Below are 72,089 nucleotides of genomic sequence, written 5' to 3'. Positions count from 1 at the left end.
AACTAAGCTTGGGCCCATTGGTCAGGCCGAAGGTGCCAGGATAGAGGACAGGAAGTGGTTTGTCCCTTTCTCCTTCTGCAAGTCAAGGAGCATCGATATTGTACTGAGTGCTTGGAAGTCATAGTGATAGCATTTATTAAACGTCTACTGCATGCAGAGCACTACACTACGCTGTGGGAGAAAATGTGCAGGTGAAAATCAGACCTTGTCCCTGACCCTCCAGGGGCTCACAATCTCAAGATGATCTGGGGAAAGGGTTAGTGACAAACACAGTAGGAAAGATGAAATAATGTAAATACAAAAACAGCATGAAACATGAAGTTCACAATCCAATTAGCCCAGGAGTAAGAGGACCTGTAGGGGCCTTGGGGTACTTAACAAACCCAGGGCAGAGAGAGTTGAGTAGCAATCTAAGCTTCCCAGATTTCTAAAATGGGCAGAAGCTGCGAGCTGCCTCTGTTAAAATTCCTGCCATCTTGCACAGCAGAGCGTGTCACCAGATAGAGGAGTAGTGTGGCTTAATTTAAAGAGCGCAGGTCTGAGAGTCAGGCCTGGGTTCTAATCCTAGCTCCACCACATGCCTGCTGTGTGACCTTGGGCAAATCACTTAGATTCTTTATTCCTCAGCTACGTCATCTGTAAAGTGGGGATTCATTACTTCATTCATTCATTCATTCAATCATATTTTTTGAGCACTTACTGTGTGCAGAGCACTATACTAAGCGCTTGGGAAGTACAAGCTGGCAACATATAGAGACAGTCCCTACCCAACAATGGGCTCACAGTCTAGAAACGGGAGACAGACAACAAAACAAAACAAGTGGACAGGTGTCAAGATGTCAGAACAAATAGAATTAAAGCTAAATGCACATGATTAAAAAAATAAATACAATAGTAAATATGTACAAGTAAAATAAATAGAGTAATAAATCTGTACTAACATATATACAGGTGCTTTGGGGAGGGGAAGGAGGTAGGGCGGGGGGGATGGTTCTTCTGACTTATGTTGTGAACTCTGTATAGAACAGGGACTAAGTCCAAAGTAATTGCCTTATATCTTCCCCAGAGCTTAGAATAGTGTTTGACACATAGTAAGCCCTTGAGCTCACTGTAGGGTAGGGACCGTCTCTATCTGCTGCCGACTTGTACTTTCCAAGAGCTTGGTACAGTGCTCTGCACACTGTAAGTGCTCAATAAACATGATTGAATGAATGAATGAACAAATAATATTATTCAATAAATGATTGAATGAATGAATGAACAAATACCACAACAATAATAATAAAAACTTTTGATTGATTGATTATTAATTACTATTGATTACTAATTACTATTGATTGAGAGCTTAGTCAGGGACGGGCTCTTATGACTGAGCCCCCTCTTCCCAGACTGAGCCCCCTCTTTCCTCTCCCCTTCCCCATCCCCTCCGGCCTACCTCCTTCCCCTCCCCACAGCACCTGTATATATGTTTGTACAGATCTATTACTCTATTTATTTTACTTGTACATATTTACTATTCTATTTATTTTGTTAATGATGTGCATCTGGCTTTACTTCTATTTATTCTGATGACTTGACACCTGTCCACGTGTTTTGTTTTGTTGTCTGTCTCCCCCCTCTAGACTGTGAGCCCGTTATTGGGTAGGGACCATCTCTATATGTTGCCAACTTGTACTTCCCAAGCGCTTAGTACAGGGCTCTGCACACAGTAAGCGCTCAATAAATATGATTGAATGAATGAATGAATGGAAGATTTGATTTTGCAGGGGGTGTTGAAGGAGAGTACAGTGGTGGTCTGTCACGTACAAATGAAGAGGGAGTTCCAGACAAAAGGCAAGATAGATGAGATCGAGGTACATTGAATAGGTTGGCATTTGAGGAGCCATGGGAACAGGCTAAGGAGTCCAACAGAATCAATGGAAATAATCCCTATCCTCGAGGAGCTTACAATCAAGCCACAGACTGAGGATCATCCATGCAATGTCCCTGACAGGAGGCTCCATCCAAATCATCTGGTTACTTGCTTGAAGCTGACTACTAAAAGAAACATCGTATGGGATGGCAAATCTAATTTACCTGTCCGAGTGTGAATTTAGGGTTCTAGCCTTTACCTTTGGGTTCTCCTTCTTGACCAGTCAATTACAATTACAACTACAATTCTGAAGTTGCAACAGTTGACCACCCGGTCCAGTAGAGTAATGTGCATTTAGACTTCTTCTAGACTGTGAGCCCATTGTTGGGTAGGGATCATCTCTATATTTTGCCAACTTGTACTTCCCAAGTGCTTAGTACAGTGCTCTGCACACAGTAAGGGCTCAATAAATACAAATGAATGAATGAATGAATTTAGAACTAGATATAAAAATTGCTGGACACCAGATACTTGCTGTTTATATGTCTGCCATCGGGGATGGATGCCAATTATTTAGAAACTAGAGCAATCAATTCTAATTAATCCTGGTTTGTTCCCCATCAATTCTCCAGTTGAATCTTTGACAGAAAAACAAAACAAAACAGTTCTATCCCGGACCAAAAATTTATTAGTTGAAATGCTTCTTAACATACTGCCATGAACAGTGCATTTTTCTTAAATGGTAGAAGGTTTTATGAAGTAGCTTAAGAAAATATCCAAATTCCTACACAAAGGATTGAGGGAAAACATAATTCCACACAGGATACCAACTCCATTTAGTGCTATACTGAGTTGTCTGAACAACAGGCAATTATTATTGTCCTTCAGAGTTGAATACTAGGGGAAATACTCAATAGTAACAATTTTGGTATTTGTCCACTACTCACTATGTGCCAAACCTTGGTGTGATAGATTCTAGATCATCAGCTCAGACCCAGTCCTTGGCCTTTATCATCCAAGTGGGAGGGAGAGCAGGTGTCTTCTTTATTTTACAGGTGAATGACTCATCCAAGGTCACCCAGAAGACCAATGACAGAGTTGGGGCTAGAACCCAAGTTTTCTGACTCCCCTGCTCTTTCTATTACACTATGTTGCTTCCTATCTGTGTGCTGAAAACACTGCTCCGGCTCTGTCCCCACCTTCGCTTCTGCTCTCTCCTGATCACTGTCCCTACCTCTTTTCCCCACTTTCTCATCAAATGGACTCTCTCTCCAAAGTCTGGCTTGACATCTGCCCTGATGGCTCCTGGCTCTCAACCTCCAACCCTACTGAGCTCACTCTCCTCTCCTCCCTGTTGCTTCTCCCTCTTCCTTCCCCCAGCACCTTGGTCTTGGTTCTGCTCCACTCTCTAGCCTTCCCATGACCCAGTGCTCTCAGCCAGTGATCCATTGGGAACAATCTGTGAGCCAGTCAGAATGTTTGGCCTGAATCCAGACAGACAACTTCTACTTTATAGACATAGATAAGGTATTCTTATCCTTGAGTATAAGTGTGCGAGGGGGACTCAATATGAAACCCAAACTAGGGACAATACTGCCATCATGCTTTTCAAAGGCTGTTGTTGTTTCTCGCATCCTATTGGACTGTGCCTAATGGTGATCCATGCCTTCCCTCAAAACAAGCCTCCCCAACTTTCACTGTTGCATCTAGGCTACATCCCTGTCCCACATAGGGGTCACAATCTTAAACCATAAGACTACTCTCCCAAGTACCTAGTTCAGTGCTCTGCACACAGTAAGCCCTCAATAATAAATGCAATTGATTGATTGACTCAGAAAAACCCACCTTTTCTGGGGAAGAGGCCTTCCCCAATTAGGCCCTCATTTCCTCTTCTCCCACTCCCTCCTTTGTCACCCTTGCACTTGGGTTTGTACCCTTTATTCACCCTTCCCTCATCACCACATACTTACGCTTAGGTCTGTAATTTGTCTATTGATACTGTGTTCTGTCAATCAATCAATCAATCATATTTATTGAGCACTTACTGTGTGCAGAGCACTGTACTAAGCACTGGGGAAGTACAAGTTGGCAACATATAGAGATGGTCCCTACCCAACAGTGGGCTCACAGTCTAGGAGCGCTGTCTCCTCCTCTAAACCCTAAGCTCATTGTGGGCGGGGAATTTATGTACCCATCTCTGTTATTGTACTCTCCCAAGTACTTAGTACCATGCTCTCACACAGTAAGCACTCCATAAATACGATTGATTGATTGATTAATTGCTGGTGCTTCTCTGCCAGCGAGTTTCCATTGCATTTCTCCTGACATTTTTTAAGAAGTTGTTCTCTATGACCATTATTGTTTTTCAGAAAATAGGATTGTTCAAAAGAGCTTGTCTGTGTTTTTTTTTTCCTTTTCCAAAATCACTACTCCTTAAAACAGTTCTGTCTCTACGTTAAATGTTTATACTATCAGTGAATGTTCGGCTGCTTTTTACTCGAATAACTCTAATAGCTTCAAGAACCTATGTTTTGCATGCATAATTGCAGACTTGGTTACAGTTTGACTTTTGTTTAACACCATTCAAGTCCCTAAACTCAATGGATGAATTTGTAGTAAATTGAGGACCATCTACAATGCATTCCATTTGAGAGTGATTTCTTAAAATGTTGCCTCAAATGCATTTTGGAGGTGATAATTATATTGCCTCTCCACAGTGAGTCATCACTAATGTGCCACTCTAGAACCTCACTCATGGACTAGCACAAACACAGACTTTCCTTTGTGTGTCGCAAGCTTATCAATTATCAATCAATCAAATTTACAGAGCACTTTTACAGTCTGCAGAGTGCTGAATTAAAAGCTTGGGAGAGCACAATACAACAGAGTTGGTAGACACATTCCCTGCCCACAATGAGCTCAAGGTCTAGAGGGACAGAAAGACATTAATATAAATAAATTATGGATATGTTCATGAGTGCTGTGTGGCTGAGTGAGGGACAAATAAAGGGAGCAAATCTGGGTGATGCAGAAGGAAGTAGGAAAAGAAAATGAGGGCTTACCCCTCAAATTCCTTTGCCTCCCAGAGATAAGTAGGTTTAGCACATAAGGTACTATTATCTCCTAAGGGCTTAGTACAGTGCTCTGCACACAAGAAGTGCTCAATAAATACCTTGGATAGATTGATCTGCTGTTAAAAGTTGCACAGATTGGGACCTAGATATCAATTTGAGGAACCAGTGTGGCATAGTGGAAAAATCATGGGACTGGAAGTCTGGACACCCAGGCTCTAATCTCATCTCTCTCATCAGCCTGCCTGTGAGACCTTGGTCAAGTCACTGAATTTCTCTATGTCAGAATTTTCTCATTTCTAAGATGGAGAGAAGATAGCTACCTTCCCTATCTCTTAGACTATGTACCCAATGTGGGATAGGGACTGTGTCTGACCTGCTCAGTCAATGGTATTTATTGAGCGCTTATACCTGATTAACCCACATCTACCCCTGTGCCAGGCACAGTGCTTAGCATTTAGTAAGTACTTAGTAAATCAAGGTAATTTATGTTTGGGTCTACCTCCCCCACTAGATTAGAAGATCCTTTGAGGGCAGGGATCGTGTACGCAAACACTACTGTTTTCTCCCAAGCCTTAATATAGCTCTCAATAAATGATTGATTCCTAATCAGTTTGTCCCAGGACAAATAGACAGCAGTAGATTTGGAATATGAACCCATAATTCCTATAACCCCCAGTACCTTAACCCTGAGTAGTTTTTTATGTGACAATGTATAATGTCCCAAGATCCTTTAATACTTTATACTTATCAATAATGTTAATAATAATAATGGTGGTATTTGTCAAGTTTTAGCCAAGCGCCACACTTTGTTTTTTCCACTAGGCCATCTCCCCAACAAGTCGGAAGCTTTTGTAGACTGTTCAGAGGTGCCATTCTGAAGAGCCCCACTGAAGAGTCTCATTGGAGATAAAGTGAGGAAACAGAATGCTGTGGAAAAGTGGCCAAGGACCCTTTGAGAATGCAAGCTTCCAGAGGAGAATAGCTTAATATAATAATGATGGTATTTGTTAAGCGCTTACTATGTGCCAAGCACTGTTCTAAGCGCTGGGGGTGATACAAGGTGATCAGGTTGGCCCACATGGGGCTCTCTATGTTACATTATGTTATGCTCTATGCTCTATGTTATGTTCTCTATGGAGCTTCTCTATGTTATGTATGGTACATGGCAACATCATAGAATGGGCACCATAGAAGATAATAAAAATGAGACATCTGGTTCATATTCCCAGATCAGATCAATGCCTAGGTCATTCATTCATTCATTCAATCGTATTTACTGAGTGCTTACTGTGTGCAGAGCACTGTACTAGGTGCTTGGGAAGTACAAGTGAGCAACATATAGAGACGGTCCCTACCCAACAACGGGCTCACAGTCTAGTAGGTCAAACTACATATCAGTCCTGATACTTGATGAACAGACAGGTTAAAATTTCCCCACCTGACATGCATCTCAGCTATCACGGCTGTAACTGACATTGGCTTATTTGAAGTCACAGATCCAATCCCTCCCAAGATTGTGGAAGTTTGTGGTAACCCACTAGAGAGTGGATGCTTCGCTCTTCTCTCCCCCAGTTCTGCCCCCTCATGTGGGCTGGACCCAGGGTTTAGCACTCCCCATCTCTCTAAATCCAACAGGCCCTCCTAAAGTCCTCAAAGCCTTCAAAGCCCTCCTAACAGCCCACTTGATGAGAATGATGATGATGATTATGGTATTTGTTAAGCGCTTTTCTATGTGCTAGGCACTGCATTATGTGCTGGGGTGAATACCAGCAAATCGGGTCATACATAGGCCCTGTCCCAAATGGGGCTCACAGTTTTAACTCCCATTTTACAGATGAAGTAACTGAGGCACAGAGAAGTGAAGTGACTTGCCCAAAATCACACAGCAGACAAGTGGCAGAGTAGGGATTAGAACCCAAGTCCTTCTGACTCCTAGGCCTTCATTCTATTGACTAGGCCAGCCCTCCCTGATTAACTCACAACACCTTAAATCATCTAAATCCATCAGCTAACTCTGGCACTTTAGAACATATTTATACCCATCCTCAGCATATTTGTATATACACATTCATTTGTACAGTCAATCTTCTCTTTTGATTACTCCACTTGTAAATATTTTTACTCCTGCCTCCCCTGGCAGAGTGTAAGAGCCCTGGGGGAAGGGATTGTGTCATTTGTTTGTTTTGTACTTTCAGGCACTGCACAAAGAGGGTGCTAAATAAAGCCTAATAATAATGATAAATATGGTATTTGTTAAGCCCCTACTATGTGCCAAATAATGGGGTGGACACCAGACCATCAAGGCGACAGTTCCTTGACCCACACGGGGCTCACAGTCTAAGTAAGAGGGAGAACATGGATTAAGTCCCTATTTAAAAATGAGGCGCCTGAGTCACAGAGAAGTTAAGTGATTTGCCCAAGGTCACACATCAGGTAAGTGGCAGAGCTGGTATTAGAACCTAGATCTCCTAAATCCCCGGCTTGTGCTTTTGACACTGGGCCACGCTGTTTCTCCTTTCACTCCTACCTAAGGCGGCTGCACCCGATTTCTGATGAGTATAGGAAGAAGGGCTCTGAATTAGCTGTTGAGTTCTTGGTTCTAATCCAGATTCTGCCACTTGCCTGCTACATGATCCTGGGCTAATCACTTAAATTTTTAAGCCTCACTTTCCTCATTGGTAAAAGAGGAGTACAGTACCCTTTCTCCCTCCTACTTTGACTTGGAGCCTTATGGGGGACAGGGTCTGAACTGACCTGATTATCTTGTATTTATTCCAGTGCTTAGTACAGTGCTTGGCATCTAGTCATCAAATACCATAATAATAATGGTATTTTTAAGTGCTATGTGTGATGCACTGTTCTAAACACTAATCATAGGGATCTGAAGTTAAAAACTGGGTGTCCAATTTCAAAACATCACACCTGTGATCAGATCAATCAGTGGTATTTATTGACGGCTGACTGTGAGATCAATGTATTAAACACTTTAGAGAGTACAATAAAGTATGCAGACATGATCCTTGCCCTCAAGAGACTTTCAGTCTAGTGGGGGCACTAAAGCAAGAGAAATGACAAGAGAGCATGCTATTTTGCAAAACTGACATTTTAAAATGATCAAGCTCACTGGCCCTTTGACCAGATTCACAGACCCCATGAAGAGAGACAGTGCATTCAGAGCGACCGACCTAGTCACATGTAACTCCTTGGTTTACTTTCACATGCGAATCCATCTTAATGTTTCTTTGCATATATTCATCTGCATACGTTTGGCATTTGCTTCTTCAATCACACGTACATCCACACCTCAACTCATGCATAAAAATAGTGTGGAAACCATCAGAGCTCATTGCATAAACATTTTTTTTCATCAATTGGAACTAAACTGAGTGAAAATTTAACTACTGTTACATGAAGATAAATCTGATGCCCCACAGGGCAAAATTTGAAATTTGAACAGTTGGAGTAGTTTTAAACTGAAACAAAAGGATAATGACAATATATAATTCATCTGCTACTTGTGATATATTTTTAACATTTGCTCTCAAGTATCTCTTAGCATTGATCATTTGTTAATTTCTTCCTTAGCTTGTTTACATAACACACTGAAGCACATTAAGAAATGATGTAACATAACTTTTAAGGATCATATATTTCCCAAAGAAAATGCTGCCACAAACCACATTACACTAATAAAAGTAGAACATGTACACCTCGATAACCTGTCTACCAACGTTGAAGAAAATAGTGAATCAGTAGAAGAATAGCTGGGAAGAAGAAAATCAGATTAAATAATTAGTGTCAATTAGCCCAGCAAAATCATTCTATAAACAATTGGTCTCCAGCGCCCTGCTTAATTATGTGAGACTTTCATCGCTTCTTATCAAGTCTGCCTTGATTCATGTTTGACTCTTGAGCTTCCCAGAGGTATAATTAATTACTGTCTTGTAAATAAACCTTTGGTAATTAATGACAGCCGGAAACAATGCAGTGTCAAAAAAAAAAAGCTCACTACTGGACTGTGAATATGGGACTGACCTAAAAACTTCTAAAACAAGTAGAATGCATTAGTTGACAGTGGAAAGTAACTCATGAACAATTCTGAACACATAGTAATAAATTTTAACTAACAATTTTTATGATTTTAGAAAATAGTTCATTCTCCAGTAATCCAAGCTTGCAGTATGAGGTAAGAGTAGAATGCTGTGGAAGAACTTTCTTCCACAGAACCAATCATATTTATTTAGCACTTACTGTGTACGGGGCACTGTACTAAGCTCTTGGGGAAGTACAACACAACAATATAAACAGGAACATTCTCTGGTCACAGTGAGCTTACCACCTTGAGAGGGAAACAGACATTAATATAAATGAATACAATTACAGATATACACATTAAGTGCTGTGGGGCTGAGGGGGCAGTGAATAAAGGGAGTAAATCAGGGCAATGCAGAAGGGAGTGGGGAAAAAGGTAATGAGGGCTTAGTTAGGGAAGGCTTCTTGGAGATGTGACTTTGAAGGTGGGGAAAGTAATTATAAGTTGGATGTGAAAAGGGAGGGCATTCCAGGCCAGAGGCAGGATTTGGGGAAGAGGTCAGCTGCAAGATAGATGAGATCAAGGTACAGTGAGTAGGTTGGCATTCGAGGAGCAAAGTGTGTGAAGGAGAGTAGCAAGGTGAGATAGGAGGGGGCAAGGTGATTGAGTGCTTTAAAGCTGATGGTAAGAAGTTTCCGTTCAATAAGGAAGTGGATGGCAACCACTGGAGGTTCTTGAGGAGTGGGGAAACATGGACTGAGCGTTTTGGTAGAAAACTGATCCGGGCAGCAGAGTGAAGTTTGGCCTGGAGTGGAGAGAGACAGGAGAAAGGGAGATTGGCTATTAAGGTAATCAAGGCAGGATAGAATAAGTGCTTGGTTTAACATGGTAACAGTTTGGATGGAGAGGAAAGGATGGATTTTAGCAACGCTGTGAAGGTTGAACCAACATGATTTAATAATAATAATAATAATGATGGCATTTGTTAAGCACTTACTATGTGAGAAGCACTGTTCTAAGCGCTGGGGGGGCATACAAGGTGATGAGGTTGTCCCACATGGGGCTCACAGTCTTAATCCCCATTTTCCAGATGAGGGAACTGAGGCTCAGAGAAGTTAAGTGACTTGCCCAAGGTCACACAGCTGACAAGTGGCAGAGCTGGGATTCGAACCCATGACCTCTGGCTCCCAAGCCCAGGCTCTTTCCACTGAGCCACGCTGCTTCGATTAGAATAGTTTAGAGAAGCAGTGTGGCTCCGTGGAAAGAGCACAGGCTTTGGAGTCAGAGGTCATGGGTTCAAATCCTGGCTCCGCCGCTTGTCAGCTGTGTGACTTTGGGCAAGTCACTTAACTTCTCTGGGCCTCAGTTACCTCATCTGTAAAATGGGGATGAAGACTATGAGTCCCACGTGGGACAACCTGATCACCTTGTATCCCCCCACACCAGAATTTAGAACAGTGCTTTGCACATAGTAAGCACTTAATAAATGCCATCATTATAATAGATTGAATATGCGGGTTAAAGGATAACACCAAGGTTACATGCTTGTTGAGACAGGAAGGATGGTGGTGCTGTCTACAGTGATGGGAAAGTCAGGAGGAGGATAGGGTTTGGGTAGAGAGATAAGGAGTTCTGTTTTGGACATGTTAATTTTGAGGTGACTGCAGAATATCCAGAGAGAGGTGTCTTGAAGGCAAGAGGAAATGTGAGACTTCAGAGAGGGAGAGAGCTCGGGGCTGGAGTTGTAGATTTGGGAATCATCCACATAGAGGTGGTAATTGAAGCCATGTGAACGAATGAAGTCTCTAAGGGAGTGGGCGTAGATGGAGAATAGCAGGCAGCTAAGAAGACAAGAAAGATTAAGGAGTAGAGGCCATTTTATTTGGCAAGAAGGAGAAGAATGGAAGGAGTAGTTCTAGGTAAATGCATAGGTGTCATTCAAGGCACGAATATCAGAACACACATTTTCCTTCATATGAGGTTCATCAAGAATGTGACCACACAACCTAGAACTCACTGAACACTAACGTTCTTTGGAGGACAGATAGATTTAATATTGTACTCTCAAACCCCAAATCAAAAAGCCAAATAGGCTATTTAATGGGTGAAGATGATAAATGCACTATTTTAGGAAATGAGGCACGTCACTGTGAAAATAACATTTGCGTTATGCAGACGTGATGGAAATGTGATAGCCTACATCTTTACCAGCTCCTAAAATCCTGTCCCTTTTATTCCCACCATAAATGCAAACAACTAGTCATCCCAACTTAGAAGATTTTACATATCAAAAAATGATTGCATTTCTTTCATCTGTGTATTGTCTGCCTGAAAGACTCCTGAGCAAAGCTTTTTCATGCTTTAAAATATATTGTGAGAAGCAGCATGGCCTGGTGGAAAGAGCACCAGGGTCTTGAAGTCAGAAGACCTGCATTCTAATTCTGGCCCTGCTTCTGTGATGCTGTGTGACATCAGGCAAGTCAATAAATTTATCTGTGCCCCAGTTACATCATCTTTAACATGGGATTCAAAATCCCTTCTTCCCGATTTAGACTGTAATCCCCATGTGAAACAAGGACTTGTCCAACCTGATTATTTTGTACCTTCAGTCCATGTTTCTCCACTCACCCATCCATTCAACTCTGCATCAAAGAGAAACTCCTTATCATTGGCTTTCAAGCACTCAGTCACCTTTCCCCCTCCTACCACACTTCTCTGATTTCCTCCTACAACCCTGTCTGCACACTTTGCTCCTCTAATGCCAATCTACTCACTGTGAGCCCACTACTGGGTAGGGACTGTCTCTATATGTTACCAACTTGTACTTACCAAGCGCTTAGTACAGTGTTCTGCACACAATAAGTGCTCAATAAATACGATTGAATGAATGAATGTACCTCAGTCTCATCTATCTCACTGCCAGCTGCTCTCCAACATCCTGCCTCAGGACTGGAATTTTCTCCCTCTTCATATCTGACAGACAATCACTCTCCTCTCCTTCAAAGCCTTCCCCAACTAAGTGTCTTTATTTCCTCTTCTCCCACTCCCTTCTGCATTGTCCTTGCACTTGTATTTGTACACTTTATTTGCCCCACCCTCAACCCCACAGCACTCAAATGTTTACCCTTAATTTATTCATATTAATGTCTGTCTTCCCTTCTAGACCGTAAGCTCCTTGTGGGCTGGGAATGTGTCTACAAACTCTTTTTGATTGCTCTCTTCCAAGTTTTTAGTACAGTGCTGCTCTGCACACAGTAAATACTCAATAAATATGACTAATTGATTGTACCTACCCTATCAGCTAGTACAATGCTTGGCACATAGTAAGCACTTCAACACCACAGTTATTATCAATATGATACTTTAGAGCTATGTTTCAGCAGAGAAGCAGCATGGCTTTGTGGAAAAAGCACGGGCTTAGAAGTCAGAGGTCCCGGCTCTGTCACTTCTCAACTGTGTGACCTTGGGCAAATCACTTAATTTCTCTGTACCTCAGTTACCTCATCTGTAAAATGGGGTTAAAGACTGGGGATAAAGACTGTGAGCCCCATATGGGACAACCTGATTACCTTGTATCTACCCCAGTGCTTAGAACAGTGCTTGGCACATAGTAAGTGCTTAACAAATACCAACATTATTATTATTATTATTATTTCAGGTTGTCCCATTTAAATTCAGAGAAAAGACTGAAAATTCTGGTTCATCATCAACTCGTCAAAGCAACAAGAATTCTATCCTCATGACATGCATACCATAACTCCCACTCTGTATTATAGTAATAATAATAATAATAATTGTGGTATTTTTCAAGTGCTTACTATGAGCCAGACACCCTTCTAAGCATAGGGGTAGAAACAAGATAATCAGGTTGGACACAGTACCTGTCCCACATGGAGCTCACAACATTAATCCTTATTTTACAGATGAGGTAACTGAGGCAGAGAAGTTAAGTGACTGGCCCAAGGGCACACGCAGACAAGTGGCAGAGCCAGTATTAGAACTCAAGACCTTCTGACTTCTCATCCCATGCTCTATCCACCAGACCACGCTGCTTTTCACTAGGTCATTTATTCATTCAGTCATATTTATTGAGCCCTCACTGTGTGCAGAGCATTGTACTAAGCACTTGGTAGAGTACAATGCAACAATAAGCGGACACATTCTCCATGCTGTAAAGTCCAAGTGAGGCCTAAATTTTGGATCCTATTCAGTATTCTGTATCTATTTGTATAAAACTGAAGCAGTTACCTTGTGGCTGGTTGGCTCCATGTACTGTAATTGGCTCAGAAATAGACCCACCCAACCAGTGGACCCTAGAGCTTGAAATCTCCAACCTCTGACTTCCAGTCCACAGCCCTCAGCAGCCAGAGGAGGAGGCAACAACTGGCCCTAGTGGCTGTAAGCCCAGCACCAAGTACAATAGCAGCAGCAGAAAAATGTAAAATAAACTGCTGCACTGCCAAGGACTAGAAGAAAAAAACAAGGAAGGAAAAGCAGACATCTGGTGAGAACTTCCTTTCTTAGATATTCTGGGCAAAGACTGGGTATTTTGCTTTTTTCTGGCATTTGTTAAGCATTTACTATGTGCTAGGCACTGTACTAAATGCTGGGGTAGATAAAAGATAACCAGGTTGGACATAGTCCATGCCCCCAAATGGAGCTCACAGTCTTAATTTCCTTTTACAGGTGAGGTAACTGAGGCACAGAGAAGTGAAGTGACTTGCCCAAGGTCAGACAAGTGGTGGATCTGGGGCTAGAACACAGGAATTTTGACTCCAAGGACAGTGCTCTTTCCACTGTTTCTTCTGCTATCAATCAATCAATCGTATTTATTGATCGCTTACTGTGTGCAGAGCACTGTACTAAGCGCTTGGGAAGTACAAGTTGGCAACATATAGAGACAGTCCCTATCCAACAGTGGGCTTACAGTCTAGAAGATATTCTAGATATGCTATTGTATTCTGCTAGTGGTAATTACAGTACTTGGGTAGGAACTAACCAGCAGTGAACTTCCTGACTGTGTGTAACAGTTCAGTAATAGCATTGCATTCAATTTGGCTGTATTTTCTCATTCATGTATTTTTCTGGGCAACTCCCATTGACTTTATTAGTGAGAGTCTGACCTTTGGCTTACAAGACTGCATCAATCTATGATTGGGAGAGCCTGATTTTAAGTAAAAGTGATATCATATAATAATAATAATGGCATTTATTAAGCGCTTACTATGTGCAAAGCACTGTTATAAGTGCTGGGCACTGTTCTAAGCGCTGGTATCATATGATTACAATGAATTTCCCAAAGAAAATAAGGAAGTGAGGTAGTACAGTTGAACCTTATCTGAGTCTCAATTATTGCCTGAGATGGAAAAATTGTGTTTCCTTAATAAATTGAATGCTTTATTTCTCTTTGACTGAACCGAAACTAACAAAATACATTTTATAAAGAATTTGTGGTAACAATATTTTCAAACAACAAATTGAGTTCCAAGATCCTTAGGTATCAAAGACACCACCCTTTCCAATGAAAAGATTTATTATTTCTTGGAAATATTTAAGATCAGATGAAAGATGCTATAAAACATACAAATGTGAACCCTGGAGCTATCTTTCCTGCTAGTCTGTAAATGCTTTGAGGAAAGGGATTGTGTTTCTAATTCAATCTATGGTTCTCCCAAGTTCTTAATATATTGCTTTACATACAGTAGGTACTCAATAAATACAATTGATCTATTGTAGCTCATACGGTCTCTTTGCTAACAAAATTCATTTCCAGGACACATCTTACTGCCTCTACAACAGGAGAACAAATGCCTCAAAAATGAAATATTTGGATCATATTTTGTGTGATTATTAATTGTTCAACCCCTCACCAGCATGACCTAGTTTAAAGAGCACAGGTTTAGGAGACAGATGACCTGAGTTCTAATCCTAGGTCCACCATTTGTCTGCTTTGTGATTTGGGGCAAATCACTTAACTTTTCTGTGCCTCAGTTACTTCATCTGTAAAATGGGGATTAAAGTTGTGAACCCCGTATGGGTCATGGACTGTATCCAACTAGATTATCTTGTATCTACTGTGGTATTTAGTACAGTGTCTGGCACATAGTAAGCACTTAAATACCATAAGAAAGTCTCCATCCAGACCAATCAATCATATTTGTTGAGCATTTGCTATGTGCAGAGCATACAACAGAATTAGCAGACACATTCCCTGCCTATAAAGATCTTGCGGTCAAGAGGGAGTTTACAATCTACCTCGTCCTTCAATCCAGAAACTGAAGCAAACACAAATCCTAGCGTCCGCTGATTTAACTTGGAAATTAATATGTGGCAAAGATTTAAGAATGAGGAAAACATTGCTTGCAAACGTATCTTTCATTAGACCCAACTGATACTCCAGTAAGTAGTGAATTAGACAACCTGTGCAGTGAAACAATGGTAAAAAGGTACCCCAAATGGGGAAGATCATATGTGAAACTTTTCCTACTCTATCCCAAGATTTAATCAATCTATCGATGGTACTTATTAAGTGTGTACTGTGCACAAACCACTGTACTAAGCACTTGAGGGAATACAATACGATGGAGTTGGTAGGCATGATTCCTACCTTCAAGGGATTTTCAATCTCATGGGGGTGTCAAATATTAAAAACAATGACAGATAGGGGAAATGGTAGAGTACAATATGTACATAAGTACTGTAGACCCGTGTTTGATTGCAGTTGGGAAAATACAATCATGTTCTGATTTCTTTTCCAGTATAGTTTAGCTATTGCCTAAAATACAAGTACTTCAAATGTGTTCCCTCAACTCCAAAACATGGTTGGATGGAATTTATGCTTTCTACAGTGTACCTAAAAAGATGAATGGATGTAAAAATAAAACATGATAAATCAACACAAACAAGATCAACTCTATATAGAACTTGTACTGAAGAGCTGATACAACTTTGAAACACTGTGTTATGTAGAGAGTTAAAGCAGACAGCAGGCACAATGACATGTTAAATTACCCACATGATGTATAGCTTAATGAACCCTCTTGTGTTGATCACGCTTGGCATTAATCAAGAGCCATGAACAGATTTCCTTATTTTCTCAATGCTGCCCTGATAAACTGCAATTTCATTTAACCTTGGACAGGAACTTTAATAGCTTCCACGGGACAACTGTCAATACTTTCCAGAATGAACAGTGATTAAACTGCAACCCAAGATACATGTCATAAATTTTCTTCATTTGAAATTAGAATTTTTATTCTTAACAACTATAGGCATGCAATATGCTGAAAATTCTAGGTTATGTAAAGATTTACCTCATTAAAATTCTCTGACAAATAATCTGAAAAATTGAATAATAGCATATTAATGTTACCTAATTGTATTTTTAAGAACCTCTCATTTTGCTAGAAACAGGCAAAAGCAAGCAATTCAAACTGAAAATCAACTTCAAGAAAATCCCTTTAACTTTTCCCCTCTGCTATGGTATAATGACACCTGTTACTCATCTTCCATGTCCCAAACCTGCAGCGTGGAAAGAGCACATGCCTGGGAGTCAGGGGACCTGGGTTCTATTCCTGACTCCACCATTTGTCTTCTGTGTGACCGTGGTCAAGCCACTTAATTCTCTGTGCCTCAGTTTCCTCATCTGCAAAATAGGGATTCCATACCTATTCTCCCCCAGATGGACTGTGAGCCCTTTGTGGAACAGGGCCTGTGTCCCATCTGCATATACTGAATTTGCCCCACTGTTTGGCACATACTAAATGCTTAACAAATACCCCAATTATTACTGTCACTAAATTTATTACAAACTGCGGGCAATGTCCACCCAGTACCATCTGGAAACCACTGGTTCACCAGCCTTATTTTCAGCTCCACACCTTTCTTTCTTACATGGTATTTGTAAAGCACTTACTATGTGCCTAGCACTGTTCTAAGCACTGGGGTAAACAAAAGGCATTCAGGTTGGACACGGGCCATGTCCCACATGAGACTCACAGTCTTATTCCTCATTTTGCTGAAGAGGGAACTGAGGCACAGAGAAGTGAAGTGACTTGCCCAAGGTCACACAGCAGGCAAATGGTGGAACTGGGATTAGAACCTGGGTCCTTGTGATTCCTAGGTGCATGCTCTATCCACTAGGCTATGCTGCACTCAATATATCACTTCTCAATAAGTCGATAAATCAATATCACTTCTCTGTGACGGTCACTTGTGCAGCTGAACTCATACTCTCCTTACTCTGCATGTTCTCTCTCAATACACCTCAGCCTACACACTTCACTCCTCTAACATCAACCTATTTCCTTCCCCAACAACCTACTTCCTTCCCCTAGATCTCGTCTCTCTCGCCATTGACCCCTGGCTCATATACTCCCTCCTACTTTGAATTCCCTTCCTCTTCATATCTGACAGGCTACACTCCTTTTTCCTCTCCTCCTCCCCATTTCCCCCTCACTACCTCCTTCCCCTCCCCACAACACCTGTATATATGTTTGTACAGATTTATCACTCTATTTATTTTATTTGTACATATTTACTATTCTATTTATTTTGTTAATGATGTGAATTTAGCTTTAATTCTATTTGTTCTGATGACTTGACACTTGTCCACATGTTTTGTGTTGTTGTCTGTCTCCCCACTTCTAGAACTGTGAGCCCGTTATTGGGTAGGGACCATCTCTGTATGTTGCTGACTTGTACTTCCCAAGCACTTAGTTAAATGCTTTGTACACAGTAAGTGCTCAATAAATACAATTGAATGAATGAATACACTCTCCCCATCATCAAAGCCCTATTAAAAACCACATCTTCTCCAGGAACTCTTCCCTAACTAATCTCTCATCTCTCCTCTGTGTCTCCTATAGTTTACCCCTCATCTGCTCAACCCACTCTCCATCCCATTTTTTTTAATGGTATTTGTTAAGCACTCACTATGCACCAGGCACTCTTCTAAATGCTAGGGCAGACACAAAGTAATCAGGTTGGACACAGTCCCTGACCCACACGGGACTCACAATCTTAAACCCCATTTTACAGGTGAAGCGACAGAGGCATAGAGAAGTGAAGTGGATTGCCCAAGGACACATCGTGGACAAGTGTCAGAATCAGAATTAGAACCCAGGTCCTTCTGTCTCCCAGACCCATGCTTTATCCACTAGGCTATGCTGCTTCTCCTCCTTTCTGTCACCTATGTGCTTAAGTCCACATCCCCTAAGCACTTTAATGCTAATTCCACCCTTAACACCATGGTATTTATGAACATATCTTTATACTGATGCTTCCCCTTCCTGTAATTTACTTTTATGTCTGTTTCCTCCAGTATACTGGAAGCTCTCTGAGGGCAGGAATGGTGAAGGGGTGAAGGAGTTGAGTAGGCGGGCAGGTATAGCCCAGTGTGAAGTTGTGTGAAGGTTTCTTACATGCATGACCCATGCATGGCCCAAGTGAGGGCAGTCTTTTGCCAAAGCTGAGCCAACATGCTATGACTCAGAAGGATGTTACCTTCGTAGCCTCTGCAGTCTTTACAGCCCGTGTTAGTCTCCATTTTTTAGGATTTCTGCTAGACCTGCCTACCTATGGAACACCCAAAATGGTACTTCATTAAGAATCCTTCACCACTGATGGCATAGCTCTAGCAGGCAGAACTAGGACTAAGAACTCAGGTCTTCTGCTGAGAAGAGGAGTGCTCTTTTCCCCAGGACCAACAGCTGGACTAAATGGATTCTAATGCTATAAAAGTATAAAATCCCAGCCAAACATGGCACATCAGAATGTCATGTTTTAATTCAACTGCAGGCAATTTCTGGGAGGGTTGGAACAAATCCCGGGCACAGTGCTTGGCACATAAAAAGCCCTTAATGAATACTGAGATAGAAAAAAAAAAACACCCACAAAACATCTTGAAATAGTGCAGACTCTGGATCAGGAAAGCTAATAATGGTTTGGGTAAACTAGAGATCTGGGTAAGGAACACTATATTAATGAGGCTTTATTGAATCTGAATTGGTTGGCAATCCACCCCCATCAATAATAATAATAATGATGGCATTTGTTAAGTGCTTACTTTGTGCAAAGCACTGTTCTAAGCGCTGGGGAGGATACAAAGTGGTCAGGTTGTCCCACGTGGGGCTCACAGTCTTAATCCCCTTTTTACAGATAAGGCAACAAGCACAGAGAAGTGAAGTGACTTGCCCAGAGTCACACAGCTGACAAGCAGCGGAGCCAGGATTAGAACCCATGAACTCTGACTCCCAAACCCGAGCTCTTTCCACTGAGCCACGCTGCTTCCCAAGCAGAAGCTCCTTCACACCATAGGCCTTAAATACTCAGTCAGCTCTCTCCCCTCTACTTATCTTCATTTCCCTCCCACTGCAACCAAACCCAAACACTTTGCTCCTCTGACACTAACCTACTTACTGTGCCTCAATTTAATCTCTCTCACCCATGACCCCTTGCTCACATCTTCCCTCCTGCCTGGAATTCTCTCTCCCTTCATATTCAACAGATGACCATCTCCCCATCTTCCAAGTTCTACTAAAATCCAATGTCCTCCAGGAAGCCTTCCCTGACTAAACACTCATCTCCCTGCTATATTTTCCTTTCCTTCATGTAATGTTTGACATTAATTCCATAAACACTCTGATACTCAACCCATCCCCAATCCACTTAGGGTTATATCCTTATATTCTATTGTTTCTCATACCCGTAATTTTTTTTTTAATACCTGTCTCCTCCACTAGCTTTTAAGCTCTTTGAGGGCAGGGATTATTGTATCAATTCTATTGTATTGTACTATCCTAGGCTCTCAGCACACAGCACATAGTAAGCACTCAATAAATATCATTGGCCAATCCAAAATATGTAAAAGATATTATCCCTGAACTATTCTGCAATTTATCCTGAGGAAAAAAAAAGAGATTTGGAGACAACGTATACTCAACTTCCAGGAATGAGTGAATGCAGCTGAACATGACAGCAACACTTTTTCAGATGGGGCACAAACAACAAGGAAGTTGTCAAGATTTCATTCTCCCTATCTGAGGTCCTCATGCTGATCTCCGATTCACCCTGTCCTCATTCTATCAATCAGTCAGTTGATCAGTGGTATTTATTGAGCACTTACTGTGTGCAGTCCACTGTACTAAGCACTTGGGACAGTGCAATACAACAGAGTTGGTAGATCCCTTCCCTGCCTACAAAGAACCTATAGTCTAGAAGGCAAGACAGAGAGTAAAATGAATTATAGATATGTACTTAAGTGCCATGGTACTGAGGGTGAATTAACTATCAAGTGCTTGTAGGGTACAGATTTAAGTGTATAGGTGACACAGAAATAATAATAATGATATTTGTTAAGTGCTATGTGCCAAGCACTGTTCTAAACACTGGAGAAATAACAGGGAGTAGGCATAATGAAGGTTTAGTTTGGGAAGGTCTCTTGGAGGAGATATGATTTTAATAAGACCTTAATCCCTTAAGGTCTCTGTAAAGTTCATTTTTTTGTGGTATTTGTTAAGCACTTACTATGTGCCAGGCACTGTTCTAAGCACTGGGGTAGATATAGGCTTATCAGGTTGGACACAGTCCATGTCCCACATTGGGCTCAAAGTCTTAGTCCTCATTTTACACATGAGGTAAATGAGGCACAGAGAAGTGAAGTGACTTGCCCAAAGTCATATAGCAGACAAACGGCAGAGCCAAGACTAGAACCCAGGTCCTTCTGACTCCCAGGCCTATCCACAAAGCCACACGGCTTCTGATGCCCTAACTCTAGATATATTGCATGTATAAAGGCACCTCTTTTGATTGGTGTATAAAGCTCTACCAGTTTTTATGTCCATCTAATTAAAGCCTTTTTCATTTTAGAAGACCCTCTAATTGTTTCTTTTTCCACTTTCCTAGCATCTTCTCTGGGAGGAGTAAAGTATTCCCTTCATTAATGTGGAAGAAGAAGAAGAAAGAAGAAGAAATATGCTCATATGAACTCTTCTAGGCCAGAAGGCCCCTCTTAGAATTACACCTGGAGAGTTTCCAGTATTCTACCAGTCTTGACTATGGGAAGGAGAGTCAAGCAGAGGTATACCCATTCCATCCCTAGCTTCAGCAGTGGCTAGTGAGTGGAAGGCAATCTGCTACAATTCAAAACTCACCTGTACTGTGCAGCGGCAGAATAGGAGAGAGCCAAAGGTGGAGACTCAAGATAACTGCGCAGAAGGAGTCAATGGTGAACCACTTCTGTATTTTTACCAAGGAAACTCTATGGATACACTACCAGAATGATTGCAGATGGAGAGTGGGACATTCTGGTAGAGATGTGTCCATGGAGTTGCTATGGATCAGAGATGATTTGACAGCATATTACAAGATAAGACCACAGGGTAGTCATGTAGCACACTAGAACTGAACTCCTTGTTTTCCCTCCCAAACCCTGCCCTCTCCCTGACTTTCCCATCTCTGTTGATGGCACTACCATCCTTCCCGTCTCACAAGCCCACAACCTTGGTGTCATCCTCGACTCCACTCTCTCATTCACCCCTCATATCCAAGCCGTCACCAAACGCTGCCGGTTTCAGCTCCGCAGCATTGCCAAGATCTGCCCTTTCCTCTCCATCCATACCACTACCCTGCTCGTTCAAGCTCTCATCCTATCCCATCTGGACTACTGCACCAGCCTTCTCTCTGATCTCCCATCCTCGTGTCTCTCCCCACTTCAATCCATACTTCATGCTGCTGCCCAGATTGTCTTTGTCCAGAAACGCTCTGGGCATGTTACTCCCCTCCTCAAAAATCTCCGGTGGCTACCAATCAATCTGTGCATCAGGCAGAAACTCCTCACCCTCAGCTTCAAGGCTGTCCATCACCTCGCCCCCTCCTACCTCACCTCCCTTCTCTCCTTCTACAGCCCACCCCGCACCCTCCGCTCCTCTGCTGCTAATCTCCTCACCATACCTCGTTCTCGCCTGTTCCGCCATCGACCCCCGGCCCACGTCATCCCCCGGGCCTGGAATGCCCTCCCTCTGCTCATCCGCCAAGCTAGCTCTCTTCCTCCCTTCAAGGCCCTACTGAGAGCTCACCTCCTCCAGGAGGCCTTCCCAGACTGAGCCCCTTCCTTCCTCTGCCCCTCATCCCCCTCTCCATCCCCCCCATCTTACCTCCTTCCCTTCCCTACAGCACCTGTATATATGTGTATATGTTTGTACATATTTATTACTCTATTTATTTATTTATTTTACTTGTACATATCTATTCTATTTATTTTATTTTGTTAGTATGTTTGGTTTTATTCTCTGTCTCCCCCTTTTAGACTGTGAGCCCACTGTTGGGTAGGGACTGTCTCTATATGTTGCCAACTTGTATTTCCCAAGCGCTTAGTACAGTGCTCTGCACACAGTAAGTGCTCAATAAATACAATTGATTGATTGATTAGAAGAGATCATTAATCCAATGGACCCTACTGGCCTGGAGATGAGCACACCACAGATCATCTCATTAATAAGTCTGGCTGCTCTCTGTTGCCAGATCCTAGCTGTAAGGGTGGAGTTACTGTGTTTTTTGCCTCCTGCAGCTTGACCTTTGCTGCCTCCAAATTGTTCCTTTTTAGCTAAACTGCATTTTCTGCAAGAATTGAGTTTCCAAGCCTTAAGAGAAACTGGAAGGAGAGAAAGGGGAGACACAGGGGTTTATTTCCATGGCACGCCCAACTCAGTTTCCTTCTCCCCAATAGGCTATTTCTCTTGCCTTCCATTCCTGAGTCTCATTGTTTGATCTGAATGGGCGACAGTCAGCTTGAGAGAGACAAGATAGCCTGAAGAGTAGAACCTAATGTATTCCTTGTTTTGTCAGGAACACAGTGTGACCTAACACAGTTCCTTAATTTATGCCCCAGTTTCCATAGCTGTAAAACAGGAAATCATCTATGCTTCATTAGCACCATAATTGGAAAATATCATAAGATGTGTCATTTAAAATAAACCCCATGTAAAGCCACTTTAATAATAATAATGATGGCATTTATTAAGCACTTACTATGTGCAAAGCACTGTTCTAAGCGCTGGGAAGGTTACAAAGTGATCACGTTGTCCCACGTGGGGCTCACAGTCTTTATCCCCATTTTACAGATGAGGTAACTGAGGCACATAGAAGTTAAGTGACTTGCCCAAAGTCACACAGCTGACATTTGGCGGAGCCCGGATTTGAACCCATGACCTCTGACTCCCAAGCCCGGGCTCTTTCCAATGAGCCACGCTGCTTCTTCAAGTGTGGTTGAACTGAGTCTTTATTATCATCTGCAGCAGTGGAAGTATTTATTGACTACCCGCTGTGAGCAGTACATGAAGATGACTATGCAAACTATATAGACTGACATTTAGTCTGAAAAGATCAAGGTTATATGGGCCAACGTATACCTAATGAACCCTATGATTCGTCACTGGTAACTAAAAGTTGTATTGTACTCTCCCAAGCACTTTGTACAGTGTTCTGCACACAGTAAGTGCTCAATAAATACAATTGAATGAATGAGTGAAGGCTGGCACTGAATTCTATTACCTAGGCAGTTCACTGTTCAACAAGCAAGGAGAGACAAGCTGTAAACTCATTGTAGACAGTGAATGTGTCCAGTTTATTGTTATATTGTACCCTCCCAAGCACTTAATACAGTGTTTTGCCCATAGTAAGTGCTCAATAAATATGATTGAATGAATAAAGCTGGTTGAAAACATAACTAGGAATTCTAGGAACTCCTTTAGAAGACTTTCAGTCAGAGGGTGACACCTACATATCCGACTAACAATTCCTCTCCCCACCTTTAAAACCTATTGTAAGCCCCATCTCCTCCAAGAGGCCCTCTCTGACTAAGCCCTCCTTTCCTCTTCTCCCACTCCCACTCCCTTCTGTGTCTCCCTAACTTGCTCCCTTTATTCATCGCCCCTCCCACCCCACAGCACTTATGTACATATCTGTAATGTATTTTTTTATATTGATGTATCTCTCCCCCTCTAGACTGTAAGCTCTTTGTGGGCAGGAATATGTCTGTTTATTGTTATACTGTACCCTCCCAAGTGCTTAGTACAGTGTTCTGCACACAATAAGTGCTCAATAAATGCATAAATGCAATTCATTCATTCAATCATATTAATTGAGCGCTTACTGTGTGCAGAGCACTGTATTAAGTGCTTGGAAAGTACAATTCAGCAACTGATAGAGACAATCCCTATCCAACAATGTGCTCATGGTCTAGAAGGGGGAGACAGACAACAAAACAAGTAGACAGGCACCAATACCATCAAAATAGATAAATAAAATTATAGAGATTTACACATCATTAATAAAATTAATAGAGTAATAAATATGTACAAATATATACAAGTGCTGTGGGAAGGGGAAGGTGGTAGGGCAGAGGGAAGGAGTGGGGGTGACGGGGAGGGGAGGAGGAGCAGAGGAAAAGGGGGGGACTCAGTCTGGGAAGGCCTCCTGAAGGAGGTGAGCTCTCAGTAGGGCTTTGAAGGGAGGAAGAGAGCTAGTTTGATGGATGTGCGGAGGGAGGGCATTCCAGGCCAGGGGAAGGACACGGGCCAGGGGTCGATGGTGGGACGGGTGAGAACAAGGCACAGTGAGGAGGTTAGCTGCAGAGGAGTGGAGTGTGCGGGCTGGGCTGTAGAAGGAGAGAAGGGAGGTGAGGTAGGAAGGGGAGAGGTGATGGAGAGCTTTGAAGCCAATAGTGAGGAGCTTTTGCTTGATGTGAAGGTTGATAGGCAACCACTGGAGATTTTTGAGGAATGAGTGAATGAAAGAATGAATGAATGAATGACTGGTGAAATAAATATTCTTGACACACAGCACGGTGCGGGGACCCAGTTTTGAGTAAGATCTTGTGCTAGGCAACAGATCTGGGAAAACTGTAGCTGCAAAAAACTAGGGTAAACTAGTGTTTCTAGGGTATAAAAATGAGACAGAAAAACAAGGGATTGTGATGTGTGGACTGTAAATTGCTACACACAGGGGTTGGATACATAAAAGCAAAACTGCAAACAAAAAAAAACGCCCATGAATGATGGGGACAAACTATTTTATTTTCAAAAATAAAATAAAATTTCATACTTAGGGAATTTCTAAACAACTATTCAATGGTGTTCATATTTTAAAATAAATGAAAGGCATAAATTAACAAAAAAATCATGGCAGAGGGGAAAATCATTTAGCCATCTACTTCCCAAGTATCTCTGACTGAACCTCAGTTAATTATTATAAATTTATGGATAATTAATTATCTATTCTCACTGTGATATACTTCTAAAAAGGAATAAAAGAGCCTGAGATAACCAAATAATGAACTAAGATAAGAATTCTAATTAATTCACCAATGGCTCGACACCATCCCTAACCTGATCAATACTAGAATCCATAATTCTGCTGGTTTCTTTATGTGCTCTTAAAAAAAGGAGAGAAAGCAACATCAAAATTGTAGAAACCATATTTTATCCCCTTATATATCACCGTTAATTTTTCAGAGTAAAAAATAGGCAAGTTTCTTTCTCTGCTTTTCAAATCATCCTGCGGAGAAACAAATTTCTGTCCATCTCCAGTGTTTACCCTTCCAATGAGAACGCAACTGCTCATCATTTGACGATGAATAACTTACTGTCTGGGTGCATGTGGAGCTTTACATACTTAAATGGAGATTTTAATACAGTCAACTTCAACTTGAGATAAATCAAGTTCAAACACTCAAACTGACAAACCAGCAACAATGACTCCAAGAAGGGCAATGTCTGATTTAGCACTTGCTCATGTTTAAAGAACCTTCAATCTATGCAAGGAAAAATGCTCATTTTACTCAGGGAGACATGATATACACTTGAATACTTTTTTAAAAATCAAAACCAGGAAAACAGTAATGAAATTAGCCAAAAGGAGCAATAAAACCTAAGTACCTTTGCATGTGCTGGTGCTCTGTTCCAGGAGGAATGAAAGCTGAAAATTTGTGCCATTTACCACAACCAGGTGACTGATAGACAAATCTTTGCAGTTACAAACTTGAAAATGTACCTAATTGGAAAAAGACATATTGCCTAGGATCTTCCCGTCTACATTTCTACTCCAAAGCCCCCACAATTTAGCTTTAATATGCCATTCAGTAAGGTCTGATTTCACCCATTTCTACATTATGGAGATTATTACTATTATTATTTACTGTAGAATGAGGGCTGAGAGTAAGCATGAGCATGTGTGAATGAAAAGCAAGTTTAATGTTCTACAGCAGGAAAATATCATTTAACATGAACATTTTGCTTCACATGCATTTAACCTCTAAGTGCAATCATAATGCCTGATGGCCAAGCCTCTAAGTTTCATTTTCCCGCACCTGGCTTGATCCTTTGTTTTTCCATTTTGTAACATCTAATATGATTTTGCGGTTCCGAGACCTCTTTTTCCACTTTCTAGATAACCCTTGCTCAGTTGTGACTCTTAAATGGTAATACCCTTTTTTTCCTCCCTATAAATAATTATTGCACTGCTTCTACCACAGGAATAAAATTATATACAAAAATGCAAACCCCAGCATCAATAAGAAGAGAGATAGGAAAACCAGGCATCAGTTTTCCGTCTTCTTATCCTGAGGTCTGATCATCTGTTACCCCCAAGGATGATCCCATAACTACCTCAGTAAATCAAGGTGCCCCCTGCAACCCAGCTCAAATACTATCGGGTGGCAAACAAGATAAAAAAAAAAAATCACTCTATGATTTTATATAGTGCTTTTATTCCCAAAACACTTTCACCTAGCAGAAAGAGCACAGGCCTGGGAAGTCTTTTTCTTTTTTTTAAAATGGTATTTGTTAAGTGCATACTATGCCCCAGACACTGTATTAAGCACTGGGGTAGATTCAATATTATCAGGCTGGACACAGTTCATCCATGTCCCACATGGGGTTCACAGTCTTAATCCTCATTTATAGATGAGGATTAAGTTACCTCATTTATAGATGAGATAACTGAGGCACAGAGAAGTTGTGACTTGCCCAAGGTCATATAGCAGATAATTGGTTGAACCAGGATTAGAACTCAGGTCCTCTGATTCCCAGGCTTGTGCTCTTTCTACAAGGCCACAGCTTGCTCTAAATCAGGAGCCCTGGATTCTAATCACAGCTCTGCTACCTTGCCTGTTGTGTGATGTTGGCCAAGTTACAATTTCTCTGTGCCTCAATTTTCTCCTCTGTAAAATGGGGAACCAATAACTGTTCTCCCTCCCCCTAAGACTCTTTGCTTCATGTGGGAAAAGGAAAATGTGTGATCCGATTGTCCTGTATCTTTACAAGTGCTTAGTACAGCACTTGGCACACAAAAAATGCTTAATAAATGTCATCGTTACTTACCTCATTTTTGTTCTTACTACATCCCTGTGAAATAGGGAAAGGCAGGTATGATCATCTGCATTTTGTAGATAACTAAACTGAGTAGCATTGAGAAGTAAAGTGACTTGAGAAGCAACATGACCTAGGGGAAAGAGCACAGGCCTAGGAGTCAGAGGAACTGGTTTTAATTCCAGGCCTCCCACTTGTCTGCTATGTGACCTTGGGCAAGTCTTTTAACTTTCCTGTGTCTCAGTTTCCTCATCTGTAAAATGGGGACTCCCTCCTACCTATACTGTGAGCCCCATATGGGACAGGGACTGTACGAAAATTATTATCTACCCCAGAGCTTAGAACTGTGCTCGGCACATAGTACACACTTAACAAATACCATAATTGTTATTATTTGATGAAGATCACTCAGCAGACCAATGACCAAACTAGAACACTGGAAGCCAGGTTAAGTGATTTGCACTTGGTCACCCAGCAGACCAGTGGCAAAGTTAGGATTAGAATCCAGATCTTCCGACTCCCAGATCCATACTCTTCCCACTAGGCCATGCTGTCTCCAACGGGATGAAGTTCAGAGTGTGAAGGCACAGGGTTGGAGCCGGGGAATGGAATGTAAGGTCTCACAGAAGCCACAGGAAGAGAAGTTTAAAGAAGAATGGGAATCATGGGGCAGGGGAATGGGGGGCTCAAACAGGTAATACGTCTGGGGAAGTGGAGGTGGAGTAAAAGGAAAACATTTCTACTGACTTACCTACATGACCGGTGGTAATGACTGGGCCAATTTACGTCGACCTTGACAGATCCAGTAAGCAGAAACACACCTTCCCCTCTCTCGCTCCCCTGTTCCGTTCCATCCCTCATGGAGTTGAGGCCCTTGAGAAGCCGTAGAAAGGCAGGGAGGTCACTCTGAGTCTTCAGTCTTAGAAACCTGCCTCTAGAAGCTTGGCCCAGTGGCTTGGTGCTATGAGACCTTGCTCAGTCTGCTGGAAGGAGCAAGCAATGCCCAGGCTTGGTGGGTTTCATTTTTAAATCCTTGCTAATAATCATCAATGCGGTGTCTGTTATGTGTCCAGCACTATACTAAGCCCTGGAGCAGATAAGAAATGATCAGATATTGTTTTCAACTTTTATTCGGGTGAAACAGATGGCCTAGTGCTCCTCCTTTTCCCTGCCTCTGCAGTGCCTGGGAATTATCTCCTTCCCATCCGTGAGATCAGAATCCCAAACACTGAAGGTGAAACCTCCCCGGAGACATTCAATGAATCAAGTTCCATTTCCAACAGCAAATTCGCATCGTGCCTCGCCATTAGTTATACCTGAAAGCCTCCGTTTGATAGTCTGGGGTTGCCCAATCATTGCCTCAGGCCCAGACCGCCAGAGCTGGCCTCCAGTCGGTGGAAGGGTGTGTACGCTCCCTGCCTTGGGTTTGTCAGCCTGGTGTCTGGGGCTTAAGGCAGCAATACATGTCCTCCTGAGGCCTCCCACACACAGTCCGATGGCTCCCCTTCCCTGTAGACAGCTATCTTAAGCCAGAGAAGCTTGTGGTGTCCCACAAATTGAGAGGTGGGGAGGGCTGTGGAAATTGAGGGTGGAACCGGGAAAGGCTGAGCGTGAGTGACGGCTGGAGAGGAAAGGGAATGTATGTTGGAAAAGCTACGCCTTACCTCATTCCTCACACATCACAGATCCCACTCATCTCTCCCCCACCGTCATTAGTGATCGTCCTTACCACTCCTCACCTCACTTCACCTCTCCCCACAACAATCTGTCCCCGGGAGGCAATTTACCTGCATGTCTACACAAACAATCTGCTGTGATTCCTAATCTGGTTTCAAATGTTCTTCAAGTACGGGCAAAGAAAAGAAGGAAGTACTGTAGTTAATCAGAGACAAGGGAACAAGAGAGAGCTTTTAGGTAAAATCCTTCACATCTTTTTTCCAGAGCGAGTTGTCTTTTCGGTGAGAGTTTTCCGGGCTCATCCTGCAAGACACTTGTCACTGCTCCAAAAAGAAAGAAGGATTCTTTTTACATCTGTCAAACTTGAATTTCTCAAGATTTAAGAACCAGATCTGGCTGGCGATTCCTGCAGGCCCTTCTTGAATCAAGATAATATGCAGATAATTCAAAGTAAAATATTCATCACCTCGAATTGCAACAAACTATATAACAATATAAGGATATAACAAGCCTAAGTGGGAATTGCACTGTCCCTTCTTTGTGATTATTCATTTATTTACATTGACTTCAAACTCTTCCACCAAAGAGTTAAGACCTGTTACACACATCAATCACTTGACAGTATTTATTGAGTGCTTACTTTGTGCAGAGCATTCATTCATTCAATCGTATTTACTGAGTGCTTACTGTGTGTAGAGCACTGTACTAAGTGCTTGATAGAGTACAATACAACAGAATTAGTAGACAGGTTCCCTGCCTATAATACGCTTACTAAACAGTTTTTAATTTCCCCTGTATAATGTAAGAGGAAAATAAACTCCAGTAAAGGGAAGGGAAGCAGTCTAAGGAGTGCTGGTTCTCGCCTTGTGCTTACTCAAAGAACTGGCTTTGGCGTTCCTTTTTGTGAAGTTTTGTGAAACTCCCTAGGCTCAAGTGGAATAAAAGGCCCAAATTGCTTCAGTGCAATTCAACAGGGGCTTCACTCCACTCAGCCAGAGAGATAACTCCACTTACACTGAAGCATTCTTTTACCTACAAGCATGTTCCACGGTTAAATGAGGCACTTACCACGCAGCTCAGAGATAAGTGCTGTACTGAAATGCCACTCTGAGTAGCACCTCCCTTTCCTCCACCTTGGCGTCCTCAGTGGGATAGACGAGGGGAGAAAACCTCACGTCCTGGGAGCGGGAAAAATGGAGTGGTGCTAATGGATGGAGCTCAGTGGGGTAGGTGTGGAAACAGGGTCACCAGTTCAAGTGGCCACACATCCTGGTGGCAAAGAGTTGACTTTGCCAGCAGTCAGTGGAGAATGGAGTGTCAGCTGTACTGAGCCTTTTCATCCCCACCTGTGTAAATGATAGGCTCATGCTGTCAGTTACATCACACCTCTCTGTAAAGGACAGATAAATCATAATACTAATAATAACTGTGGTATTTGTTAAGTGCTTACTCTGCACCAGACACTGTACTAAGTGCTGGGGTAGACACAAGCAAATCAGGTTGGACACAGTTTCCATCCCACAAGGGGCTCATAGTCTTAATCCCCATTTTACAGATGAGGTGACCGAGGCACAGAGAAGTTAAGTGACTTGCCCAAGATCACACAGAAGATAAGTGGCAGAACTAGGATTAGAATCCAGGTCCTCTGACTCTCAAACCCATGCTCTTTTCACTGCTTCTCTAGTAGCACCTCACCTCCACCAGGGACTTTCTGCCTATTATGTCAAGAAGGAAAGAAATCAATACTACAAACAGTGGGTGGGGAGGAGTGTCAAGGGATCATGAAAATCTCACCATACTCATGTAGAAAAAGGGAAGAAACAGTTGCAAATGTGCCCACAAGGACTCCAATTCTATCAATCGACCGATCATATTTATTGAGCACTTGCCATGTGCAGAACACTGTACTAAGAGCTTGGGATAGTACAATACCGCAGAATTGTTTTGTAGAGGTGTGGTGTGACCTAGTGAAAAGAACCTGGGCTGTGGAATCAGAGGGCTTGGGTTCTAATCCCACCTCTACCACTTTCTGCTGTGTGACATTGGACAAGTCACTTAACTTCTCTGTGCCCCAGTTCTCTCCTCTAGAAAATACAGATTTAATACCTGTTCTCCCTCCTTCTTGGACTGTGAGCCCCATGTGGGACCTGATTGTCTTTCTTCTGTCTACCCCAGAGCTTAGTACAGGAATTGGCACGTAGGAAGCACTTAGCAAATACCACAATTATTATTATTAGATATATTCCCAGCCCACAACAAGCTTACAGTGTAGAGGGGGAGAGTAATAAGTCATCAGTAACATATGCAGTTTTAGCTCCAAAACACTGTTTTGGTAGGGCTGTGGGTTGGATGTTACCTCCATCCTGTTAACAGAATTGATCCTAACCAACCTCCTACCTTCCTGGACATGCTGACCCATTAACCACCTCAGCACCCATGCATATTCCTGTTTATTCAGCTGCTATTCAAAGAGATTGCTTATTCTAGACTGTACGCTTGTCCTTTAAACTGTAAGTTTGTTGTGGGCAGGGAATGTGTCTACAAACTCTATGGTAGTCCACTCTCCCAAATGCTTACCTTGTTGTGAGCAGGGATTGTGTCTATTTATTGCTATATTGTACTCTCCCAAGTGCTTAGTACAGTGCTTGGCACACAGTAAGAACTTAATAAATACAATTGACTGACAGCTCTGTATAGAGTAAATGCTTAATAAATACAATTGATCAATTGATCAATTTATTGAGATGTTACCCTTTGTACCTAGGCTTTTACTGTTACCTACTGTGTCTCCCACACACTTAATACAGCACTCTGCACACAGTAAGTGTTCTGTAAATATCACTGATTGATTGATTACTGCTTTGTGGTTTTTTAGATATGGTATTTATTAAGTGTTTACTATGTTCTAGGCACTGTACTAAGTGCTGGGGTAGATTACAACAGTATCGGGTTGGACACAGCCCCTGACCCAAATAGGGCTCTCAGTCTCAATCCCCATTTTACAGATGAGGTAGTTGAACCCCAGAGAAGTGAAGTGACTTGCCCAAGGTCACAGTGAGACAAGTGAGGGAGCCGGGATTAGAACCCAGGTCCTGGCCTGTGCTCTTTCCACTAGACCATGTTGCTTATCCTCATCACCATTTATTATATGTATCCAGAAAGCAGGGGACTGAACCAAGTACTTGGGAATATAGAGTGGAAATGAAAGACTTGTTATCTGCCCTCCAAATACATCATGACTCATTGGATTCAAACATGAGGTCTCCAAAACATGTTTTTATCTTTATGTCTTGAGAAGCTGAACACAGCCCTTGATCTCTTTCACGTCTCTAAAAATATATCTCCCTTATCTGTGATCTAGATTCACCATTAGTGTTCAGAAGGGCCAGGTTTGCCAAGAAGAGGGCCTTGTGATGAGGGGAGATAAATAACCAGATGAATCAGCATAAAATAACATTAAGTCAAAAAATAAGATTTGAAGAGAAAAGATTTGGAGAGTGCATTTCAGGGAATCATAGCTGGAATACTTTGCATTCTTCAATATTCTCAGCTGGCCATTGACTGTGGAATCCTTTAGCACTGTGTGATTTTTACACTTCTGTCAACTAAATCAGAGATCCAAATGAAAAATCTGGCACATGGAAACATTATATGGATTTGTGACTCCCCCTAGAGAATTTTGGGTCCATAAACCAATGAATAGAATACTATGATACATAAATAGAGTGTTTTCGTCTGTGACAGATATAATCTTGCTCCAGTACCCTTTGTATCATAACAAGGAAAACTGTCCTTACTTTCAACCAGCAATGAAACGTTCAAAGGTAAGACTTCTCACTGCAAATGAGAGAAGTCTGGCCTAGTGGAAATGGCACAGGCCTGAAGCCCTGGGTTTTAATCCCAGCTCCACCACTCGTCTGCTGTGTAACCTCGGGCAGGGCACTTCACTTCGATGGGCCTCATTTACCTCAACCATAAAATGGGGATTAAAACTGTGACCCCCCCAGAGGAAAGCACTCTGTCCAGCATATCAACCGATCGATAGTATTTATTGAGCACTTGCCGTGTGCAGAGAACCATACTAAGCTCTTGGGAGAGCATAATACAGTTGATAGACATAATCCCTCCCCACCAGGAGTTTACAATCTAACGTCCATCTGTCACTGCAAAACTGGAAAGTCAGTGACTTCCGCAGGCAGAGGAAAAAATTCAGGAAAACCAATCAATCAGTAGTACTTATCGAGAAGCAGTGTAGTCTAATGGAAAGAGCACAGGCCTGGCAGTCAGGAGACCTGGCTTCTAATCCTGGCTCCACCTCTGGTCTGCTGTGTGACCTTGGACAAGTTATGTAACTTCTATATGCCTCAGTCTGCTCATCTGGAAAATGAGGATTCAATACCCAGTCTCCCTCCTCCTTAGACTGGGAGCTCCATGTGGCGTATGGACTGTGTCCATCCTGATTAACTTCTATCTATCCCAGTGCTTCCCCTCTCAGGGTCACACTTGGAGAGTTCCCAATCCTCTATCAGTCTCAACTACAGAAGGAGAGTCAGGCAGAGGCATATCCATTCCATTCCTAGCTTGGGCAGTGGCTAGCGAGTGGAAGGCAATCTGCTACAAGTCAAAACCCACCTGTGCTGGGCAGCAGCGGCATGGGAATCAAGGGCGAAGACTCTAGTTTACTGTGCGGAAGGAGGCAACAGTAAACCACTTTTGTATTTTTACCAAGAAACTCTATGGATACACTACCAGAACAATTTCTGATGGAGGTGCGGCATTCTGGGAGAGATGTGTCTGTGGCGTTGCTACGGTTCGAAGATGACTCAATGGCATAAAGCAAGACAAGACCCCAGTGCTTAGAACAGTGCTTGATGCATTTTAAGTGCCTAACTAATGCTAGTATTATTATTATCACATCTGCTATGGAGAGCACTGTACTAAGCCTTCCAGAAAGTACTAAGCCTTTGGAGGCGGAGGCCCAGAGGAATGTCTTTAAAGTACTTTGATTCCTTGAAGACAAGTGGTGTCTGCATACACACTGCACAGAGTTGTTTGAGTAAAATGACACCCATGTACTTCTCACAATTCATTTATTGAAATGATAAAATTGGATATAGATTGGTTGACTTGTTGGAACGCATCAATGGAAACTATTGTGAATTCACAGTGCAAGCTAGGTTAGATGGTTTGATAAGATGAATGCCAATTTAAAAAGTCTTTCCATTGCAATATTCATTGTTACACCCTGTTCTCATTCAAGTGCTTACTATGTGCAGAGCGCTGTGTATTCTCCCTTCTTACTGCCTCTCCCATGCACTTATTCTCACTCCCAAGCACTCAGAAACTCCCCTCATTCCCACAGCACTTATGGACAGATCCTTATTCTCAGTTATTTCCCTTAACTCATTTATTTCAATATCTGTCTCCCCAGTTAGACTGCAAACTCCTTGAGGGCAGAGGTCACGTCAGCATGGTGTCATGAATACAGCCTGGGATTCAGAAGGTTGTGGGTTTTAATTCTGGATCTGCCACTTGTCTGCTGTGTGACCTTTGGCAAGTCACTTCACTTCTCTGTGTTTCAGTTACCTCATCAGTAAAGTAGGGATTGAGACTGTGAGCCCCGCATGGGACAGGAACTGTGTCCAACCTGATTTGTTTGTATCAGCACTTAGAACAGTGCTTTGCACATAGTAAACACTTAATAAATGCCAAGATTATTATTATCATTATCCACCCCAGCATTTAGTACAGTGCCTAACAAATACCGCAATTTCTATTATTATTATATTGTACTGCCCAAAGCACTTAGTACAGTGCACTGCAAAAAGTAAGCACTCAATAAATACCATGACTATTACATAATAGGAGGTGATGTTTGCCCATTTTGCCTTTTGGGAGAAGCAGGGAAAGGTTTGTCTTCCCATCAGCCAGACATGCATTTGAGTTGGGTTTTTTTTTTCTTTATTAGGGTATTCCACACCCTTCAGCCCAGTCCTTGAGAGCTCAGAAACAGGAACTGTAAAATGGCTGGCTAGGGATAGTGGCCCCTCTCAGGATCGCACCTGGAGGGTTTTCAGTACTCTACCAGTCTTGAGTACGGGAGGGAGAGTGAAACAGAGGCATATCCATTCCATTCCTAGCTTGGACAGTGGCTAGCCAGAGGAAGGCAATCTGCTACAAGTCAAAACTCACCTGTGCTGGGCAGCAGCAGCATGGAAAAGAGTCAAAGGTAGAGACTCAAGTTTACTGCATGGAAAGAGGCAATGGTAAACCACGTCTGCATTTTTTAAACCAAGAAAACACTATGGATACACTACCAGAATGATTGCAGATGGAGGTAAGTCATTCTGGGAGAGATATATCCGTGGTGTCACTATGGGTCAGAGATGAATCGACAGCATAAGACAAGAGATAATGGGTGCAGTCTGTGATCATGGAACAGAATGTCTCTGAGACATAAGCTAGAAGAGACACCACTGTGGCCTAACCCATTGTGTAAGCCATAGAAGAGCGAGGACAGTATTGTGGGGTGAGGGCAGAAGTGAGTTAGTGCCTTAAGCCAATGGTCAGCAGTTTCAACATGCCACCGTAGCCCAGTGGAAAGAGCACAGGCATCTTCAGTTCCAATCCTACCTCTGCCACTCGCCTGCTGTGTGACCTTGGGCAAGTCACTTGACTTCTCTGTCCCTCAGTTCCCTCATCCGTCCAATGGGGATTCAACACCTGTTCTCTCTCTCTTGACTATGAGCCCCTTTTGGGACAAGGATTGTGTCCAACTGGCTTATCCTATATCGAAAATAATGCTTAGTGTAACACTTGGCACACAGAGCTTAACAAAAACCACAATTATTATTATTATCAAATTAACCCAGTCCTAACACAGAGAAACAGCATGGTCTAGTGGATAGAGCATGGTCCTGGGAGTCAGAAAGACCTGGGTGCTAATCCCGGCTCTGTCACTTGCCTGCTGTGTGACTTCACTGGGACTCAGTTCCCTCAACTGTAAAATGGGGATGAAAACTGTGAGCCCCATGTGGAACTGGACTGCGTCCAACCTAATTAGCTTTTATCTACCCCAGCATTTAGTACAGTGCCTGGCATATAGTAAGCGCAATACAAATACCATTAAAAAAAATCGGCCACTATTGGCTGTTTCAAACCATAGCCATTTTGAATATGGTTTTGCAAGATGGGAGAGGGGACCCTTTGTAGTTAGTGTAGCCTATAGTGGATAGAGCACGGGACTGGGAGTCAGAAGGACCTGGGTGCTAATTCCAGCTCTGCCACTTGTCTGCTGTGTGAACATAGGCAAATCACTTCACTACTCCAGGCCTCAGTTACCTCATCTGGAAAATGGGAATTAAGATTGTGAGCCTTATGTGGGACAGGGAATGTATCCAACTGAATCTACCCCACACTTAATGCAGTGTCTGGCACAGAGTAAGAGCTTAAGTACCACAGTAATAATTACTACTATTATAAATTAGCCCACGGTGATAGCCTCAAATCTATGGCACACTCTGTGCAAATGTTTGCTCTTACTACCCTAGAAACATAAAGCCCCTCTGCCCCAAATTGTGATGCCAGTATGTTTAGCTTCATTGCTTTAATTTTTATTTTCTGACTAGAAGCAATGCAGGCCATGGAGAGCAGGGAATGGGAGCAGATTCTTCCTAGCAGTACTCCATTAATTAAAAAAATGAAGTGATGTTACACACAAAAATATGAACAAAATGGACCTGAATTAAAATCTTATTTTAGCCGAACCCAATGGCACCGATTTTCTTCTCCTAAAATACAAGTCTTCCTTGGAGAAATTCTGCACCGCAATGACCTAGATCCACTAGCCTTTGCTGCCACTTAATACTAGTCTCGCACTTTCCCTCTATTTTCCAGAGGTCATCAGCTTTGCTAACTAGAGTCTCTCCAATCACTGGGCTCCTACCCCATCAAAATAAAAAGTCAGCTCCACCCAGTCCTCTAGATTCATTCTCTGGAAGGAGATCTAACCTGTTCTCTCACCTCCTCACATACGGAAATGGCTCCGGGGAAGGAAGATGGAACTGACACAAAGTGGGAGAGAATAAATTCCCAGCTGAAGGTTAAAATGTAGAAGAAGAAGAAGAAAAAGAAAAAAAAAATCTCTTTTCTTAGCCATTCAGATATCCTGACTGGCATCACCTCCCAGGACTCTAAATGCTTCCTTTCTTGTTATAATCCTCTTAAGTCCTTTTTTCCCCCTTCCCCTGTGATTCTGCTAGTGTTTCTGACTAATTCTGTACTCCTGCCCCTCCTCCTCAGCCCGAGCTTCGCCCAAGCCAGGGAGAAGAGGCCTAACGAGGCTTTCAAGTTTATGGGCCATTATAGGTGAATTCTGGGAGGTGTTCAGCAGGTCTGCGGAACTAATCAGTTATCTAAATAATATGGGACAGTACATTTTGCATTGGCTGTGGATTGTAAGCTTACTCTGGGTTATTTTAATTACATAGCATAGAAAAAATTGAAGTTTTATGAATCATAGATCAGATTGTTAAAGTAAGAAAAAAAAACCACCAAAATTATCGACTTGAAAATTTATAGTATTCAAAGGAAAATCGTCCTGTATATGACGAGAACATCAAGTGCTACAAAACTTTGTATCGTTCTGTAAATGTGTCCAAAAACTGAAGCTTACACTGAGATGCTCACTGAGGCATAGCAAAGGTTCACCAACATTCTATTCCAATCTGTCACCAAACCAAAGAATTTGGATTAACCTATTTTAAAATGTGCCCGACGAAGCATCTCCTTCTCCCCATCCCTCCTGCCCTACCTCCTTCCCCTCCCCACAGCTCCTGTATATTCATTAATTCATTCAATTGTATTTACATATCATATTTACATATATCCTGTATATATGTTTGTACAGATTTATTACTCTATTTATTTTACTTGTACATATTTACTAGTCTATTTTGTTAATGATGTGCATCTAGCTTTATTTCTATTTATTCTGATGACTTGACACCTGTCCACATGTTTTGTTCTGTTGTCTGTCTCTCCCTTCTAGACTGCGAGCCCATTGTTGGGTAGGGACCATCTCTATATGTTGCCAACTTGTACTTCCCAAGCGCTTAGTACAGTGTTCTGCACACAGTAAGCGCTCAATAAATACTATTGAATGAATGAATTACTATAATCCGACTGGGTTTACTTTCGAGAGGAGAGAGACATTTTAAAGACAACGGAAGAGGTATGGAAAATTGACCCCAAGTACCTGCTTGCCCTGATCCTGGCCTCCAGGGGACTCATTGGATATTTTCAGGAAATAAAGTGCTCAAAGTTATTCTCACCCCTGAAATGAAAATTAAAGTCTTCTAATAAATCGTATTTCTTGAACACTTATTCATGATAACTGTGGTACTTGTGAAGCACTTACTATGTGCCAGGCGCTGAAGTAAGAGCTGAGGTGGATACAAGCAAATCAGGTTGGACCCAGTCCCTGTCCCATGCGGGACTCACAGTCTCAATCCCCATTTTACAGATGAGGTAACTGGGGCACAGAAAAGTGAAGTGACTGACCCAAGGTCACACAGCAAACTAGTGACGTAGCCAGGATTAGAACTCATGACCTTAAGAATCCCAGTCCCATGCTCACTCCACTATACCATGCAGCTGCAGAGAACTGTACTAAATGTTTTGGAGAATACAACAGAATTAGCAGATACATTCCCTACTCATAATGAGTTTACAGTCCCAGCCCAATCGGAGATAACTTTCCTAATGTGAGCTTGTAAACTTCTTAAACACAAGGCTCCTGCCTTTTTTTCCCAGCTGTAGAGTACCAAACACTCTCCAGGTTTGCATAATGAAAGTTAAAGCACACTCACAATATTTTTTTTTACATCTGCAAGTATTCCTGGGTTTTTCACTATTTGGTAATAGTATTGCTATTTCAAATCTGCTAGTGTTTTCAGACTGACTTGCCAAAGAATTTGGAATGATTTTCCCAGCTCCATTATGTGCATGCTGTGGGATCTTGGGCAAATCACTTAGCTTCTCTGTGCCTCAGTTTCTTCATCTATGAAATGGGGATAAAACACCTTTCCCCCTCCCCTCAGACTGTGAGCCCCAGGAGAGACAGGGACTGTGTAGAAGTAATAATAATAAGATTAATAATAATAGTACTTGTTAAACACTTACTATGTGCCAAGCACTGTTCTAAGTAATAAGGTTGGTCAGAGTCCCTGGCCCATATAGATATCATATTCTTAATCCCCATTTTACAGATGAGGTAACTGAGACCCAGGGAAGATAAGTGCCTTGCCCAAGGTCATATAGCAGACAGGTGGCAGAGCTGGGATTAGAACCCAGGTTCCTCTGATTTTCAGGCCCGTGCCCTATCCACTAAACCACTCTGCTTCTCTGATCAGATCTCTGATCTGATTATCCTGTATCTGCCCCAGAAATTAGCACAGAGCTGGGCAGACGGAAAACACCAAACACCACGATCACTATTACCATTATTATTATTAAGACTTGAGTAGGCAGGAAATGAACAGGAACGTACCTTACAAATAGGAAGAGACAACGCTTTATTTTACCATAGGACCTGGTTGATTGGTGATCGCAAGAATGTTTCAGCTGCCATCTTCAGATAAAACTGCTCACCGTCAAGACATTAATGACCTATTTGGGAGAGGACCCTACAATCAGTATTGAGCATTCATAAATCTTATGTTGAAAAAATGATTTTTCCCTTGTTAAATGTCAGCCAAGATATCTAGCACCTTAGTAGAAGTTATTTATCTCATGTGGGTGGTTACTTCAATTCCAGAGATGGGCTTTACTCATTATGAATTAGGATAGAATTGGGCCAGTGAAATTTACCCAAGATAACATTTTAATTGCCCTGACTTGGTAGAAAACTGGGATTATTAAAATCAGGGATTTTTTTTAACTTTAAGAGCCCTCTTCAATTTTGCAATCCAAGGCAACTGAACCTTGTAAATTAGGGATAATTAGTCATCTTGAAACTAAGAAAACAACAAGGATAATAGGACATGGTCATTATCTTTCCATACTATGAAAGAGATTTGTACTTGGCCTGAAATTTGGGCTTCACCAATTAACTGAATATGCAACACTGAAAGTCAACTAGAATTTCCACCACTTCTACTTTTAATTTTATTCTCCAAATTTTTTTCTATCAGAAATGGACAGTCAGAAGGCTTGCAAAATTAACTCACTCTCCCATGCCAATCATTAAGGCTCCCTGGGATGAGAAGGGCTAATTTTCATATTCTCTCACTCTTTGACCTTTGCTGAAAATTCCCACCTATGCCAGTTGTAACTATAGTTTTATGAGTGACATTGAGCCCACTGATTCACTTCAGGTCCTTTTTGAGCCCAATTTTCCACTAAATAAGGGAGAATTAACATCTTGGGAACACTCTTCATAGTTACCCAGAAGGAAAATCAAGCACTGGGCTAGTTGCTGAGGAAACAGATTATTCTACAGAATGTAAACAGGATCAACAATCCAGTCAACAGAAGCAAATTACTAAATCCTTTATGCAAATAGATGTTTGAGACAGCCTTTTTACAGGAAACGTGTTTGAGAATTAAAGCATAGAAAATGAAATTCCTTAAATCCTGTAAAAACGTTCAGATTAGATTTTCAAAATAATCTCCTAAAATCCTGAATTTGGTTAACAGCTTTCATTTAGAAAAAAATTTCAAGATTCCTTGAGAGGATTTTCAATAATAAAATATTCCACTTTTCTAAATGGAAAATATTTTCTAAATATCCCACTAAATATTCACATATTCCCCCTGACTCAAAGAAAGACAGTCACTTTGGAAAGGACAGTTATTTGGCAGGAAAAATGGGTTAGGAACCTCAAGCGCCTTTCAATCAATCAGTGGTATTTGAGCACTTACTGTGTGCAAAGCACTGTACAAAGAGCTTGTAGACACAGAATGTGTCTGTTTATTGTTGAACTCTCCCAAGCGCTAAATGCAGTGCTGTGCACGCAGTAAGCACTCAATAAATATTATCGAATGAATGAATGGTTGACTGCGCCAGGCACTGTATTAAGTGCTGGGGTAGATACAAGGTGAGTGGGTTGGACACCGTCCCTGTCCCAAATGGGGCTCAAAGTCTTAATCCCCATTTTACAGATGAGATAACTGAGGCACAGAAAAGTGAAGTGACTTGCCCAAAGTCACAGAGCAGACAAGTGGTGGAGCTGGTATTAGAACTCAGGTCCTCCTGACGTCCACTAAGCCATGCTGTAAGTGCAACCATTGGACACATTGTTACAGACTCTCCTGGGAAGTTCCAGTAACATATATGAGGGTGTGGCTTAGCTGAATAATAATAATAATGATGGTATTTGTTAAGCACTTACCATGTGTCAAGCAATGTTCTAAGTGCTAGGGTAGATATAAGATAATCAGGTTGAACACAGTCCTGGTCCCACATAGGGCTCACAGTCTTAATCCCCATTTTACAGATGAGGTAACTGAGGCACAAAGTAGTTAAGAGGCTAGCCCAAGGTCACACAGCGGACAATTGGCGGAGCTGGGATTAGAAACCACATCCTCTGACACCCAAGCCTGTGTTCTTGCCATTCACCCTCAGCATTAACATACATACATATTCAAGTATTCATTAGGTCACTTTACCCCAATATACTGATGTTATGAACCACTGCATTCTTGTTCATTCATTCATTCATTCAATCGTATTTATTGAGCGCTTACTGTGTGCAGAGCACTGTACCTCCCAAGAGCTTAGTACAATTTGGCAACATTTAGAGACAGTCCCTACGCAACAACGGGCTTGCTTTCGCTCCACCTACACGATTGGCATCTGCCTGTCTCATCCAATGAGGTGTAGGCCCCGCTACACCCATAGCAGGGATCATGGCTTTGGCACATGGTTGTGCTCACCAGAAGAGTGAACACTAAAATCCCATCTTCTGATTAGACTAATGATTAAATTTGGTACAGACTAGTGCAGCCAGAAGGTCCTGCCTGGTTAGAACCTTGCTTATGAACCTAATCTCTAAGATGTGTGACCTAGATAACACTGTAACATTAGCTAATTTTCTCTTGACCAAAAGAGGTCATTTCTTGTCACCAAATACCCAGGTTTCTCTTCATCTAATAGAATAGTTCAATAAAAGTTTTGAAAGAGCCCAAGATCAATAGTCCGTATATTCAAAATAATGCCCAAGTCATCCACCTAATGAAAATTGGAATCTCACGAGGTGACCTAGTCCTCCCATCTATGAAGCCCACAGTGTTCAGCTCAGGGTTTTTTGCAGGTAGTATTATGGAGCCTCAGACCTGACCTAAACTCCAGGCATTCATTCAATCGTATTTACTGAGTGCTTACTGTGTGCAGAACACTGTACTAAGTGCTTGGGACGTACAAGTTGGGTATTTGCAGCAATAAGCATCTTCTTGCTCTAAAGGACCAGGATGCAGCCTTTGATGATGGGAGCTTTATTTGGTTGTTGTAATCAGCCTTCCAACTGACTTTGCAAATTCTACCACCTTTCAACAGGAACACGATGACCTGCTGAAATAGCATACAACTGCTTTGAGGGGCTAGATCCTTGGTAGATGAGAGCAAATCAGCCACTGGGTGACCTTTTTACTTGTGTTGGATCCATCATAAACCCAAACATGAGCAACAAAAAAAAAAACCCACAGATGTTTTCTCTGACTGGATTGCAGATCTAGCCTAAAAGCTAATAATAATAATAATGGCATTTGTTAAACGTTTACTATGTGCAAAGCACTGTTCTAAGCCCTGGAACCCAAAAGTGGTTGGGTGGAACAGACCCCTCCCAGAAACCCCCTTGAATAATGTCCAACCTGACATTAGCTGACAACCAGCTTGTTTCTACCCCAACACTTAATACAGTGTCTGGCACATAGTAAATGTTTAACAAATACCATTTTTAAAAAATATATGATAGCCTGAATAAATGTAGCATTGTGTGGAGAGGGAGGGTAGAGGGAGGGGATGCAATCCTTGGGGAGAGATTTCTCAGTGCAACCTCATCAGACACCAGCCTCTCTGGCTTTTTTATAGTTCTCTCTTACTCCCCAAGTATATGTATTATTGAAATCGTAATTGCATCCTGAATGGAACTCTCCATTCAGTTGCTCACAATATCTAGTCTACTGCTATGCAGCTTTATCCCAAACAAAGATGAACACAATTGTATAAAAAAATTAAAATTTAATTGCAAGTCCAGAAAAACTGACTCCAGTGGAAAGTATCTAGACTTCATTTTTATTATTTTTTTTTCCTAGCCCCTGTAAATGGAACTGGGCCCTAGTATTCAGAACTTCCAATCACACTCAAATCACATTATTTATCATTCCTACTATGAAATCATCAAATTCAGTAAGTTGAGATTTATTGTATCTCTTTAAAAGATAAATAATTCATTGAATATATTAGATGGAGTATTATAAACAGTGAAAAATCAACTCTATAGCTATTTCTTCCATTTTATGTGATTTGGGTCGCTTATAATTCCCTAAAAGATTGAGAACACCATATATTGCTGTTGAAGGTATAGAACAAAAATGGAAACTATTTAAAACCTAAGAAAAATTGAGGAAAGAAAATGTACCAGAAATACAGTTATGGCAAATCTGGAATTAATGAGCTGTTAACAATCAAATGTCATTTATTTTAGTCAAAGCAATAAGCAAAGAGCTTATGTGAAAAAAATGCAAAACTAAATATTGAATTGTTACTTGGGTTTCCAGGCTAAAAATCATTTCTAAAAATAAATCTAAAGCCCTGAATATTCAATGATTACAATATTGCATAAGCAAGATTGCCAACACACTATATTAGTCCGGCAAAAGCAGCAATAGAGCAGACAGAAAAAGGAAAAAAAAGATTCCTTACCTTCTTCAACACTTACCGGGTTAACACAGGCAAAGATAAATCTGTGTCTCCCACGTGAAATGACAATGCTGTGGTTAATGCAAAACCACAGTGTTCATTGACTTCTATGGGTCGCTATATAAATTCAAGCTATCGGTCGAAAGATAGATGGTATACTAAAAACAGATCAACATTCCCAGAGAAGCAGCATGGGTCAGTGGAAAGAGCCCGGGCTTGGGAGTCAGGGGTCATGGGTTCTAATCCTGGCTCTGCCACTTGTCAGCTGTGTGACTGTGGACAAATTACCTCACTTCTCTCTGCCTGTTACCTCATCTGGAAAATGGGGATTAAGATTGTGAGCCCCATGTGGGACAACCTGATTACCTTTTATCCCTACCCCCCTAGCGCTTAGAACAGCACTTTGCACATAGTGAGAGCTTAACAAATGCCATCATTATTATTCCACCTGTGACCCTGAGGAAGGGAAGACATCTCAGCTATTCTCTCTTGTAAAACTCTTGCACATTATTTGGCTGGGATTATATAATCGTATCTAGAAAACTGGCATTAATTCAAAAATAGATCTTGCCAGGATTATCCATGGGGACCACCTGGAATTTATGAAAGATTGTGTTTTGATCCTCAACCATGCTCGGTCCCTTTAGTATCTCTGTTTTACAATTTGATTATTGTGTTTGTTGTCATTTCATTAGAAATGGGAAAGGCATTCAGTCACGCTGAATGGGGACATTTATATGGAAATAGAAGATGTTTTGCTTTGGCAATACCTTTATAGGTTTGAACTGTATATGATTCTGTAAGTGCTACACTAACCACCACCAACAGGAAGCTGATTAAACAACAGTCAAGACCCTCACTCTGACACACACGGACAGACCTTTTCTCAAACCAATCGATAGTATTTAATAAGGGCCCACTGCATGCAGAGCACTGGCCTAAGCGTTAGCATCAATCAACAGAAGTATTTACTGAGCACTTAATAATGATAATAATACATATGGTATTTGTTAAGCACTTACTATGTGCCAAGCACTGTTCTAAGCACTGGGGTAGATGCAAGCTAATCAGGTTGGACACAGTCCCTGTCCCACATGGGGCTCACAATCTTAATCCCCATTTTGCAGCTGAGGTAACAAACACAGAAAAGTAAAGTGATTTGCTCAAGGTCAAATAGCAGACAAGTGGCAGAGCCTGGATTAGAACCCACATTCTTTGACTCCTAAATCTGTGGTCTGCCACTAGGCCAAGCTGATTCCCAATAAGACTCTGCACTTAATCTATGCAGAGCACTGTACTAAAAGCTCAGGAGAGTACAAAAGAGTTAATAGCAATTGATGAAGAGTAATTACTGAGCACTTACTCTGTGTACTGTATTAAGTGTGTGGAGGAGTAAATAGAATTCATGAACAAGGACAAAATCTCTGTCCTCAAAGATTTTACAAACTAGCAGACATCACGCTTGCCTTTGAGAAACTGAAAAATAACTACCATGGGCATACCAATTATTTTCTAATACTGATTAAAACACAAAACTATTTTATTTAAGTTTAAATCCGACTTGAGTTACATGAAACTATGTGGGAGCCAACCATGTCTCCAAATGTAGATTTGCCTAAACTTGGATAAATAGCCGACAAGAGTAGAATCAACAGTTCTTCTCTAAAGTTACCCTCCTCATCATCCCCCTATACTCAGCTCACATTCTTCACCTCCCCATTCTAGACTGAGCTCATTGTGGGCAGGGACTATCACTGTTTACTGTTGTATTGTACTTTCCCAAGCACTTAGTATAGTGCTTTGCACACCGTAAACACTTAATAAATACGACTGAAAGAACTTCTTTCAAGCTAACCTACTCACTTTGCCTCATTCTCACCTCTCCCACCTTCACCAAAGCGCTGCTCACATCTTTCCTCCTGCCTGGAATTCCCTCCCTTTTAATTTTGACAGCCCACAGCTCTCCCCACTTTCATAGGCCTTCTGAAACCACATCCCCGCCAGGATGCTTTACCCGATTATTTCCTAGTCTCCCCTACATGTATCCTCTCCACTGCCTCTCCTGAACGTCTGAGCCATTTCTGTTGCCCTTTTGTACTTCATTACTTAAGCATTAACACATATCCATGTCCTCTTTTCCTCTCTCCTTTTATTATTTTAGTATCTATCTCCCTTGATAGACTATAAACTCCTTGAGGACAGATATCTCCCTTGATAGACTATAAGCTCCTTAAGGGCAGATATCTTGTCTATTAATTCTATCATAGTCTCCCAAGCACCTAGTATCATGCACCACATAGTAAAAATCTACATCTCAAGCCCTGATCTCTTTTCAACTCTGCAGCCTCGCATTTCCTCTTGCCTTCAAGACAACTCTACTTTTTTTTATAGCATTTATTAAGTGCTTACTATGTGCAAAGCACTGTTCTAAGCACTGGGGAAGTTATAAGGTGATCAGGTTGTTCCACGGGAGGCTCACAGTCTTAATCCCCATTTTACAGATGAGGTAACTGAGTCACAGAGAAGTTAAGTGACTTGCCCAAAGTCACACAGCTGACAATTGGTGGAGCTGGGACCCATGGCCTCTGACTCCAAAGCCCGTGCTCTTTCCACTGAGCCACGCTGCTTCTCTACTTGGATGTCCTTCTGTCACCTCAAGCTTAATATGTCCAAAACTGAACTCCTTATCTTTCCACCCAAACCCTGTCTTCCCCCTGACTTTCCCATCACTGTAAACCACACCACCATCCTTCCCATCTCATAATAATAATAATAATAATAATAATGGTGCCTGTTAAGCACTTATGTACCAATCACTGTTGTAAGTGCTGGAGTAGATACAAGGTTATCAGCTTGTCCCACGTGGGGCTCACAGTCTTCATCCTCATTTTACAGATGAGGAAACTGAGGCACAGAGAAGTTAATTGGCTTGCCCAAGGTCACACAGCAGACAAATGGTAGAGCCAGTATTAGAACCCATGTCCTCTGACTCCCAAGCCCATGCTCTTGCCACTAAACCACATTGCTTCTCTAGCAGCACAAGCCCGTAACTTTGGTGTTATCCTTGACTCCTCTCTCTCATTCGACCCACATATTCAATCCAACACTAAATCCTGTTGGTCTCATCTTCACAACATAGCAAAAATCCAGCCTTTCCTCTCCATCCCAACTGCTACCACATTAATACAATCATTCATCCTTTCTCACCTGGATTATGGCATCAGCCTGCTTGCTGACCTCCGAGCATCCTGTCTCTCCCCACTTCCATCCATACTTCACTTTGCTGCCCAGATCATTTTTCTACAAAAACATTCAGGACATGTCACCCTGCTTCTCAAGAAACCTCAGTGGTTGCCCATTCACCTCCATGTCATACAAAAACTCCTCACCATTGGTTTTAAAGCACTCCATCACCTTGCCCCCTCCTACCTCACCTTACTATTCTCTTTCTTCAACCTAGCCCACATGCTTCACTCCTCTGGCCCTAACCATCTCACTGTGCTCCACTCTTGCCTGTCTCATCGCCAATCCCTGGCTCACGTCCTGCTTCTGACCTGGTTTGCCTCCTCAAATCCAACAGTTACTCTACCCCAAAGCTTTATTGAAGGCGCATCTCCAAGAGACCTTCCCAGACTAGGCCCCCACTACTTCTCTCTTTTTCCAATCCCTTCTGCATCACCCTGACTTGCTCCCTTTGTTCTTCCCCTCTCCCAGCCCCACAGTACTTATGTACAGATCAGTTGTTTTTTTATTTGTATTGATGTCTGTCTCCCTCCTTGACTGTAAGCTCCTTGTGGGCAGCAAATGTGTCTATTGTTATATTGTATTCATTCAATCGTATTTATCAAGCTCTTACTGTGTACTTTCCTATGTGCTTAGTAGTGCTCTGCACACAGTAAGTGCTCAATAAATATGATTGAATGAATTAATAGATGTTATAAAATATTTATTTATATTACTGTCTATCTTCCCCTCTAGACTTTAAGAGTATCTTGGGCACAGAACGTGTCTACCAATTCTGTTGTATCATACAGTCCCAAGGGCTGAGTACAGTGTTCTGCACAGAGAGTGCTCAATAAATACCAATAATAGCAATTATTATGGTAGTTGTTAAACACTAAGTGCCAAGCACTGTTCTAAGTACTGAAATAGATACAAGTGAACCAGGTTGGACATAGTCCCTGTCCCAAATAGGGCTCACAGTCTTTATCCCCATTTTACAGATAAAGTAACTGAGGCCCAGAGAAGTGAAGTGCCTTGTCCAAAGTCACATAGCAGTCAAGCGGCAGAGCCAGGATTATCCATGATGACGATGATATAATAAATACATTGACTGATTCATTGATAAATCATGGGAAGAAAATTCATTCTGTATCTGTTTAACTCCTGATTGTCAAGTTGGAGGTAGAAGTACCATTAAGTAGCAGAGATGTAATGTCACCATTCTGCACTTTGACACTCCTGGTGTGAACACATAATGGGACCTTAGGTTGACCTTTGCCTCCTCATCTTTTGCCAAATAAAAAACAGCTTGAGACCATTCACAGTCAATTTTCTGGGTGAACAAATGAATCACTTTTCCATCAAGTACCCTTACCCTAAAGAGTTAAGATTTTAATTACCCCAGGACAAAGACACCCAGTAAAACTAAGGAGCAATTTGAGATCTCTAGAATTGCAACAGAAAATCAGATAAAGCTTCTCCTCACCTTGCAGATGCTGCCCAAAACCTTGATTGACTGAAGTCCATGGTGAAAACTATACAGTTTGGGGCAAAGAAAACCTTTCAAAATCCTTCACACCATATCATATTGCTAATAAATGAATTTTTTCCACTTTCAAAGCCATAATAATCCATGACTATATGTTATGCCTGTTCCTTATACCCTTTTAATTATAAAGTGTTTTGTATTTGAGGTAACAATAACATTACAGATCAAACTCTGAAAATTGCGTTACAAATTCTTTAAAGTTTCCTAACTGTTTTCCTAAGAACTCCCTTGTCTCTGTAGACCAGACTACAGCAGCCAAATAAAGTCTGGAGATGTGTAGTGGGGGGAGGGGGTACCTAATAATAATAATAATAATAATAACATTAGTATTTGTTGAGCCATTACTATATGCCAACCTCAGGACGTGGTAATCGCTGGGATAAGCAGATGGCACGCAGTCCCTGCCCCACATAGGGCTCACAGTCTAAGAAGGAAGGAGAACAGATATTTAATCCCGATTTTCCAGAGGGGGAAACAGAGGCACAGACATTAAGTGACTTTCCCAAAGTCATGTAACAGGCAAATGGCAGAGATGGCATCAGATCCAAGGTCCCTTGACTTGCAGACCTTTGCTCTTCTCACTGGTCCACAGTGCTGCCAAACCACATTTCTCCAGCCTCCTGTTTATCTCCCAAAACAGACCCTGTCCCCACTGTCCCCCAGCAGAGAGCCACAGAGCTGACAGCAGGCCAAGGATGCCCGACAGCAGTCCAAGGATGCCCATCTTCAGCACTTACCTGTACTTAGTAATACAACTGTGCTTGCATCTCTCTTTTCATTATCCTGCTTATAAATTCATGTTTGTCTCCCTCTCTGTGTCTGTCCCCCACAAAGCTCCTTGTGGACAGAGAATGGGTTGCTTGCTGGTTTTGTATTTCCCAAGCATTTGGAACACTGCATTAAATCGCTTAGAACAGTGCTTTGTACTTAGTAAGCGCTTAATAAATGCCATAAAAAAAATCGCCAAGTGGATGCCCAGTAAATGCTACCACTATCTCCTCCAAGAGCCTTCCCAGACTAAGCCCTACTTTTCTCCTCATCTCCCACTCCCTTCTGCATCACCCTAACTTGTTCCTTTGCTCTCCTCGCCCCCAGCCCCACAGCACTTATGTATATATCTGTAATTGTATTTATTTGTATTGCTGTCTGTCTCCCCGCCTCTTGTGAGCTCACTGTAGGTAGGGATCGTCACTGTTTACTGCTCTATTGTTCTTTCCCAAGCTCTTATTACAGTGTTCTGCACACTTTTAGCACTTAATATGACAATGAAATATGACTGAATGAATACTACCACTATATAGGTGACCGCTCTTTCAGCTAAGCCATGCTGCTTCTCCCCAGTTCTGTAGAAGCTTGGCTGCCTTACTGCAAGGTCCCCACCCCAAAGCCTCAGTGGTTTCCTTGAAAACTGCATTTAGCCCAAAGCAGGTCAGGGGACATTCAGATACACCCACCCTTACCTGCCTCTGGGCCCTGATTGGAAGATTAAGGCCCTAACACCTATATACCTCATTTCCTTCCAACACAGAAGCAACAGCATGGCTCACTGGAAAGAGCACGGGCTTTGGAGTCAGAGGTCATGGGTTCAAATCCCAGTTTTGCCAATTGTCAGCTGGGTGACTTTGGGCAAGTCACTTAACTTCTCTGTGCCTCAATTCCCTCATCTGTAAAATGGGGATTAAGACTGTGAGCCCCCCATGGGACAACCTGATCACCTTGTAACCTCCCCAGCACTTAGAACAGTGCTTTGCACATAGTAAGTGCTCAATAAATGCCATCATCATCATCATCATCAACCAAGGGGAAGGGGTGAGGGCAAAGATTTAGGGCCTGAGAGTTAGAAGACTAAATTCTTATCCCAGCTCTGTCAATTGCCTGCTGGGTGACCTTGGGCTAGTCACCTAACTTCTAAGTTTTCCTCAAATGCAAAATGAGGGTTAAATACCTGCTCTCTCTCCCCCTCTTAAACTGTGAGACCTAGGTGGAACAGGGATTATGTCCCACCCTTTTATCTTGTATCTACTTCAGCACTTAGTAGAGGGTTTGGCAAATAGTAAATAAGGGATTCACAAATACCATTATTATCATAATCACCCCACTTTCTCCCAGATCTCAAAGGCAACTAATTGGGGCTGAGGAAAAAGAGGCATAAAGCAAGTTATACTTGAATATGTTCTATTTTTAGTTTTATCATTAATATTATTAATGATAAGGTTATTATTTGTTTATTATTAACTTTAGTAAATAATAATAAATAATGATGGTGATGATGGTGATGAAAAATGGTAGCATTTATTAAGTGCTTACAATGTGCCAGCAAAGTGGGGATAAAATGACTTGGTTGTTGTGCTGTAATGAGGGTTGTTGACAAGTTTATGTTAGTAAAACAATTTGAGCTTGACAGATCGGCTCCTCTGCAGAACTACCATTGGTACTGTATTAATATATGCTCCCCCAATCTGTCTCAAATATTTTGGCTACCTTTTCTTGCTGAACATATAATTAAGACACATTAAGAAATTAGCTCAATTGGACCGCATCGTAAGGGTGTAGAATGCATTTGTGTAAAAAAGGAGATGTAGGTAGAGATACAGAATTGCTGCAAGCATGTTAGAAGCTTTCCAAATTACCAGCTACAGAAGGCGGGGGTTATTTGGGCTGTGGTAAGCCAGCCTATTTACTAGAGAGCAAAGCTTACAGAAAAAAACAACAATACTCTAGTGAGCTCCAGGGGGTCAAGGGAATGGAAACTAATGTGAGCAAACTCCCTCCTCCCCTGTACCTCTGTTCCAATTTGGAACCTGTTCTCCCTTAGCCCTTGCCAGCCCCTTGGCTCCTGAGACAGAATTGTCTTAGCCTAGGGCTGTGCTGTTCTCCAGAGTAACCATTCTAGCAGGAGGGTGAATAGGTTTCAGGCTGCTTTATTTCAAAAATACAAAACCTAATAATAATCATCGTATTTGTCAAGAGCTTACCGTGTGCCAGCCACTGTACTAAATGTCGGGGTGGTTACAAGCAAATCGGGTTGGACACAGTCCCTGCCCTGTATGGGGCTCACAGTCTCAATCCCCATTTTTGCAGATGAGGTAACTGAGGCATGGGGAAGTGAATGACTTGCCCAAGGTCACGCAGCCGACAAGTGGTGGAGCTAGGATTAGAACCCACGATCTTCTGATTCCCAGTCTGTGTTCTATCCACCCTGCCAAGCTGCTTCTCTAATAACAATAATAATAATAATAATGGTATTAGTTAAGTGCTTACTATGTGTCAATCACTGTTCTAAGTACTGGAATAGACACAGTCTCTGTCCCACATGGAGCTCAAAGTCTTAATCCCCCTTCTACAGATGAAGTAACTGCAGCCCAGGGAAGTTAAGTGATTTGCCCAAGATCACAGAGCAGACAGGTGACGGAGTCAGGATTAGAACCCAGGTCCTTCTGACTCCGAGGCCCATGCTCTATCCACTAGGCCACGCTGCTTCATGGAAAGTGGGGAAGAAGAGAGCATGTTTTCTATTTTTATTGCACATTCCCAAGTACCTAGTACACAAAGTAGGCACTCAAAGACTATACCTAAAGAGGAGGAATAAAGGCTTCTTGTACACAGCAAGGTCACGGTTTTGGCAGAAAGACCAATGAGCAATCACCTTGGGGTGGAGCCAAATTCTCCTGAGGGAAGAGAAGAGGGAAATCAGAGAGCTGGAGCACTTGATTGCCTGTGATATGTACTCCTGTCTATTCTCCGGACACCCACCAGAAGAGTTTCATGTGGTAATATATTTCTTTTGGTTTAAGCTATGCCTGGGGGAAAAGGGAACTCAGAGTAAGTTAATTTGGGGGTCATTTTAGACTGAAACCTATTCCCAGCTATCTCCCTAAAAAAAGTTCTCACAGCCAAAGCTTTTGGCATCTGACTTCTGATAACCAAGTCATCCACTTTCATTCATTCAATTGTATTTATTGAGTGCCTAGTGTGTGCAGAGCACTGTACTAAGCATTTGGGAAGTACAAATGGGCAACATATAGAGATGGTCCCCACCCAACAATGGGCTCATGAACCACAGTGGCAGTAACTAATATCTTATAAATCTCAATTTCTGTATTTTCTGTCTTCCCCATAACTGTAAACACCACCACTCTTCTTCCTGCCTTGCAAGCCCTTAATCTTGGAATAATCCTTGACTCAGGTCTATCATTTAAACCACTAAATTCAGACAGGTTTACTTTCAAAACATCACTAAAATCTGTCCTTGCCTCTCAAAACTGCTTCTATGAAGATCATCATTATCTCCATGATTTTTGTGTACTTACTGTGTGCAGATGACTGAACTATGAGCTTGGGAGAGCACGATACAATAAAGTTGGTAGAACACGTTCCCTGCCCAAATGAACTTTCAATCTAGATGGGGAGACAGAGCACTGTGTGCTGAGCACTGTGCTAAGCAATTGGGAGAGTACCATACAGTCCAGCTGGTAGACACATTCTCTTCCTTCAAGGAGGTAAAATCCTATTTTTGTCTTAGATAGCCATCACAGGACAGTCAGTAATTTTAGCCATAGTTCAATGAGTATACAACTAAGGCATCTCAAGTTTGACATCCTGAAGATAAAGCCTCAGGGGAGTCCCGTACTTTCTCTCTCAGGAAGCAAGGAGTAGGGGCATTCCTACTTCACAATCATTTCAGGGATGAGGGACGGCTCAGAAGAACTCTTTTGATCATGAAGGCCTGTGCTTCTTGAGGACAGGGACTGTGTCTACCATTGCACTCTCCCAAGTGCTTAGTACAGGGCTCTGCACACAGTAAGTGCTCAATAAATACTCATCTATACAAAAAGCCAGCTTGTTACATCTGTTTTAAAATGAACTTAAATGTTTTAAATGCTTTAAAATGTTCTTCCACTTGAGAGCAATTTTTTTTAACTTCACTCATTATAGTAAAACATCTAGTAAAATTCCCTTCTTCATTCCTGGGGATGGTGAATTAATTATCCAAAGATGAAATTAAGGAGTCCGTATGCACGCAGCAAGATCAGTGAAACAGTTAAAACAATATAAATTTTAGAAAGGTAAACCCCAGTAAGCTTTCCTTCATATCAGAAAGCTTTGGTCCTCATGTACAGACCAATTTTTGCAACCAATCCCTACCCCAAGAGCCCCAGGGCAAAGAGTGGCAGAAGTAGTGTGGCTCAGTGGATAAAACACAGGCCTGAGAGTCAGAAGGACCTGGGTTCTAGTCCCAGCTCCACCACTTGTGCTGTGACCTTGGACAAGTCACTTAACTTCTCTGTGTTCAGTTACCTAACATGGGGACTAAGATGGAAAGTCCCATGTGGGACAAGGACTGTGTCCAACCTGATTAGTTTATATCTATCCCAGTGTTTAGTAAAGTGCCTAGCACATAGTAAGCACTTAACAAATACCATTAAAAAACAAACAGAAATCTACCCAGTTACAATTTTACCTTAATGTTCTTTTTTTCTCCTTTGCTTTCTCAAGAGTAGGGGAAGCTTGGTGGAAGACACCAAGTCTTCACCCATTCTCTACGTCTCACTAATAAGGTTTCTCTCCAGTATCGGAGTATCTCTTGATGCCTGTGCAGACACAAGTTGGTTGAGACTCTCTTAAGAGATTTGCATTATTTTTTGCACATGCAAGTTCTTAAATCGCTGAGGCTCTGAGAAGTGCAGGGATGGTAATTCAGAGCCCCAACCTGGACATGGGCTCCCAATCCAAGAGCAAGAAAGAATGGACTAAGAGGAGAAAAATATGACAACCTCACTTTAGCAGTTCAGAGACCACAACAGTTCATTCCACAATAACTAAGGCTCCTCATGGCTCCATCCCAGGCCATTCTGTTTAAAACAGTCACAACTTTTCCAATATTCTAAAGGTTGGGAGCTTAGTACAGTGCTCTGCACACAGTAAGCACTCAATAAATATGATTGAATGAATGAATGATTGTCTCTCCTATAGTGGCCATTGGGAGGATGGTGGCAGCCTTGACTTCTGTGAACCCCAGAGTCTCACTGGCCAACCAAGTCGTGTGCCACTAGACTCCATCACCGTGAATGAAAGATCAGTAAAAAGTTCCTCATAAGCTGAACTTCACATTTCCTGAGCTCAATTTGCTTTATCTGGCTTGAGTGCAGATCATGGCTATATTACTAAACAAAGTAGAGTAGAACATACCCTTTAGTTAGAATTTTTTTTTTTACACAGCCTTTTTTTCATGATTACCTCTTGGGTGTCCAGGAAAGGATTGGCTTTCCCTAGGAGTAATAATAGTAGTAGTAGCAATATTTAGTGCTTACTGTGTTCAGAGCACTGTACTAAGCACTGGAAAAGAGTATATTTAAGTGGGAATTAGATGACTCTGTCCTTTGAAGGGCTCACAGTCTGAAAATAAAGAGGGGGGAGAGGACTTGAGGCAGCCACAATTCGTTGCAATGAAACAATAAAATGTTAAAACAGCTTGAGACAAGTACACTGTCGAGCAACCAGGAGGCACTCGGTAAATGTCACTGATGGATTGATTGATTTGTTTTTGGAAGGTTTACAATCGGATGCCAAGAACAAGTGACCCACCTGTGATCATTCTTGATCGCAAGAAAAATTTCAGGGTGAGGGCGGTCAGTCCAAACAGTAACTGCCACAAGGATCCAAAGAGTCTTCATAGGATGGCCTTGATAATCTTTGAGCCTCTTGAGAACCTGCTCTGCAAGCTGATGAAGTTGAGAGAACTTAAGGCCAACTCCAAAAGGCTATGGGGTCACCTGCTTAGGATTTTTTTTAACAAAAATGCAGAACATTTTCCTAGAAGGGCTTGAATCTTGCCTTATGACAGAGTCATGAATCAGACACCCTTACTGAATTGTAAACTCCTCCAGGGCTGGGATTTTGCCCACTACCTCTATTCTACTCGCCCAAGTATTTAGTACAGGGCTGTGCCCACAGTATGCAGTGAATAAAAAAACAATACTGATTGATCTCAGGAGCAGCTATTTCCACAACTCCCAGTCAGCAGCATCCCCAACACCTGAACTATCCCACACAAAGCCCAAACAGCCAGGGTAAGGAGCTGTTAATGTGAAAGAGAAGTAAACAAACTCAGCTTGATTTTTCTCTCCATTACCTCACTATGTGAAACGTAACTGTACTAAAACCAAGCACAGTTTTGAAGGTTATTTTGGTTCTAGAATACAAAGGCTCAGAATATACAGATTTTTCTTCCCTTATGCCCGCAAGTGCTCTTACAGCAGGGGTCACTCTGCTTCCTATCATCATCATGGTGTAGTGTATAGGGCATGGGCCTAGGAATCAGAAGGACCCAGGTTCTAATCCTGACTCCACCACTTGTCTGATGTGGGATCTTGGGTAAATCACTTCACTTCTCTGTGCCTCAACTACCTCAGCTGTTAAATGGGGATTGGGACTATGAGCCCTACATGGGTCAGGGACTGTGTCCAACCTGATTTGCTTGTAACTATCCTAACTCTTAGTCCAGTGCCTGGAAAATAGTAAGTGCTTAACAAATACCACAATTATTAGATTAACAGAGAAGCAGCGTGGATCAGTGGAACGAGCATGGGCTTGGGAGTCAGAGGTCATGGGTTTGAATCCTGCTCCGCCACTTGTCAGCTGTGTGACCTTGGGCAAGCCACTTAACTTCTCTGTGTCTCAGTTACCTCATCTGTAAAATGGGGATGAAGACTGTGAGCTCCATGTGGGACAACCTGATCACCTTGTATCCCCCCAGCGCTTAGAACAGTGCTTTGCACATAGTAAGCGCTTAACATATACCATTATTATTATTATTGTTATAGATCGTTCCCTGGGTGCACAACCAGCAGATACCATAAGCCAGAGTCTCCAAATGGGTCTCCGGTCTGTGGAATCTGGGGGCTGTGATAGGCCGTGATAGTCAAACCCAGTGGGATTCAGGACGGCTGAGTGACACCGTCCTCCAACTCTGTCCCCTATTCCCAGGCTGCCAACTAAGTCTATGAGGTGGGGGTGCAAAGGGGCTCGATATGTGTTTAATCTAGCTTCACAGAAGAAGAATACTTCAATTCCAGGTATATTTCCGAATCCATGGTGAGTGCCACCCCCGGAACTTTGTGGCAAAACTGAGAGCTGTACACATAGCTAGAGAGTGGCAGGACTCTTTAATTTCATTTTGTTTTTTTCTGTTTGGGGTTTGAGGGACTAGATCCTGCAGCTTTCAATAGCAGATAATAATAATAATAATAATGGCATTTATTAAGCACTTACTATGTGCAAAGCACTGTTCTAAGTGCTGGGGGGGGGGGGTACAAGGTAATCAGGTTATCCCACAGGGGGCTCACAGGATTCATCCCCATTTTACAGATGAGGGAACTGAGGCCCGGAGAAGTTAAATGACTTGCCCAAAGTCACACAGCTGACAATTGGCGGAGTCAGGATTTGAACCCATGACCTCTGACTCCAAAGCCCGGGCTCTTTCCATTGAGCCACGCTGCTTCCGGGCCAGACTCTGGGGGGGCAAAACCAGAGGGTACTGGGAGAAGCCTGAAACTCCAGCTGGGGTCTATGTTGAACCCAGGGCAGGAAGAGGGAAAAACGAGATCTAGGTGTGTTTATCTTCTCCACTTGTACTACTGCTTCTCTGTCAGTTTCTCCTCTGATTGATTCTCTCACAATGACTCTTTGTCTCTCCATTTGATTGCCTCTCACTCATTGTCTGCTTGAGTCCTGATCTCTGATATTCTTCCTCTGATTGTCACAGATTATCTCTGTATCCTCCTGTCTCAATCTTTCTGTCTATCTCTCTGCTTCACTAGAAACTTCTTCCCTGACAACTGAAAGCAAGTGTGATTCCAAAAAGTGGGTAACAGGAGAAAAGTTAAAAAAAAGGGTTACAAATGAGACTGATTAAAAAGCTAGGAGTAAGGAGGTCCAGAGAGGAATTATTTTGTAATTCAGGAACATCAGATTTTAGACAGTGGTCTTTAATTCCAGGTCATCCTGGTTCAGGGGCAAAACGTTATTCATCACCTTTCAGAGCTCTGAGAAATCCTTAGATCAAAAACCTATTTTAATCCATCATTTCAGCGTCCCCTCTCATCAAATCTGTACCAAAATGGCTGATGGATAAGTTAATGAGCAGGGAAATGGCCAATAAGCAGTCAGGAAGAAAAAGGAGAAGCCTGGAAAAGTAAAAACAAAACTGCACAACAACTGATCAATATCAATGGTATTTACTTAGTGCTATGTGCAGAGCACTGTATTAAGCGCTTGGGAGAGTATAATACAACAGAATTAACAGAAACGTCCCCTGACCAAAATGTGAGCCCATTGTTGGGTAGGGATTGTCTCTCTCTTTTGCCAAATTGTACTTTCCAAGTGCTTAGTACAGTACTCTGCACATGGTCAGTGCTCAGTAAATACGATTGATTGAATGAATGAATGAGCAATACATTATAAATCTTGAAATTTTTATGCTGTAAGTGGGGACCAGTGAAGTAAAGGGGAAGTCATTGCTTTCTTCTCCATAGTTACACCAAACCAGAATTGTGTGATTATCTCAATTTGAATAAATTAAATTTTGTTGCTCTTTACTGATTTATTAAATTTCACTGATGCCATCACCATTGTCATGAACGTTATTTACTGAGAGCTGGTAACAATAGTACCTATTAAGTGCTTACTGTGTGCAGAGCACTATTTTAGGGTCTAGGAAAGGATTGGGCTAGTGGTTAGAACACAGGCTAGGGAGTCACATAGCCCAAGTGGGCCAAGGACTGTATCAAATGTAATCAGTATGGGTTGGGATGGTGCTATAAGGATAAGCGAGGCCTAGTGGAAAGACCACGGCCCTGAGAGTCAGAGGACCTATTTTCAAATCTCAGCTCCACTACGTGCCTGCTGTGTGACCATGGGAAAGTCCTTTAACTTCATCATGCCTCAGTTACCTCATCTGTAAAATGGGATTCAATCCCTACTCTCCCTCCTACTGAGACTGTGAACCCTGTGTGGGACAGGGGCTGGCTCTGACCTGATTAACTTGTATCTACACAAGGGCCGAGACTACCACTTCATACAGAAGCAGAGGTCATGGGTTCTAATCCCAGCTCCGCCACACATCTGCTGTGTGACCTTGGGCAAGTCACTTAACTTCTCTGCACCTCAGTTACCTCAACTGTAAAATGGGGATTAAGACTGTGAGCCCCACGTGGGACAAGCTGATAACCTTGTATCTACCCCAGCACTTACAACAGTGCTTTGGACATAGTAAGCGCTTAACAAATGCCATCATTATTATTATTACATAGAAGTACTTAACAAATATCACAATTATTATGTGCCAATTAAATGCAGTTCCTGACCTTCAGGGGGCTCACAATCTAATTATCTACTAATTATTGAGTGTGGTATTGAGCATTGATTATGTAAATTGCATTGTACTGGAGCAGCATGGCTTAGTGAATAGAATATGGGCCTGAGAGTCAGAAGGACTTGTACCTTGCACCTTGTTGCCAACTTGCACTTCCCAAGCGCTTAGTACAGTGCTCTGCACACAGTAAGTGGTCAATAAATACGACTGAATGAATGAATTAAAGGACCTGGATTCTAATTCCAGCTCCACGATATGCCTGCTGTGTGACCTTGGGCAAATCACTTAACTTCTCTGTGCCTCAGTTACCTCATCTGTAGAATGGGGATGAAGACTGTGATCCCCACATGGGACAACCTGATCACCTTGTATCTACCCCAGTGCTTAGCACAGTGCTTGGCACATAGTTATCACTTAACAAATACCATCATCATCATCATCATCATCATCAATCAATCAGTTGTATCTATTTAGCACTTACTATGTGTGGAGCACTGTACTAAGTGTTTGGGAGAAGTAACACAGTTGTTAAACACGTTCCCTGTTCACAGTGAGTTAACAGACAATCAATCAATCAATCAATCGTATTTATTGAGCGCTTACTGTGTGCAGAGCACTGTGCTAAGCGCTTGGGAAGTACAAGTTGGCAACATATAGAGACGGTCCCTACCCAACAGTGGGCTCACAGTCTAAAAGAAGGGCAGACAAGGGCAGACTTGTATTTTGACCTCTGCAACCTTTTATTAAAATGAACAAAACATAAAGCAGAGCATTTAACTCCAGTGACAAAACAGCATTTTCTTTTCGTGGCCTACTGGATAGACCCCAGGCCTGGGAGTCAGAAGGACTTGGGTTCTAATCTTGTTCTGCCACTTGTCTGCTATGTGACCTTGGGCAAGTCACTTCTCTGTGCTTCAATTCCCTCATCTGTAAAATGGGGATTAAGACTGTGAGCCCCATGTGAGGTCCAACCCGATTTGCCTGTGTCCACCCCAGCACTCAAATCAGTGCCTGGCACATTATAAGCACTTAACAAATACCACAGTTACTATTGTATTGTAGGTTGGAATTTTCCAACTTGGTTACAGAGAAGGAAATGGCAGAGGGAGATGATGACAGGGAGGGTCAGGAGGATGAGAAAGTGGAAAAAAGGAAGATGTGGGGTAGAAAAATGGTAGAATTAGGAGAGAGATAGGGCAAATTGTTAAAAGGAAAAGGTTTTCATTTAAAATCTATTCCCTGATGATTTGAAAGCATTATCTAGATTGGAGATAATATGTTTTATTTCAACATTTACAAAATCAGAAAAAGGTTTCTCCATTTCTTTGAGGTCTATATAGTTTGTCACCTGTGTGAGGGATCTCTCTTTATTAGCCCCTAGTAAGCAGGATTTTGCTCCTCTCTTGATTCCATGCACCTGATTTAAGAAATTATCAAATGCCTGAAAATTTGGGAAGTGACTAAACCTTCAAATGCAATTCTCCTCTAGTCTCACCCTCTAACTGCCTCTATGCAAATGCATGCATGTGCATGCCTGCTAGAAATGATTGCTAGCAATTTAATACTATTGTTTTATTAACAAATGCGAGTTCAGACCAAAATAATTAGATAGGAGGCACATTGTAAAATAAGCATGCCAGTGACCTTTTAAACTGTACAGTTCTGTTTTCCAAACAGAGGAGAAAACAGTGCAATTATGAGCAAAGGCTGGTTCAGTCTTGCTTAGTGTGTGATGATCATGCTGACCAACCAGCAACTCACCTCTTACTTGCCATCCCAGAAGTTTCTGAAAGGAGTGGGCCAGCTGTAGTTTCCTGAGTTGGGGCCACACTTGTGAATGGAATAACAGATTTAGTGCCGACCTCTCAAAGCAGACAGAAACTCCTCTCTCACACACAAAAGGAGAGTGAGCCTCAGAACCTTACTTCGATTTTTAAAAGCCAGCTGCTTTTTTAACAGTTGTGGATTCAAGAGAGTATTCTTAGGTCAGATCTATACAACTACTATTATCCGTATAATTGAGACTAAAAAGCAACCTGGTTTGCCCCGAAATTCCAGGGTACTTGAAGAGAAATGGAGAGTTTGGTATGAGTGACCTGAATCGTTTTTTGTTGTAATTTTTAAATAGTACTTGCTAAAGTGTGTACTATGTGCTAGGCACAGTATTAAGTGCTGGGGGAGGTATAAACTAATCAGGTTGGACACACAGTCTTAATCCCATTTTACAGATGGGATTGAAGCACAGAGAAGTTAATTTGTTGTGTAATGATTAATAACTTACTTTATTTTGTGTTTGGTGTCAATGACAAGTTAATTTATCATTATTATGATAATATGATTAATGATTACTAATAATAATAATAATGATATTTGTTAAGCACTTATTCCAAGCACTCTACTAAGCACTGGGGTGGATACATGCAAATCAGGTTGGACACAGTCCCTGTCCCACATGGGGCTCACAGTCTCAATCCCCATTTTCCAGATGAGGTCACTGAGGCCCCAAACAGTGAAGTGATATGCCCAAGGTCACACCGCAGACTCTTAAAATGGACAGCACTCATCTCCAAAATTCTCCACTAGACTTCAAAAAGAGAAGAGAAGAGAAGCAGTATATGTCCTATTCCATAGAGAGTAGCAGATTATGGATAGAGCAGATACAAGAGAAGCAGTGTGGTCTAATAATCTTGGCTCCTCCACTTGACTGCTGTATGACCTGGGGCAAGTCACTTTACTTCTCTGGCCTCAGTTACCTCAACTGTAAAATGCGGATTAAGACTGTAAACCTCATGTGGGACATGGACTGTGTCCAACCTGATTAGCTTGTATCTAACCCAGAGCTTGCTACAGTGCCTGGCATATAGTAAGTACTTAAAAAATACCATTAAAAAAAACACAAAAAAGGAACTTTGTTACTGGCCCAACATACCCTGAGAATACATAGGCTTCCAAAGTGGGATTTAAACCTACCATCTTCTAAAAGTGCATATTTCCTAATTAGCTGATACTGTTCCTACACCCAAAGTGTAATTAGAAACTTAATTAAAATTTAGCAAATTTAAAAAAAGATGGTAAATATCCTGCCCTTGGCAGAAATATTTTAAATTTAAACTTTTGGGGGGAATGGAGAGGGAGAGACGGAGAGAGAGTTTTTAATTGTGAAAATAAAAATTAGATATCACATTAAACCACATAGTTTCCACGTGGGGGGGTGGGGGGAACATAAGAGACTTGGAAATCAGAGTTTACATTTTAAAAGGTAAGTAGAAAGAGCTATCAGGCCTGACTGCTACTTTGGGAAGCCTCTTATTCTTTCTGTCTTTGTTTCCCTCTCTGAAGATGAGATTTCTACAGTAATATTTTATCCCCACTTATTTTAAAGGAATATAAATATTACTGTATTTAATGTTCCTTTCATTGGATAGACACACAAAATTCACTGGTGCTAAAGACAGAGCCCTTCTTCATTCCCCCAGCTAACCCATTACTGACTTTAACTGATTATCCCAATAGCCGCCTACATTACTTATATAGCTGTAGGTTTATTTATTTTTCTTGTTTATTCATTTTTTTACTTACTTTTGCTATTATCAGATGTATTTACGTTTTCTCTCTTGGCCCTTTTCACATCAGTCACAATCAGTAGAATTCATTGAGAACCTACTATGTACAGCATACTATAATAAGCACCTAGGAGAGTACAGTAAAATTAGTATTCATGATTATTTTATATATTTTATTTTCATGGCATTTGTTAAGCACATAATACCTAATCATCATCATCATCATCATCAAAATAATAATGGTATTTGTTAAGCACTTACTATGAGCCAGACAGGCACTGTTCTAAGCGCAGAGGTAGGTACAAGATAATCGGGTCGGACACAGCCCCTTGTCTCATAAAGGGCTCTCAGTCGTAATCCCCATTTTACAGATAAGGGAACCGAGGCACAGAGAAATCAAGTGATTTGCCCAAGATGGAAGAAAAGTGGTGGAGCAGCGATTAGAGCCCATGATCTTGTGACACCCACACCCGTGCTTTATCCACTAGACCATGCTGCTTGCTGCCCAGATCATTTTTCTACAAAACTATTCAGTTTTTGTTTCCCCACTCCTCAAAAACCTCCAGTGGTTGGTTGCCCATCCACCTCTGAATCAAATAGAAACTCTTTACCATAGACTTTAAAGGACTCAATCATCTTACTCCTTGAACCTTACTTCCTTGATTTTCTACTCCAACGCAGCCCACCCACTTTGCTTCTCTAATGCCAACCTACGTATGGCACCTTGATCTCATCTGTCTCGCTGCCAGCCTCTCGTCCCCGATCTGCCTCTGTCCTGGAATGCCTTCTCTCTTCATATCTGACAGATGATCACTTTCCCCCACCTTGAAAGCCTTATTAAAAGCACATCTCCTCCAAGAGGCCTTCCCTGAATAGGCCTTCATTTCCTCTCTCCCACTCCCTTCTGCATCGTCCTTTCTCTTGGATTTGCTCCCTTCATTCACTACCATCCCCTTTTGCAAGGCTTATGTTCACACCTGCAATTTATTTATTTATTTATTTACATTAATGTCTGTCTCTAGACTGTAAGCTCACTGTGGGCAGGGAGCGTGTCTACCAACTGTGTATACTGTACTCTCCCAATCACTTAGTACAGTGCTCTGCACACAGTAAGTGCTCAATAAATTTGATTGATTGATTGCCAGGCTCTGAACTAAGCACTGAGATAGATACAAAATAATCTGGATGGATAATAACAATAATGATGGCATTTTTTAAGCACTTACTATGTGCCAAGTACTGTTCTAAGTGCTGGAAGGATACAAGGTAGTCAGGTTGTCCCACGTGGGGCTCACGCTTTTAATCCCCATGGATGGATATAGTCTAGGTCCCACATGGGGTTCATAGCCTTAACCCCCCATTTGACAGATGAAGTAACTGAAGCACAGAAAAGTTAAGTGACTTGCCCGAGGTCACACAACAGACTAGTGGTAGGTCGTGATTAGAACCCAGGTCCTCTGACTCCCAGGTTTCACAAGGCCATACTGCTTCTCATGACTCCTGCCCTCTACGGAGAAAGACATTATAATAAATAGGGGGAACAGCCAAGTATAAAGATGTGCACTGTTCTCCCTCCTACTTAGACTGTGAGCCCAATGTTGGGCAGGAACATGTCTGACCTGATTGACTTGTATCTCCCCTGGGGTTAAAACAGTGCTTGACACATATTAAATGCGTGTGACTTTGGGCAAGTCACTTAACTTCTCTATGCCTCAGTTACCTCATCTGTAAAATGGGGACTAAGACTGTGAGCCCCACGTGGGACAACCTGATAACCTTGTATCTACCCCAGTGCTTAGAACAGTGTTTTACACATAGTAAGCACTTAACAAATACCATCATTATTATTATTACCATAATACTATGTGCATAAATTTGGTGGGGGTGGAGAGTGATGTTGAGTATTTGAATAGGGGGTAAAGACTCAAATGCATAGTTAACAGAGTTGGGAGAGAAAACAGCCTGGAGATGTTATTTTAGTAGAATTTTGATATGGTGAGAATGGTGATCTGCCAGATGTGTAGTGGGAGGGAGTTCCAGGTGGTAAATTGGTATAAGAGGAGCAAGGTACGTGAGCTAGTTTGTAGGGGGGAGAGGAGTGAGCTGATAATGCCTTAAAGCAGATGTTGAGGAGTTTCTGTTTGTTGTGGAGATTGATAGGCAACCATTGCAGGTTTTTGAGGTGTGAAGAGACCAGCTTGGTGGTGGTTTGAATAGAGAGGAAAGGGTGGAGATTCTGGAGAGTTATGAAGATAGAATTCTTTCATGAATTGTCTTTGATAGCTCCTTGAGGGCAGTGATCCCCTTTACACACTGTATTCTCCCAAGTGCTTAGTACTCTGCATCCAGTAAGCATTCAATAAATACCACTGATTGATTTACTGACTGGGGGGTGGGGGGTGAGTGCTCTAGATTGGCTTGCCAGCCCCCAACCCATCGATAGCTACTCCCTGAGTGTATCTTAATGCCCCTTCATCACCTTGCCATCCTGCCTGAAGTCAAGACAGCCCACACATGGCTGGGGGCTTGAAATGCTGTGAAGTGGACTTGTCCTTGGGGCAGACCTGGGTGCTATTGATGATGACTGAGGAAAATCTGATTCTGATAATGTTTACCTAGTCTGTTGATAGGGCACAAATGCTGCTATCGTGTTGGCACCTCACATGGGTTTGCCCATGACAGGCCTGGATGAGAGCAAAAATTTCCCAGAACAGTTCTTTATGAAAACATATCTGCCCTGTGTAAGGAGGGGCAATATAGTGCTTGAACTAGTTTCTCCACCTAAATCACCTACTTTTTTCCCAGGGCAACCCATATTGTCAAAACTTTCACCCCTCTTAAAATTTAAATTGAACTATTTCTGAACCTTACTCAGATTGTGAATAAACTTATTCTTACCCCTGTTCTTTGCTTAATAAGATTAACACAGTCATCAGCTCTATTTGCTTGGTGTAATGGATAAACAGTTTTGGAAGGCTGACTTTTTCTAGCATTGGAAAAAAAATTATGCTTTAAAACAAGCCACAATAAAAGCAAACGTTGGATTAAATTAGATATAATCCAAGAAGTAGTGACACTGACCTAAAGAGGCTAATTATATGCAGGAAATTAAATGTTCCCACTAGTTTTTAACATCGAACCTTATGAATTTCACACCTAACACACTGCAAAAATTCATCTCCTTTTACTTTTAAAATGTTTTTAAGCTCCAGGAATTAAATTCAGTTAGAAGTTGGCTTTACTGGCAGACTAATTCTAATGAGTGATTATTAAGTGTAAGACACTAGAACTGCAGAGGTAAATATGTAATTACATATGTTTCTAAAAGTGGGATAAATCACACATACTGAGTTATGTAATAATTTAAGGACTTGTAAGATGAAAGAACACTTGAAATTCTTTAGATAATTACTTTTAATTAACATGAAACCATAGTACAAGGGCACACGAATATTTTAAATGGAAAATTGTTAAAATATTCATTGCATGAGGAAATGTGGGGTTTTTTTTAATGTTAGAACTTTGACAGCACTACAAGGGGCAGATTTTAACTCCTTCCTACTTACTAAATCTAGATCAGCATGACCACAATTATGCGAATAATCAGGCACCCCCTACCTTCTTTTGTCTAGACTACTCAGATAATTGATGGAAAATTGGGTATTTTGGCCGGGCCTATTGAGTTTGCCTGGCTATCCTGCTTGAATTCCCCAGATAATTACCAATTCTTCACTTACAAAATGGTGAAACGAGAGCATAATCCAAATCATTCAGAACCCTGCAAAACAAAAAAAAAATGTTTTTCGCTGAACTAGCTATATAAATGAGGAAAAAGATGGGATTTTCCCTTGAATGTCTGGGTTGTGGCCTCAATTCTCCACATCCCTCAGCTCAAATCCTCCTGTGCTTTCGCAGCCTCCTCCCCTCCCTCCCATCCTGAGCAGCAGGGTGGTCAGGGCCAGGAGCAATGTGGTACCGAAGCGGAGCTTTGTCCAGGGCAAAGGGGAAAGGACAACAGTTTAGGAGCAGAACTATTCCAGCGGTAAGGAATTCTGCCTTTTAAAAAGGCCCTTCCACTATCTCTCCAGAGTCATGCCAGCTGAATTGGTCAGGGCCCCATTCCACCCAGAAATGGCCACTGGGGCAGACCTAATCTTTTTATTCCAAACTGTTCTCTTTCTCATACTGTCTTTGAGAACACATATGACTCTAGTTTATGTCCTCAGTTAGTTCCTCAAAATTTCAGGTGGCAAAACTCCAAAGTGAGGTATCTATTCACAAATTAATCCATTGACCAGACCACAAATTCAGATTTAGACCCCTGCCCTCAAGTCCATTTATAGGCAAAACTTGCTAAAACAATGAGAGTCCTGGGAATGAACTGAAAGGTCAAGCATTTCATCACTGTCATGGTGTTGTGAAATCTAAAATTTACACAAAATAATAAAAATATGGAGCAAATTCCAAGCCCACGACTATAATATCCCTAGAGATGTAAAATTCTTCAGCACACAACAATTTTCTAATGCCATACTGTGAAATCTATACTAAAGCCAGTTTCAAAAAGGCAGTCCTGGGTCTTAAGTGATCACTTTAACATATTCCCAAGGTTTCCAGTACAGTGTATAGTTAAAGAGCATTCCACTTGAGATCCTTGGCTGAAAGGGCCTATAGAATTGCAAAGTATTATCATTATTAAGCAAATTTTCCTGGTCCCTTGGGGTGGTACACTTAAGACACATTTCACTGTACTGAATATTCAATGCCAAAAGCACACTGTTCAATGTTAAGATTTGCAATTTAAACACATTTGGGGGATGTAAAAAGGTTCTTGTAATTTGCCCATATTGCATCCATGTAGTAGCTTTTATTGATAATTAAATTCTAAAAACTGAGTCACAAAGTACGGACAATGAGAGAAGGCTAAACGTCTGTGTTAGACTCTCGGCTTTTGCATTTCTTGGCTTCCTACATTTTAAACAACTATCCTGGGGTAAATTAACTTGCTTTTATAGTTGATTTTTCCTCTTTTTGGGGGGTGGTGAAAGTAAGTTCAGAACTTTTCCTCCCAGCTCAAAAGGATCAGGTGACTTGAAAATAAAAACTGCCGGCCCAAGGCAGATGATTGAACGCTCCTATTGACAATGCGGGCGTGACTTGGAAAACAGACACATCTGTTTGAGGACTAACGTTAAACAAAGCCTGAAATGTAAAAGCCAGCTTTTTTTGAGTTATTCATGCGAGCATGATAAAGGGTTTTAAAATCAGGAAGAGTGTAGTGCTTTATACAACGGAACTTTAAAAAAACAAAACCACAAGTAATTCAAAAAACTGGTTGGCTCGCTTTTGAATGAGTTTTATTCAAGTCTCTCCTTTCTGCCCACTTTGTGTCCCCAGACCCTCTCACGCCCTCTGCCTCTTGTCACATACACACTTTCCAAATCCCACTCTCACCTCTCGCCAGAAAAACAAACAAACAAACAAAAATTGTCCTTTGGGTGAAACATTAGAAAATGTCAGAACAAAAAGCAAAGGCTTCAGAAAGTTGAAAATGAGAGGTGGTGGGGATGCAGTACTACTACTACTACTACTACTAATAATAATAATGATAGCATTTATTAAGCACTTACTGCATGCAAAGCACTGTTCTAAGTGCTGGAGAGGTTACCAGGTGATCAGGTTGTCCCATGGGGGGCTCCCAGTCTTAATCCCCATTTTACAGATGAGGTAAGAGGCACAGAGAAGTTAAGTGACTTGCCCAAAGTCACACAGCTGACAAGTGGCAGAGCCGGATTTGAACCCATGGCCTCTGATTCCAAAGCCCGTGCTCTTTCCACTGAGCCACACTGCTTCTCTAACGCCACTGGACTAACGGCACAGAACAGGACTGGGTCACCCCAAATGTGCAATACGAGATGCCTTCTGGGGTGTTTTGGGGTTTTTTTGGCTGGCTGAGCAAGACTGCCTTCTCGAACTCGGTGGGCCACCTAGCTCTGCAGAGAACCGTCCATCAAAGCCTTGTTATTCATGACCTTTCTGGCCCAGCCCCGCTGCTTGGGCTCATTGAACGTCCTGCCCGGGCCTCCCGGGCCACAGTCATCACGCTCGGGCCCCGTCCCGTTTCTAGATATTGTCAGCTCCGAACAAAGCGGCGAAATGATCTCCTTAGAAATAACCCTTGGAGAAAGATTAGGGCTCAGCGGGGACACCTCCGACTCCTCCTTCTCCTCCTCCGCAATATTGGTCAACTCACTTTCCTTCGAGAGAGAGCATCCTCTTAGTCTCCCGCAGGGACGGGATCTCTAAGAGGGAGGGAGAAGAAGGAAAAAACGGAGGGGGGAGGAGGGGAAAGAGGTCGGGGGAGGAGGAGGAAGAGGGGAGGAGGGGAAAGAGAAGAGGAAGAGGAGGAAGAGAAGTAGGAGGGGAAAGAATAATAATAATAAAATTTGTTAAGCGCTTACTATGTGCAAAGCACTGTTCTAAGCGCTGAGGAGGTAACAAGGCAATCAGGTTGTCCCAAAGGGGGCTCACAGTTTTAATCCCCATTATACAGATGAAGTAACTGAGGCCCAGAGAAGTTAAGTGGCTTGCCCAAAGTCACACAGCTGACCGTTGGTGGAGCCGGGATTTGAACCCATGACCTCTGACTCCAAAGCCCGGGCTCTTTCCTCTGAGCCACGCTGCTTCTGAGAGGAGGAGGAGGAAGGGGGAAGAGTGGAGGAGGTGGAGAAGGGCGAAGAGGAGAAGGAGGGGAAAGAAGAGGGGGAGAGGAGGAGGAAGGGGAAGAGGAGGAAAAGAGAAGAAGGAGGAGGAGGAGGAGGAAGAGGGGGAAAGAGGAGGAGGAGGGGAAAGAAGAGGGGAGAGGAGGAGAAAGGGGGAAGAGATGGGGAAGAGGAGGAGGAGGAAGGGGAAGAGAAGGAGGAGGAGGAGAAGGGGGAAGAGGAGGAGGAGGGGAAGAGAAGGAGGAGGAAGAGGAGGAGGGGGAAGGAAGAGGAGGAGGAGGGGAAAGAAGAGAGGGAAAGGAGGAGGAAGGGGGAAAGAGGAGAAGGAGAAGAAGGAGGAGGAGGAGGAGGAGGAGATGCTTTCTATAAGCCCCCTCCCCTCCACACGCTCCAACCTCCCTCTCCTCCCCCCATTGACCGTCTGGTCCCTTCCACTCCCCAGGCCCTGGCCGGGACAGAGGAGGGTCCGGTGGGCAGGAGAGGGGCCCGCGGGGGGTGGGCGGGGGTGGGCTGGGCTGGGCAGGGCCGGGGCGGGCTCCGGGCAGCGGCAGCACGTGCCGGGCGGCCCGCCCCCGCCCCTCGGTCCCCCCGCAGTCCAGCCCCCGGCCCGCCCCCGGACAAACCCCGCAGGGGGGGCGGGGGGGCGGGAGAGGGGCGGAGGGGAGGGGGCCGGGAGGAGGGGACGGGAGGGGGAGGGAGGGGCGGGGGGTGGCCCCTGCACTCTAGACTTTCCCTGTCTTCCTCACTAGAAAAGGGGCTTCGGTTAGGCCGGCCCCTGTGGCTGACCCGCCCCGGCCAACGACCCCAGACCCTAGCCCCAGGGACTCTAGCCCCAGGCCAGGGGGGTGGGGGGGTGGGGGGCTGGGCTGCCGCTAGGATCCGAACTCAGGACCGGCCGCGGATGCCCCGCTGGGGATGGGAGGCGGCCCCGGGGGGAGATTTCGGGAAGGGAGGGCCGTAGGGAGTGGGAGCGGAGAAGGGAGGAGAGGGAGGAGGGCCAACCGAAGCCCAATGTTGTGACTAGAAAGAGCACCTGGGGAGGAATCTGGAGGATTCCCATCCAGGCACCGTTCTGGAAGTCAGCCGGAGGACTCCGCTCAGGGACTGCTCTTCCGCTGCCTTCCTGTGCGGAGCGGTGAGTTCAGCCCGACGACCCCCTGCCCGGACCCGGGATGGATGATAACGAGGTCGAGGTCTGCGCCGAAAGCTTGGTGCCTCACCGGAACGGCAGCCTAAAGCGTTGGGAGGATTCCCACCCAGAGCCCCCGACACGCGCCTCTCTGAGCAACGCACCTCTCGGGTGGCCGGGCCGAGGCTGGCTGGCTATTGCTGAGATGCTCTGCGCCCTCCCACCCACGCACGCGGTTTTCGCCCACCAAAAAGCGGATCGTCGGGATACAGTGGGGCAAAACGCCCTCGTGTTTTCGAAAACGAACTCCAGACGTCTCTTGGTCCTTCCGAGGCCGCCAGGTGTGGCCCCAGCAGGCTAGGAGCCCTTTTCATGAGGGTCCTTAAGTCCACATTTGCTTATCCTGGAATCTAGGTGGCACATTCTACGTTTTCTCACCCTGCCACCTAGTCTGTCCGTTTTATTCAGCTGTTACAGCACGCTTCTAAGATTTGGAAGTTTTGCTACCGAAAGTTTCCTTGATCGTTACCCTCCTCTGAGAAGGAGAAAATTGAATCTTTTATATTATATAAACGTGACTTGCATCTTTGCAGTCTTGATCAATCAACGCGTTAAGCTTAGGAATGGGAATTCTATAGTTATATTATATATAAATAATATTTATTGAGCTCTTACAGTGTGCAGAGCACTGTACTAAGTGGTTACATTGACCAATGCAACTACAATATGTGCACCGGACACTGAAGGATACCTTACTCATCTCCCTTGCTTTTTAATCGAATCTCAGAGCTCTAATGCAAAAGCTGAGCATTTCCTTTCTTCCAGCAAAGATGTGTCTGACACTGATATATATATCTATATATATATATCTATATATATATATATAGATATATATATATATAATCCAGAATTTTTAGTTGGAAGTCCAATAAATCACCTGTTAAAATTTAATGACTCTGCTATTATTTTGGAGACCCCTTACTTCTTTTCATTTGTCAAGGGTTTGTCAGAAATCTAGGCCTAATATGGGCCTAGGTCCAGGCAACCGAGCTTCAGCAGAGAGACACCCATTCCATCAGAACCCAACCTGTCTCAAGAATCAACACATGTGGCCGTCTTGTGGCAGTGATCCATTTTTCTTGGTTGTCATCCATTTTCTTCTGCATCCCTCATTAAAGCACGCCTTTGGAAATTCCTACAAAAAGGGCAAAATTTATTATAACATAGAAGTCAAAGAACACGTTGAAATGGAAAAAGTCAATAAGATGGATTCATCACCTCACTGAGAAGTAGCGTGGGCTAGTGGATAGAGCTTGGGCCTGGAAGTCGAAGGGTTCTGGGTTCTAGTGCTGACTCCGCCACTTGTCTACTGTACGACCTTGGGCAAGTCACTTAACTTCTCTAAGCCTCAGTTACCTGTGAGGCAACATGGCCTAGTAGAGAAAGCACAGGACTGGTAATCAGAAGGCCTGGGTTCCAATACCGGCTCCACCACTGGTCTTCTGTGTGATCTTAGGCAAGTCACTTCACTTTTCTGTGCCTCAGTTCCCTCATTGGCAAAATGGGGTTAAGACTGAGCCCGATGTGGGACAGGGGCTGTGTCTGACCCGA

The 72,089-nt window shown here is 42.5% G+C and overlaps 2 non-coding genes across 2 annotated transcripts; both read left to right on the top strand.

The window, feature by feature from the left end:
- The first annotated feature begins 20,963 nt into the window (after positions 1 to 20,963).
- Positions 20,964 to 21,101, top strand: LOC119924911. Its single transcript, XR_005449589.1, has one exon. It is a non-coding gene; the product is annotated as a small nucleolar RNA SNORA7 (small nucleolar RNA).
- Positions 21,102 to 35,045: 13,944 nt separating this feature from the next.
- LOC119923907 lies at positions 35,046 to 35,183 on the top strand. Its single transcript, XR_005449001.1, has one exon. It is a non-coding gene; the product is annotated as a small nucleolar RNA SNORA7 (small nucleolar RNA).
- Positions 35,184 to 72,089: the final 36,906 nt, after the last annotated feature.

The sequence above is a fragment of the Tachyglossus aculeatus genome, chromosome 2, assembly GCF_015852505.1.
Source record: "Tachyglossus aculeatus isolate mTacAcu1 chromosome 2, mTacAcu1.pri, whole genome shotgun sequence".
Lineage (NCBI taxonomy): Eukaryota > Metazoa > Chordata > Mammalia > Monotremata > Tachyglossidae > Tachyglossus > Tachyglossus aculeatus.
This window is presented reverse-complemented; position numbering and strand designations above follow the sequence as displayed.